We start from the raw sequence: 72,089 nt of genomic DNA on the forward strand, positions 1-72,089 counted from the left end.
TTATGGATTCGACTGCACCAAAATTTCTTGAGAAAACACATTTTCTTATTAATTTTGTTGCGTAGAATCCAAAACAATTCGTACTTTTTCGATCGGACTTCTCAATCAAACGTTATGGACTAGAAAGTACGTCTCCATGTGATAATAAGTCATTAATCGAGGGTGAATTCTATATATTTAGAACTACCTATTATTAAATAAAAGTTTCTCTTTAGGCGATCGATTTCGACTTTATTAGTGTCATCTTCAGGCCGTAGCGTCAAAGAAGTTAAAATATAATTATATGTGGATGAATGGTGGTAACATTAAGATTTATGTGAAATGATGTGGATGTTGATGGGGCGGTTGACTTTGATGTGGTTGCAATGTGAGGTTATGTGTGATCATACATACACCCTCCAGGAAAAAACAGAATGAATCTTCGTTACCCTACAACCTTCGTAAGATATTATATACTGGAAGGTATTACTGGGAGAAATTTCTACCCCCAGACCCCCGGGTGGTATGTTTTTCCTCGGAACGTTCAGCTATAAAGACTTTTCAAAAATAATGTATGCCATATTGCCATGGCATTAACGCTCAGCACGCTAGGAGTCGTTTTCCGCTCTTGTAATATAACTATTAAGCACCATAAACATTACAGCCCTCACACTTGACGAATCGTTATGTAAAAATGCCTTTTTATTAAAGAAAAACCTTCTTTTGAAGAGGAAATATACTTTTATGTGCATTTAAAGAGTGGCTTTATCCACCCTTTAAACAATATCAACAATATAAACCTGTTTAAAGTACCACAAAAATTACAGCTGTCACAATAGACCAATCGTTACTTAAAAGTGTAACATCTTCGAGGATATTTTGATACAGAAGCAGTACAATCCAAAAGCTTAATGAAGAAATTTTAGAAATGAAAAATTGTAGTTGTCTTCGTGGACTTTTTCTCTTAAACTCCATACCCCTACAACCTTATCCTGGTTATGGTCCTGAAATGCTTCAAACAGCTCACCTTTGCTTCATTTAAAATTAGTCATAGGTAAACAACAATTCAAAATTCTCAAAAGAAAAATCGATCCACGTTTGTAAGAGAGCTTTTCAAACTTTTATTATCACTTTTCATCAAATTCATTTTGTAGCTTCTCAATGAGTTTCCAGTTGTTCAATCCTTTATTTGCTGAGATGCACTTATAGCAAGGTATTTTTGAAGCCAAAATCATTGGGATAACAAAATTCTACCGTCAAAAATCAATTATTTTGCCTTGGTTTGCTAACTTCAGTGATCCTTTTTTTTTCTGTACGTCCCTCACTTTGTTGTTTATTCGTGAGAGTGGTAGTGAATAGTCTCTATAGCAATATAAATCGTGGCACGGTGACCCAATGAGAACATGAATATAATTTTGGAATAAACAAAGATTTACCAAAATCATATATTGGTTGCTCTGATTAAATGAGACTAAGGGCCAATTGCACCGTCAAAATTAAGTATCCCTTAAAGTTAAGCATAACTTAAATACCATAGCAACGATTGTCTTAATAATCATTGCCATAGATTTTAAGTTCGATTTAAGTTTAAGCAAGGCTTAATTTTGTTGGTGCAACTGGGGCTAAGAGAAAGAAGAAAGAAACGAAGAGAGATCTTATAAGATATAAAAAAGCGCACGTTCCTAAATAAACCAGCTTCGGTACGCCCATCATTATAAAATACAAATCCAACTAAAAGCCATAACGGTAGTAAAATAAAGCGTGTAAAAACGAAACGTATGGATAACAATAGGTGATTACATTTTGCGTTGATTGTTCACACTTTTACTTGTTAAATTTTCTTTACATTATGCATTAATCACTACTTAAGGTGAAATTGAATGATTATACCTACCTACATTAATAATATTGCTTGATAATCGCCTAATGCTACAAGATTAATTACGAAAATTAACTCTTAATTTTCTATTTCTTCACGTTTTAATATACAATTATTCACGCAGCTAAAATTGCACCTTAGTGTCGCATACTTACCAATTTAAACAACTGGTTACCCTGAAAATTACTCAGTACTAGGTAATTAATCGCAAATGTGAATGTTGTACGAACTTTGTAGGTTAATTTAATGTAATCATTCGGGGCGGTCTCTCATTAAATTATTAGGTTGTAGGAACTATAATAACTGTGCAACATTTAGGTAGATACTTGAGCGTATTAAAACAAAAAAAAAGCATTCGCGTAACTATAAAATATTGTAGCACGACAGTAATAACCCAAATATGACAGGTTTTTTAACTAGCTATAGACTGATTTGATGATAATTAATATTGTAGTTAATAGACAGTTTTAAAATATTATCTTTAATTAGTTGATCTGTAGAAATAATTAAAAAAGTGTTATATTCGTTTCAGCGGTTCTTTGGTCTATTTCTTTAATAGGCGCGTATTTGATTGTTTAGTAGGTAATTGGTTTCTATAATTAATGTTATATACGTCATCCGTCATTTGTAACTAAGTTGAGGATTCACTCTGCATCCTTTCAATTTGGAATATTCGATGTGAGTTAACCTGAAAAAGAAATGGGGGTAAAGGCAGGATGCTGCTCAATTTGATTGACTTACGCAAGAACAGCTCGTGCCACGATCGATGTCCGTTAACGGAACAGTCTTTCGCAATAACTACTCTCTAACATGTATCCAGTTTCCTTCTGTTGTATCCCAGTGTGTCAGTAGTTCAAACCTTACAAAAGTATTTTTTATTGTCGTTTATTTAATGTAGCGCAAATCGTTTAGCAAACTCTTGTTTGATTTCCACAATTGTTGAAAGCGCCATAAAAATGAGGAAAATGAGTTTTAATTGCGAGTTTGAGAGCCTATTCCGACGTGACTACAAGTTGGCCAACTGACCAAAACGGTTTATTTGGCGCGACGAGATTAAGTAACAGGTCGTAATTGAGCCAATTTGGGTATCTGGAACACGAAATTGTAATAATGATGGGGTGTCGGTTTTGATTGATCAGCGATATGACGGTGGTTGTGTCGGCATCTCGATTCAAGTATGTGTGTGGGTCACTAATGACTAAAGGCGGCCGGTCAAGAAACCGTTATCAGTCCGGGCCTGCCTCAAGCACTATCGAGCCTTAATGCTCCACATATTAATTAAATTCCAAATCGCAATCAAATTTTCTATTGAATACTAAATTTGCTCAGTATTTCTAGGTTAATTGTGTGACTTTAAAACAAGACGAATTTGTATTCCTTTAAAAGTGGAATTTATAGGACGCGAGACAGTTGTCTCTTTAAGAAACGAAGCCGAGGACTGGTTCGTGCGTGAAATGGTAGATAAGTACCGTCCGACTAACCCGTCCTTGCCAATCCGTTACATCTTCACGCGTACACTTAAAAATTCACTCTTGAGATCGAGAGTATTGCCGAAATTTGGGTTACGACTCATTCAGGATTTCCTGTTTCGACGCTTCTAAAGTTGACTTTTCGTTTCAGCTAGCGACTCTCAGTACTGGAGAAGAAGTCGATGTAGTCGAGGCAGTTTCGAATGTCGAAGACGAGCACGGCGTTCACGAGGACAATGCGAAAACGGACCAGTTGGCTTTGGAATCGGAGCAGGAAGGGCCGCCGAAAAAGTTAAGCTACAGTTCTCCATCAAGAAATCAGCAAAATCCTTCCAGAAATGGACCGGGTCATATCGGCCTGACACCCCCTCAAGTGGGAGGCAAACCTTACGGGCACAGCAAGCCGGTGTTCGACCACAATTCTTATAACGGCCCTCCGCCGCCCTTACCGAACAAGCATCAGGCGATGGAAAAATACGGCAGCGGTGGCGAAATCTGGCCGGCACCTGTACCTGAGATGCCAAAGATTATTTCACTAGACGTTAAGTGCGAGAAAAGCCTCATGAAAGTATACATCGGCTTTGACAAACCTTTCTACGGCATAGTTTTCAGCAAGGGTCACTATAGTAACGTTCACTGCGTCCATCTACCGGCCGGGCTCGGTCGAACGTCGGCCCACTTTGAAATCGGCATTCACGCATGCGGCACTTCCGGGAACACCGAAAACGGATTGTACGGATACGGCGCCGAATCGGGATCGGGAACGTACTTCGAAAATATCATAGTGATCCAATACGATCCGCAAGTGCAAGAAGTATGGGATCAAGCCAGAAAGTTACGGTGTACGTGGCACGACCAATACGAAAAATCGGTGACGTTCCGGCCATTCCCTGTCGACATGCTGGACGTTGTTAGAACCGACTTCGCCGGCGACAACGTCGGATGCTGGATGCAAATTCAAGTGGGAAAGGGACCGTGGGCTTCGGAGGTGTCCGGTTTGGTAAAAATCGGGCAGACAATGACAATGGTGCTCGCTATTAAAGACGACGACTCCAAATTTGATATGCTAGTAAGAAATTGCATGGCGCACGACGGCAAACGGGCACCTATTCAGCTTATCGATCAAAAAGGTTGCGTAACGAGGCCCAAGCTAATGTCCCGCTTCACGAAAATTAAGAATTTTGGTGCGAGCGCGAGTGTTTTATCCTACGCCCACTTCCAAGCGTTCAAGTTTCCCGATTCAATGGAGGTGCACTTCCAGTGCACAATTCAAATTTGCCGATATCAATGTCCCGATCAATGCTCCGATGGTAGCAACCTACATTTGCTGCACAATGGTATAACAGATTTGGCCCACGTCAGTCCAGATACGGGATACGGCGCCCCACACATTCCTCTACCTTTAGAAGCCTACCTGCAATCCGGGCGACCACGAGACGAACGCAGATTGAAACGTGCAGTTACCACCGACCCCGAAAAGGAAGTCGGAGTAAATCGAGTTATACGCGTTGTATCCACTGGTGATCTAACCTTCTCATTGGACGACAACGGAACAGCCACAGCTCCTACTATGGTATTCTCAACCAAAGAAGAAATTCTTAATCCCGGTCTAATTTGTATGACGACAGTTGGCTTTACAGCTACCTTAATCATCTTGCTCAGTATTTTAATAGGTTCTTGTCTCATGTCGACATTTTTATGCTTTAAATTGAAACCGTTTTCAATAAACAACAAAGTTGCCTCTAACTTTGGGGCAACGTCACCAAAGGATAAGAAGACCATGCCAAAAAGCTGTTTTTACTCGTAAAGATATAGTTTAATCGCGTTTATGCGAACGTACAGATCGAACAAACTAGGAAAATAACGTTGACGCTTTTAAATTAAGTTATTTATTATTGGCCACCTATACTCAAATTATGCTCCCGTAGCCGAACGCCTTTGAGTATAGCGTACCTAATCATGGTGAGACTCGTTTGAATATAGCCCCCACGGGGTTTACACAAACGAATGGCTCACTGATCGCCCGTTTGGTGCGGAACGCGTTTTTGTACAGTGATATGTATATATACAATTAGTAGTTTTATTATTTATTTAATTATTTAACGTACATTTTTGGATGTGGTCACGGTTGGTTACTGATACTGATTGTTTCTTAAAGTAAACGTATGAATTGAAAATTTTTATTATTTAATATCGTTTAGTTTAAGTTAGTTCGTCTTTTATACGTAAATAAATAAGTACCTGTCTTTTTATTTTTTAATAATATATAACATGAGGCAAAAATACTGATAGTCATATGCATAGTTCGAGAAAAAATTATTTATTTATTTATTTATTGAGATTATTTATTAACTAAAGTATTGTCAAGTTTTTTTTAAAGTATTCGCCCAAATTTGCTGTTTAGAATTGTATATTTTAGGAAAGGAAAATTAAGTATAATGAAAAGTTTTTGAAATTGTTTTTTTTTGTCAAATTGTCCGTAATATATGTAAAAATTGAAATCATTAAAACGTCACGGGAGGTGCTTTAGCGGCACATAAAGTGGCGACAAAGATAAGTAAGTCTGTCAGCCGCTATCAATGGGGTTCCAGGCATAAATTTTTTGTATATGCAAAAGAGGTTCGTAATAAAATTGAATTTATATGTATGGTTTTAATGACTGGTTGTAATACATTTTGAAATCGTTGCCTAAAATTAATTTGCGAGCAAACCGTCCTCTAAAATATTCAACCCAATTCCCTCACAAATCTCCCTATCATGATTTTTAATCGCAGAAAATTCACCCTCTGTTTGGAATATTCAGCTTTTCAATATTATAAATCACACCGCTGTCTCTTTTGGTTCTCGAGCTAGACGAGGAACAGACAGGCAGACGGACAAAACCCACATAACGGGAATCTTTTTTCTTTCGTGTATGTGTAACGGACTAGTTGCATTTACAGGGGTTAGAAACCTCTCTTTAGAAAATGTATTTAATTCTCTACGGCACTGGTAAAAATGCTACTGTGGCAATTAATCTTTTGCAATGAAATAATTAATGCCACGGCTGGCTCAGTAATAAATAAACTTTTAAATATTCTCACCTTGTGGAACGTTAGTTCTTTATCTCCTCGTATATTTGAACCTGAAACTCAAAAACCTGATGCTCTGTTTTGATCATTCTCGAATAAATACTCGTTTGAATGTATTAATGAAAATAACGTCCAGTTTTGTAATTGAAAATACTGACGTAATTCATGTACAGGGTGTCCCATTAATAATGGTCACAGGCCATATCTATGGAACCGTTAATTGCACAGCTTCGGGGAAAAAAGTTTGTTAACAGATAAATCGCTGGAAATTATTTTCAAGTTTGTAACTTCGCCGCTAGAGGGCGTACGATTCATGGTTAAGTAGACAAATGACTTTTTTCCTAAAATATACCCAACAAACATGCATAAAAAATATATGCATAATAATCTTGTATCAATTTTGCATCATTTTGATGGAGCGCAAAGTTCTCTAGCTCATAAAATATGTGGAGTGGAGGAAGGGGAACATCTCTTTAAGGAATTGATTATAACTTCGGATTAGGTTAACAGATTTTCACATAATAGGTCTTGTTGGAAAGAGCTCTCTTCGTGGAATCAGATTTTACATGAAGAGAGTCTATTTAGTAAACGTGGTGAGTGGTAGAGGGCGCGATGTGACATTAACATAAACTTTGCAAGTTTTTTTTTTAAATTTCAAATGTAACGATATAATTATTATATTATATTATCAAATAAGATGAAAAAGCGAGAATATCAGTGACAACCGCATTTTGATATCTGTTTTCTAAGCAGAGATATGGGGAAAATACGAACATTCACAAATTTTAATTGCAATATTTATATTCATCCAAGTTGGATTTGAAACAAATGAACGCATAGCAACCGATTATTGTCAAAGTGAATGAGGCGATGGCAGGTCAAAATTAACACTCAATCTAAGTTTTTTAATTATGAGCAACAAAATAATGATTCAAACTTTAAATCAGAGAAATATGAATTAAGTAAATAATAAAAGAAATAATAATTATAATTAACGTAAATGTTCAATGTCTGCCATTATTTTCGACACAAAGACGAGTCTCTGCTGTGTAGAGAGAACAGTTGCTTTAACTTCAGCCATGACTATGAATTACATTTCTAATTCTCGTCATCATATCGTTTCTTGTAGTTGGCCTTGTTAGAAAGACTGTGCGTCTTTTATCCTTTCAAACAAATTTAAGTCTAAGCAAGTTAAGTCGAGTGACCTAGCTAGTCATGAAAAAATACTTCCTCTTTCTATCCATTTGCCAGGATAACTCAAATTCAAACACTCTCGCTTACCAAGAAATGCGCCGGGCACCCATCGTGGTGATAATTCGGACGAATACGTTTAATGAAAGGACTGATAAACTTTCTTTTGTTCTGTTTTCTTTTGTTTCAAAGCCAACTTGAATGAGCATCAATATTGCAATTAAAATTTGTGAATGTATTCGTATTTTCGCCAGAATTATGGTTAAAAAACAGATATCAAAATCCGGTTTTCACTGATATTCTCACTATTTCACCTTATTTGATAATATCATATAATAATAATATCATTCCATTTGAAATTACCAAAAAAAACCTGCAAAGTTTATGTTAATGTCACATCGCGCCCTCTACCACTCATCACATTTACTCAAAGGACTCTATTTAATAAAATCTGATTCCGCGAAGAGAGCTCCTTCCAACAAGACCTATTTTGTGAAAATCTGTTAACCTAATCCGAAGTTACAATCAATTCCTTAAAGAGATGTTCCCCTTCCCCCACTCCTCATCTTTTATGAGCTAGAGCAATTTGTGCTCCATCAAAATGATGCAAAATTGATACAAGATTACTATGCATGTATTTTTTATGCATGTTTGTTGGGTATATTTTAGGGAAAAAGTCATTTTTCTACCTAACCATGAATCATACGCCCTCTAGCGGCGAAGTTAAAAACTTGAAAATAATTTCCAGCGATTTCTCTTGGCCCCTTTTGTTAACAAATTTTTTTTCCCGAAGCTGTGCAATTAACGGTTCCATAGATATAGCCTGTGACCATTATTAATGAGACACCCTGTACAGAACACTCAGAACATCAGATGGAACGCAATACGATCGGTTCTCTTGTACTACCAGTTGAATTGGGTTACTTTTAATTAATTAATTAATTTCGAAAGATGGGTGACGCAATTTGATTCCGGAACGAACCGTACTTCAGGCTTCCTTTGGTTTGATTAGTTGAACTTTGACTTATTCACGGTGATAAATTGCCGAAGTTCCGTAGTATATATACAACTGTAAAAAATGTACCCCTGTAGCTTAGCAATTTAACAGCAAACAAAAGCTTGGATTAATTGTCTTTAATATTTTTGCCGGTAGCCGTTTTGTTCATAATTTTGTTCGCACTTCATATAGACAGATGCACAATTTTGATTAATAAACTGTATCATTTTACCGTTTTAAAAATATACAAGTTCGTTGTGAACATCATAAGGAAACGCCTGTAACGTTAAAATCAAGAGACGTAACCGAGAGGTTTTAGTTACACAACATTAACATTCATATAGAACGAGTATCATTCAAAACTGCATCTACGATGGTGAAAATAAATTTTATTCGCATTTTGAGTTATCTAAACGGTTTCGAAAATTAAAATTCAAAACACACAAATCGTATCGTTTTACATGCGGTTTCGGGCGGAATTTTCGATAATTGACATTATGCGCCTTCCACAACTAGAATTGATTCACAATATGGCGCCCTAGCATATAATTCAAATTAAAAAATGATTTTTGTAAATTTGGCGGAGAGAGGGGGGGGGGGTTCACACGCGCCCTATCCCTACTACGCCATTGAAGCAAATGATCTGTAACTTACAATCCATGGCAACATATAATCGACAATAATTAAGCGCAGGGCAAATTGCCAAAACGTTTGAGTGTGTGATTATTGTGTTTGTTGTAATTGGGGTAAACTTTACAGAGTCAAACTATGATACTGGTCAGTTTAAATGTGAAGGAAATAACTAATTGGGTCAAATTCCACTGTATGCTAGGTATTTTTTCTAGCAAAATAAGGAATTTCTAAAAAAGTTTCAAACTAAAAGTATGACATCTTTTTTCAAACGTTTTAATTTCCTGCATACTAAACATTAATTGACGTAGGCTAAGGAAGTAGTATCTGTGATATAAATAGCATGTAGATACTTACAATAAACATTACCAGTCGAACTGTCGGTAACGTACGGTTTTAATGTCTAATAGAACAGCGATGGGAACAAATGTACGTCCATTCACCATCATACCTGGAGGGCGAGGTTTCCAAGAAATACCTTCCTTACCCAGCCTGGGTCGCATGCTCCCACCCGCTCTGTCAACGGCAGCTCCGGTGAGTCCCAACGAGTTAACAGCCCAAAAGGAGGCAAGGCAAGGGAACCAACGTACGTCATTCCAAGAAATATCTTCCAGACCACACACCCAAACTTCCGTAGACAGCAAATGAGATCTGATCGGCTTATGAAACTTCTCCAGAACACACGGGCCGAACTGGATGAGGAACGTTCCAAAAAATGTTAGAATTTTCAGAAGACGGGAATTTCTCAACTCTGGCACGGCATCCAAGAAGCACAAGACGAAATTATTGTAAGCAGCGAATTATCTGATATATCTTAGAGGCTCATTACGAAACGCCAAATCGGGATAGCGGCCTGCAAGAAGGAATGAGAGGGAGATAACTGTCGATCTACTTTCGTGTATCTTCGAGCCAAAAAAGGAGCAGGAAGTTAATTGGGTGGGCTCAGGGCAAACAAAGGACGCCAGGAAAGATGGAGTACCCATGCAAAGCCTCGGGCCAATCCGCGCTGACATATTTCTGGGAAAATCCAAGCCCTAGACGCAGCATTATCGCAGGAGGATGATCAATACGAGGAAAGGTATCAAGAATCCATGACACGGAACATAAATAAACCTGCTGCAAAAAAGGAAGCTAAAGAATTAGAAAAGATAATCGCCTGCCTTCTACAGATGGAATCCAGATGCAAGTTTTTCTGGCGAGAGTATGAAAAGCTAAGGCATATGGTACCTCGAAATGAAGGGGAGGCACCTGCAATATACTACGTTCCTCACCATGCGGTGTTAAAAGAGAAAAGCTCCACCACAACGTTACTGCAAAAAGATTTGTGTGGAAATGGGCCAATAAAAACCTCCAGGTTAACGCCAAAATCTAAGGTGGCCCCGATGAAGAAAACCCTATGGCGGTTGGAGCTCTGTGGAAACTGGAACCAAACAAATCCTCAACCTCAAGATACTCAGCCCCTTTTTGGATGCAATGGGACTACTAAGAGTAGGGGCAGATTAATAAATGCAACCTGCATGTCGACACAAGAAAAACACCCCTTAATAATTCCTCCAAAAAGGCATTTCGCCACACTAATTCGCCTGATAGATACCTGCATGGCGGGAACCAACTCTCATTCCTATTGGTGTGACAAAAATACTGGATACTGCGAGCAACTGATTTGGTCAAACAAGCCACCATCACAGGAGGCTGGAATCGAGCTAGAAACGGAAACATCGAGAACCGTACCGTTTACAAGACAACCTACCTTCCTAATGGTGACCCAAGATATTCAATTGGAAAAGGTTTAAAACGATCTTCAAAATAAGGAAGGATAGCAATGCAATCAAATACGGAAATATGTAGACTACTAGGAACCCAAACGGAAGGCAACAACTACATACTAACGTAATGGACGTAGGTTATGGAAGTAATGTCTGTGAAATAACATGTAAACGCGTACAATAAAAATTATCAGTTAACAATCTTCGAACTGTTGGCAACGTACCGGGTTTGAGATATAAGATACCCGACCGAATTTATATTGTGTACGATTGCTTGGGTGTAGATTAGGCCTTACAACCCTAACGCTACACACGATAATTTGAATTTTTTTTTATTATACCTGAATCACAATCTCCGTTTGAAACACTCAAATGCGTGCGAAAAAAGGCCTTTAAAACACACGTGCTTTAAAGTTGCTAAGCAACGATACTTCAAGTATGACTTTTGAAACTGTCATCTGGGGCTGAAATAAAAAATCCTCTTAGGTCGCTTTCTGTAAATGCAGAACATTTCTTTGGCTTGTACCTATCCTTTGGTTGAAGCTTTTACAAACGCGCGTAATTTAGGGTATGCTTCCAAATCTGTTCCACTTTTTAGTCCCAGCAATAAGTGAAGTTTTGAATTAATGCACCAAAAGATAGAAGATTTAAATACCTTTGACATTTCGTTCATATATGCCAGCATTATCGATGCATTTAAGACTTTATTCGTAAGTAACTTCCTATTGATCCATGGAAACAACTTTTCATATGCTTGATAATAGGCTTTACTGGATTGAGATTTTACATCTACCAACGTTTGTTTAGATTTTACAACAAGCGATTTAATGGACGGTGCATTATCTTTTTCAACGGAAATCGTTTTATTCACAAAAACGACGATTTTTATAAGCAAACGACAAGTGACATTTCCATGGCAATCGTGAAATTTCGAACACCCAGCCCACTTAATTAGACATGTATTCGAGTACGTCAATATGATTTTATTGAATTTCCTATTTTTAAATTATACTGCAGGTATAATAAAAAATACTATAAGATACACGTGTATAATTGGTCTTTAAAGCACTTGCAACGTTAAAGGCACTCCGCTTTGCGTCGTGCCCTTAAACTCGTTGCGCGTGCTTTAAAGACTTGATTATACACTTGTATCTTAATATACTATTATGTAAGTGTAAGGCTTAAAAATGGAATTAAATTTGATTCACTTTCAATGCTAATTAGAAGTATTTGAGCGTTTTTATGTTAATTATTCGAAAACTAATTTATTGGCGAGTGCAAATTCGAGTTCTGAGCGAAAAACTAAAAATGGAAGATTCAAAAACCTCTTTCCTTCTCGCACACGCCGAAATCGAGAGGACCTTTGTGTACGTTGTTTGTTTAGGAATAAATAAAGTGAAAGAATGTGTTGTCGGCGGTCGAATTTAGTTTTTTCAATTGCCTTAACTGGAAATTTTTAACGTAGGTAATTATCACCAATAATAACAAAAACACCTTCTCCTGCAATACTGGGATAATTTTTTGAGCAGCAGAAAATAATAGATTTGAATATCGATCTTTAATCAAAAAGTGAAACAAAATTGATTTTACGTTTGTTCGTTCCGTACTATTGCGTTCTTAACTATAGGCATTGAATTTATATAAATTCAATGCTATAGGTATACTAGACATGGGTGAACGATTAAGGTCATAAAGATGTGCCACATCCGAATTCCTAAGACATACTTACTGCACAGGTACTTTTAAAAACTGGTATTAGTGCTGTAGTAATGAGCCATCCGACTTGAATGATACGGGTACCAATTCTTGTTTTTGGCACTTTCACTGCAATAAAATTTAACGCACGACGAATTAGTATGCGAGAAACTTTGACGTTCACTTATATAAGGATGTCACATTATGGAAACATTACAATTTATATCTTTATGTTTCTATTGTTTAAAATTAACAAAAAAAAAGTTTGATACTCTTATTGCTAAATAAAGACAACACTGAGCAAAAAATGATTACATAGCTACAAAAATTGTGAACAATACAACGACTTAGTTTCACAAATGTTTACATACTAAATATGAAATTTTATACTCCTGCGTTAATTTAATTACTAGGCATTACTCGTCATCAACTTAAAATTGTACATTAAAAAAAACACCAGCACGCGAAATTAAAAAAAAACGTTATTTACAAACAACTAATAGTAATAACTGTACAACAAAAAATCATGTACGACTACCCTACCTACAGCATGTGCCTGTTTTGGAGAAAACCTTTTTTTTGGTATCATGCAGTTAACTATGTTAGATTAGTTTAAAATCAAAGGTCCCTCCCTCTTTTATATTCGCGCATATTTTGTACCCTTTTCCTGTTAAATATTATAAGTAAATGTATCAGTCGTCCGTGGCCGGACATAAGAAAATTGCCAACCATTAATGTCTAATAAATATATCTACACTAAATACGCACACTACTGAAACGCGTATCACTCGAATATTTTAATTTACCTAGATATTGCAAATAGGCCCCATTTTGTTACTATTACGTTTTTACTACGAAGTCACTTGAGCACCAATAAATAAATAACAACAAAGGAATCGTTCCTGAAGTAACATCAGTCGGGTGATTGCTCATCTTCAGTCTTTGAGACAGTCGCACTGTTGCTGTCCGCAGAACCATTAGCTTCAGAAATCGAGGTTCTTTCTAGTTTAGGTTTAAATCTTAAACCTACCCAGTTGGCAAATGTACTCATTGCTATTGTTCCATTCTGATGATGAGCCCGTTGGGCTATTTGTTCCTTTTGCATTTGATAGCGGTACAGCAAGGTACCGGCCACAAGTGCGGATACTACCGCCGCCACTGCTACTAAAACGAATAGAATACTGAAACCAGGCACTGGCATGCAAATTCCGTACACCACTTCCTCGCGTATTCTCCCTTGGAAGACCGTTACTGCTTCCGCACGCGAATCGGGGCTAAAGGCCAAATCGGCCTCTGAGATGACTTCGTATAAGCCACTCACACCAACATCCGCACTGCGCACTTTTCTATCGGCCACTACAATATTCCGCTTCCTTCTTGACTTATTTGTGAAACTTTGTATCGATTCCGTCACCGTTTCTTCGTCGGTGTCATGGGACATGCTTCGTGGGGCGGGCACCGGGATTTCTCCTTGTTTAAATTGGCGTGGTCCGTAAGGGAATTGTTCGTGTCGGGAGTAAGGCTTCTGGAAATTTTGTTAGAGAATTACCTAGGTAATACAAAAGGTGTTACATACCTTGTTGGGCAATTCGGCAATATTTAAAACCGGATCGGAATTCTCTACGACCTCGTAAACGTTAGTGGCCTGAGTAGGCTTTGGCATATCACCACGTAACGGAATCTTCATAGGGGGAAGATTACCCCCAATCGCCGCGCCTTCGTCACCTTCCTGCACGATATCATCATAGCTCGCATCGTCGCGGTTATCAACGGGGTCGGGGAAATCCGCCGTCTCTTTGCTCACATCCTTACGATCGATCGGACCCGAGAAATGACCGTTGTCGAGTTCACCGGCGCCGTGTTGTAACTGACAGTGGTCCAGACACCCGTGCCTACATATCTCCACCTTGCACTTTATGTGAACACTTAGGGCGTCTGGGAATTTGAACGCGTGGAAAAAGGCGTAAGTGATCACCGACGCTCTTTCATCGGCACCTCTTGCCTTTAAGAATCGACTTATCATCTTTGGACGTAGTACGCAACCGAACTCGTCCGACAGCTGAATTACGTGACCCCCACCGTCGGAGGCGATGCAAGATTTCACCCTCATATCAAATTCTCCTGCAATAAAAGTTGGTCTAGACAAAACCCTTGACGGTAGGTACACAAAATTACCTCGATAGTCATTAATTGCCACTACGAGAGTGAGGGTTGATCCCAAAGGAACAATTCCACTAACCGGTGGAGCCCAAGGTCCCTTTCCGTGCTGTATCTCCATCCAACAGTCGACGTTATCGCCTGAACAGGTGAACGTTGTTAGTTTGTTTTGAGGGTCTAAGGACTTACCTCTGAAATCGAGTTGCACTACGTCTAAATCGGCGATGACCATTGGAGGTTTTGAGGCCGTCTTCTCGTAATCGTTGAACCATTCACAACGTAAACGTTTCGCCTCGTCCCACACCTCCAGTAAGTCTTTGTCATATTGCACGACGACCGTATTTTCGTAAAACTGACCGTGCAGATCTGGCTTAGTACCACAACGCGTGTAAGCAATTCGAAATGAAAAAAATGTTTGTCCACTCGACGGCGGCACGTACACACAACGAGGGTCACTGTGCTGACCTTTCGATGACACTATTCCTTCGAACGGATGTGAAAACGATAAATGGACGTCCATGTGATCTTTACCGCACATCACTTCCAAAGACTGAATTGAAGGCATTCCATCCGGCCTGTCCAACGGCCATATATCACCGGCTCCGAGTACGACGTGAATAATCTGAAAAGCATTCAAAGATTATACGGAGAAAAGGTAAAATATTGATGACTTAATGCCACATGAACCGTTAGAGGTAATGCTCAGTTATTAGATTCTTGACCGATGACCTTTAAAGACAACTGGTCAACGTGACACTGCCCTTTGTAATGGTCAAAAGAACCGCGCGAACAGGTAATGTGGGTAAATTTCGGTTCCTTGACCTTTTCGCCTACACGAATTTGGACCGATGCACTTCGTTGACAAAAATGCGTCAGTGAAAGTGCAGTATAGCAAACGATGAATTAACATATTCATTAGAAGCAGAACGTTGGGATATTAGTGGGTCATTAATCAAATCTGTTCCGTCTAGAGCGTTCATTCAAAGCTCGCCTTTTCGAACGTTTATGGAATTCGGTATTGCAGGAATTCGTGATGTAGGTCACCGGTACAAGGAATTTTAACAGCACTGCGGACCAAACCCACTAACTACCAATTTAGAATTTCAATAAACTGTATTTCATTCGAGCTTAGTGTGACCTAGAAATTTACAGTGGGCTATTTAACGATCATCAACGCATTACAAAGTAGCTACAATTCATTCGCTGTCTCGGCGGAAGAACAAGATTGCGAAACGCATTTCGTGTTATTCGACATTGTATTCTACACAATGGGTAGACAAATGTCCAGTTGTAGATAAGTACGTGTCGTAATGTGTGGGAAATGCTACGATTGGTGTAGATTTCAACAAAGTTGTGAAACGGGTCAAAAACCCGCTGGCTATCGCCGCACCCGTTGTGGTCTTGCTTGCTATTAGCATTACTAATGTTGAATGGACTCAGAATTTTTAAGCTTTAGGTCTTATACGTCGCCGTTTTGTTCTTCGCTTGCCTCGAAAACTGAATGTATGCAGCACGTGACATAGAAACGGACAGGAGAAGAAACGGGAAGTTTCATTAGCTGTAGAATGTCAAAAGGAAGTTAATATTTATTCAGTAATTTTTGCGTGTGGATATGTAAAATCAAATACAGACACCGTTAATTTACTAATTCGAAAGCCTACCTAGATAAGATGTACAACAAACAACCATAGACTAATTGACTAGTACTACAGTGTATTGAATGGCAAATTGTTATTTTAGAAAACTGGAACGATAAGCACTTAGGTGTGACCAAGGTTAAGTAATTAACGTGGATGCATTATTTGTACTTCATTATTACGCTACGCCGCCTGAGCTTTAACTCCCGTTATAAAGTCTTACATCCTCGGCAGATTTTGAAAGCTTCCCAAACGCTGTAATTACCAAACGAAGTTGACATGAATTTTACATTAAGTTGGGAGTTAATTAAAGTACAAAGGAGAACAAAAATTGATACTTGGGTATTGATTATGGCTTGTGCAAATTCAAAACTTCAATAAAGACCCTGTTTCCTGTGAGATCATTCACGAGTCCTTTGGTACATGATTTACATGTCCCTTTTGTTCGTGCATCTTATACTTCGATATCTGAGATACAAGAAAACGATAATTGTGTCCTTTTTGTAACTACATATTTCTTTAAAAATCCGTTAAAACCTCTAAAATAGGTATACATCTAAACTCGCGCCGCCCTTAGCAAAATCTCTTTATGACATTTTACATGTCCGATAGCTTCGATGGTGGTCAACGTTAGGTTTCTGATAAAAGATATGATATGATATGAGCTATCGTATATTGTGTTATTGTTATATAACTTTTTTTTTTATTTCCTTATATTCGTACACATTATAAATTATGGGACCAACATAACGAAAAGGTTTTCGAAAGGTCGTAAAATTGGGTTTCAGCGGTTTTACTTTATTCTTATCCTTACCTCGCGTATGCCTTTCATATTTGTTACTTCTAAAACACTCGGACCTTTCGAAGAACTCTTTCAGTACTTTGTAAATAAATAAATTTTAACTTTGAAATATGGGGAAAGAGAGGGCTAATTTATTTTGAAATGTAATAATTTCTTACCGCGTCTATTAATTAATGTACGTAGTGAGGTACCATAAGCAGCGCCCCAGCAAGCAATCTCTTACTGAATGAATAGTATACGGTCTTTAGTGCACCTAGGGTCAAAAAGTTTCTTAAATAATATAATTTTTAATCCTTTTCCCTAATTGCAGTTGTATTATTTCGTATTGACAGAGTTGCTTATTGGTACAACTGGGACTATGATACTTCACTACCAAATCAGTGGATGGGGATTCACCTTTGAGATTAAAATATCCTATTTTAGTTTTTGTGATATTAATATTCACTTTATTTGCAGCAATTACCTACTAATTTTGTTGACATCTTTTTGAATAAAATTTGTTAAGGCAGACCAATCGGCAGCACCGTACAACAACGTTTTGTCGTCCGCAAAAGCTGTTAACCGTCCACAAAATTTTGATGTTTAAAGAATCAAATGCTTTTTGAACATCAATAAAGTATCCGGCTGACTCTAACCGATTAGTAATATTACTGTAAAGTACAGCCATAGTAGGGATTAATACTTTTTTAGTACCAAGACCTTTAATGAAACCGAATTGATTCTTTGATCCGTGATATCTACGAAATCATTGCAAAATCGTGATGAAATCTACGAAATCATAGTGAAATCTTGATGAAATCCGTGAAATCTTAATGAAATCCGTGAAATTTTGACGAAATCCGCGATATCCACGAAATTATAGTGAAATCGTGATGAAATCTACAAAATCATACCTTAATCTTGATGAAATCCGTAAAATCTTTATTAAATCTACGAAATCATAGTGAAATCTCGATGAAATCCCTGAAATCTGGATGAAATCCACGAAATCGTAGAGAAATCTCATTGAAACCCGTGACATCTGCATGAAATCCGTAAAATCTTGGCGAAATCCTCGAAATAATAGTGAAATTTTGATGAAATCCGCGATATCCACGAAATCATAGTTAAATCGTGATGAAATCCATAAAATCTTAATTAAATCTACGTAATTATAGAGAAATCTCAATGAAACCCGTGACATCTCGATGAAATCCGTTAAATCTTGGTGAAATCCACGAAATAATAGTGAAATTTTGATGAAATCCGCGATATCCACGAAATCATAGTTAAATCGTGATGAAATTCGTAAAATCTTAATTAAATCTACGTAATTATAGAGAAATCTCAATGAAACCCGTGACATCTCGATGAAATCCGTTAAATCTTGGTGAAATCCACGAAATAATAGTGAAATGTTGATGAAATCCGCGTTATCCACGAAATCATAGTTAAATCGTGATGAAATCCGTAAAATCTTGATTAAATCTACGAAATCATAGTGAAATCACAATGAAACCCGTGACATCTCGATGAAATCCGTAAAATCTTGGTGAAATCCTCGAAATAATAGTGAAATTTTGATGAAATCCGCCATATCCACGAAATCATAGTTAAATCGTGATGAAATTCGTAAAATCTTAATTAAATCTACGTAATTATAGAGAAATCTCAATGAAACCCGTGACATCTCGATGAAATCCGTTAAATCTTGGTGAAATCCACGAAATAATAGTGAAATGTTGATGAAATCCGCGTTATCCACGAAATCATAGTTAAATCGTGATGAAATCCGTAAAATCTTAATTAAATCTACGTAGTTATAGTGAAATCTCATTGAAACCCGTGACATCTCGATGAAATCCGTAAAATCTTGATTAAATCTACGAAATCATAGTGAAATCTCAATGAAACCCGTGACATCTCGATGAAATCCGTAAAATCTTGGTGAAATCCTCGAAATAATAGTGAAATTTTGATGAAATCCGCCATATCCACGAAATCATAGTTAAATCGTGATGAAATTCGTAAAATCTTAATTAAATCTACGTAATTATAGAGAAATCTCAATGAAACCCGTGACATCTCGATGAAATTCGTTAAATCTTGGTGAAATCCTCGATATCCACGAAATCATAGTGAAATCAGAATGAAATTCACGTAATCGTAGAGAAATCTCATTGAAACCCGTGACATCTCGATGAAATCCGTTAAATCTTGGTGAAATCCACGAAATAATAGTGAAATGTTGATGAAATCCGCGTTATGCACGAAATCATAGTTAAATCGTGATGAAATTCGTAAAATCTTAATTAAATCTACGTAATTATAGAGAAATCTCAATGAAACCCGTGACATCTCGATGAAATTCGTTAAATCTTGGTGAAATCCTCGATATCCACGAAATCATAGTGAAATCAGAATGAAATTCACGTAATCGTAGAGAAATCTCATTGAAACCCGTGACATCTCGATGAAATCCGTAAAATCTTGGTGAAATCCTCGAAATAATAGTGAAATTTTGATGAAATCCGCCATATCCACGAAATCATAGTTAAATCGTGATGAAATTCGTAAAATCTTAATTAAATCTACGTAATTATAGAGAAATCTCAATGAAACCCGTGACATCTCGATGAAATCCGTTAAATCTTGGTGAAATCCACGAAATAATAGTGAAATGTTGATGAAATCCGCGTTATCCACGAAATCATAGTTAAATCGTGATGAAATCCAACGAAATCATAGTGAAATCTCAATGAAACCCGTGACATCTCGATGAAATCCGTAAAATCTTGGTGAAATCCTCGAAATAATAGTGAAATTTTGATGAAATCCGCGATATCCACGAAATCATAGTTAAATCGTGATGAAATTCGTAAAATCTTAATTAAATCTACGTAATTATAGAGAAATCTCAACCCGTGACATCTCGATGAAATTCGTTAAATCTTGGTAAAATCCTCGATATCCACGAAATCATAGTGAAATCAGAATGAAATCCACGTAATCGTAGAGAAATCTCATTGAAACCCGTGACATCTCGATAAAATCCGTAAAATCTTGGGGAAATCCTCGAAATAATAGTGAAATATTGATGAAATCCGTGAAATTTTGATGAAATCCGGGATATCCACGAAACCATAGTGAAATCGTGATAAAATCCACGAAATCGTAGAGAAATATGTGAATTGTTTGTGAAGTTTATTTGTGTTTTCAATAAACCACAGACGAAATTTGGTGGTCAAATCCGTAAGATTTCAATGAAATCTGTGAAATATGGATTATAGTGTAAGTCTCGATGAAATTTGTGACATCGTAATGAAATCCGTAAAATCTTACATTAATACATTAATAATTACAACATTATGTAGCGTTACACAAATTCACAGCCTTTATGCTCATTAAAAAGTTGAGTGTCCCAAATTGAAAAAAAAGTTTCTTTACTGGAAAACATGAAGTCGTTTTTGAGCTATTGTGGCCCTTTTAGCTCCTTGCGGACCGAAAAATGAATAAAAAATTCCCAACTCTTTTATTTGTTGAGATATCGACTTGCGGTTTGTTAGACAGAGGAAGGATTCTAGCGTATAGTGTAGAAAAGTGGGTCACCTGGCACTTTCGGTTCGGGAACAGCTCTGTCCCTTTTCTTACGAACCGTTTTCCGTAAGGGGCTGATATTTTTACACCCCCGCATGTCGATACCTCAAAAATGATGAAGTTGAGAGTTCAAAAGAGGGGGCCTAAAACGTCCATCAACTTTTACCACAGAACACAATGAAATGCCTTTATCAGATCAAAGAAACACAAACTCAGATTTCTTCCTTTTTCCATATATATTTCATCTATTGTTCTTTCACATCCAATCGCATTTCTTGTTCCCATCACTCTTCTAAATCCACATTGGTCTTCTGCCACATTTTCTTCCATTCTCCTTTCGAGCATTCTATTTAACACTCTCAACACTATTTTCTCATGAGCTATCCATAGGATTTGGACTTTTTTTTTAATGTACGTCTTTCCGAGAACTTTCCATTCGTCTATTATAGAGTTACATTTCTCGTTATATTTCGGAAATTATTCGGATTCCTCGGATTTTGAAAAAAAAATTGGAGTCATCCAGTTTAAAAGACAAAGCATCGTTTTTTTCATTTGTTTATTTAATTAATGACTATCATAACTACGGAGATCGGGTGTCTCATATTATTTTGTTATCAAAAGAAGTGATCAAATACGGATTTTCAAAAAAATCGGATGATTTGTTAATTTTCGAGATTACTTTTTTTAAATTTTTCCATAAAAAACAATAACATTTGAAAATGAACGTTCCATACCAACTCCACGGGATTTTACATGTTACTCTGCCTAGATCTCAACGGGACGTTGTGGCGAGATAAAGCATCGTTCTTAGGGTATGGGTCTATCTGTTGAGTAATTTAGTAGTTAGTGTAAGCATGCCCACTGGTCATCGGAAGTGCTTTAAATCAGGTCCTTTTCTCCTTAGCTCTCTATCCAGACATATTAACTACACTTAAAGCATTGCTAAAAAGACGTATTACCTATTGTCCATTTTTCAGAAATAAAGATTGAAATAGTTCACGTGAAATTTTCTTAAATTGTATGACGTCATTATGCTGTTAGTGTAACAATCAAGGTCCTATGTATACTCAAAGTAGGAACTCCTCCTCTGTGCCCACTGGATCATTAACAAAATATTCACCTCATTAGACTAGCTTAGCTCCATGACTCGGGGCTTCCTTCCGAAATGTTTGTTCAATAAAAGTTGGATATTAACCAATTCACACATTTAATTGTTTAATTAAAACTATTTAATAAAACGGTGAAAGGTACAGAGTAATTGACTTAGTTGGTAATAAGCAGAAATCATATTTTCTACGCTCTATCAGCGTGGTGTGACGTTGCCTACCATTATATGATCATCAGAAACACGTTCATCTACTTGCGGTTATAATTAAGGCGTTTGATTTACATAAATTCTCATTCATCCTGTTTTAGATACATACTCGTTCATACAAACACAGAACTTGGTAGACTAGGAAATGCTTTACATCTATCTCCAATTATTGAAATTTGACTTACAGCCAGAAGGTAACATGAGATGCAACAAATGACTGGCGTTGGTGATAGTCGCCACAGTTGGTTTTGAAAGCTCCCCATCTTTGGACGGCCCTGTAACAAAAACGGAGGTTAGCAAAATTGACGACTTCTCGACATGCTTTTCGCGCATAAAATTCGCTCTAGATTTGTTTCCCGAGGAATAGGTAAAGATCATGGTAATGTACACTTGACGTTTGGGTATGGTACTAATTAAAATAACCGTACTGGTCACATATATGTGCAGCGGAGCATCGTGGCCCGGTCCAGCCCGGTGTCAATAACCAAAGGAGCCCGCAGGCAGCCGCACAATAGCGGTCATGTGAATCGCCGACCAAACCAGCCACACGCAACTTTATACCGTGAACACGTGTTGTGTGTAATTGGCATTGATTATTGGACACTGGTCATCATTCAACATCGTCTCTTCTTATCGTTTTTCAACCAATCATTTCCAGTCCATATGATTCATGTAACCATAACGTACCTACCCAATCGAAAGGGAATCCTCGTGCCAAGCAAATGAAGCGTAAAATCATTACTCGCCCTACCTATTTATCTGTGTACGTCTTCTAACAGCCAATTAATTAATACACTTGCAAATTAAATGGTAATTAACATGCGCCAACTGATGTAGTAATGATACAATCAGGAAGTCGTAAGGCGTAATTGGCTAGGAATTATATTGGAGGCGCTTGGTTTGTTTGTTATTATCCATTTTTATGCATACCTAATTCTGCTAACTATCTCATTAATTTAGTATGAAATGGTATTAGATCGCGGAATGAAGTTACTACTTTTCCAATAATTAAGCCTTTTAGTGGAAGTGGAGGAAAGGATATGAGGTTGTCACGTGCACCAAATTGTTGTAATTATGTCCTTGCGCCCATTTCTTCAACGATGCGTGTGTTTTTTGTCGTTTCCTCAGCGAAGTTATTAACTACGCGAATGAGAAAATGGTACAAAATTTATATTACCGGTATAATATGCCCAGCAGTCTTTACCGTTTTACTTTTACTATTATTACACTATTTTATTATTATTACGATACTTATTTGTATATGGTGAATCTTATAACAGTCTTAGATGACTGGAAATCTAAGCTTGAAGGTTAATGGCATATTAAGGCTGTTACCGTTCTTAATCAAAAGAGCAATTTTTACAGCGCATTCTGTACGGCATATCCGAGGTCTCGATCTTCCAAGGACCCTCCACACACAAAAATCCCTTATACTTGTCTAATTAATTCCGGGGAACCTACATACGTAGCTATTGATCCTTTCGTTTTTAAAAACCATGGATAAGTAAAGAGCATAGATTTTTCGAAGTAAACCAAGGATAAAAAACGTTTCACTTTATTTCTTTTTAAATTGTTTATGTCATTCCAAAAATTTTTCTAAAATTGCCGAATTATAGATTAATATCTACTTGAATATATTGGTAGATATGTTTTATAGTGTTGAGGGAGGCTAAAAGAGGAACAAATTGGAATTTTTGGGGCGTGGTTCCCAAACAATACATTTTTTACTCCCAGTTTATTTGCAAATAAATGTTCTTGCTCCTGTATGTCTTCAAATTGAACTTTTTTGAAACAATACATTTTCTAGTTTCTCCTAACAGGTCCATTGCTCGGAATCTGCGCATTTTTTTAAACGAGAATAAATCGGTAAATTGTGTTTTCACTATTTTTCTTCCAAGATTCAGTATTGTATTAATAGTCCATTCCTGAATTTTAATGATTTCGCTGTTATAACTTTTTTTGGCGTCTGCGTTTTTGAATTCTTCCATTTTCACATAATTTTGGTTAGGTCCTTTATCGAAAAAAGAAAATTTTTGATCGACCCTCGCTAAATGTCATATTGTTTTTAAATTTCAAATGACACCCTCCCTAAACAAATTATAGCTCTGCATAGCAGAAACTACACCATTTCCACAAAAATTTTCACTTTCTACCAAGCACCATCTACCATCTGACAGTTTTTGAATTTTATCGTTTCCGCTTTTATGCATTTTGTTAAATGAGAAAGCGCATGCTACGCCACTGGAAACCTTTTCGCTGGGAATGCAGCAATTCAAATTGCACAAGGACGAAGGCTCGCGGGTGGGTGCGCATTCTTTGGCTTTCCCCATGCACGAAAAGGAAAGTAGCGAAGTTTTAGCTGTGTTTGATTACTGTAAGTAGCATAGGATATGTTTGATTTTATAAATTTGAATTTGCAAGAACATTCCGGAATATTCGTAAAATCAATTAACAGTTGAGGAAGTGGTCTTACTGAGTGGTAGTTTCTATTTGATATAGGTAACGCGTACGTAGTTTTGCAATGTCCGGAGAAGTTCATTGGAATTGTCGCTCCATTTACGTTTATAGAAATTGCGAGTTAGGAAAATTCCTTTAGGTAGCTTAATTAATTTGTATTCGTTGACGTCAGAGTTAGATTTATTATTTGTTAAGGAGAGAATGAAAACTACTAATGGGTGTTCATCCAATTTGGGGCATATTATAGTTTTTGATGCGTAGGTAGTCAAAGTGGAACTTCCCATAGGTGTGGATGCTTTCATTTGAGATTTATTTAATTTTCATTTCATTTTGATATTTATTCAATTTAGAGTATCGTAGGGATACTACTTTTGTTATTGGATTGTATGATGGATCGGGGCTTTTGTTGATTTTATCGGGAAGAGGGGGGGGGGGTAATATACAGGGTGACACTTTTAAAACCTTCAATGGGCGATATCGTTTTTTATATTAGAGGTATCACAAAATGGCCAAAACCGTTTCGGTAGAATCGAGGGGGAACCAAAATGGTCATATAAAGAAGGAACCAACTTCAACCTCGTACCCCCCGCCTCCCCCATGCCTAAATTTTGATTTGTGATGTATCACTTGTGATACATCATTGGAAAGCTCTTAAAAAATGCTTTTCAGAAATACCAACACTGGTACATTTAAACTGCCCATTCACAATTTATTACACTAAAATTTGAACGCAAATAGACAACTTTTATTTAATAAAATGTTCAAAATGTTCACCGTTTTGTTCTAAACAATACCACAAACGGTCTTCAAATTCATTTCTAACATTTTTAAACACTTCCCTGGAAAGTGAACGGCACTCCCTGACTATCCGGTAGCGAAGATCATTTATGGAAGCTGGTTCAGTTTTGTACACAACCGATTTTAAATGACCCCAAAGAAAGAAATCCAATGGTGTCAGATCTGGAGATCGTGCTGGCCATTCTTCGTCCTATCCACTGTCCCGGAAATTTCTCATCTAAAAATTCACGAACAGCCATAGAGTAATGAGGAGGAGCCCCATCTTGTTGAAAATGTATGAAATCTTCAATCAAATTCATGTTTCCGGCTCGACGGTATTGTGTAGCATGTTTAGGTAAGTATCTCCAGTTAAATTTCCTTCGATAAACAGAGGACCAATAATGCTATCACCTAAGATACCTGCCCAGACGTTAATTTTTTGGGGCCGTTGAGTATGCACCTCGCGAAAAAGATGAGGATTTTTATCGTCCCAATACCGGCAGTTATGTTTGTTCACATTTCCATTTAAAAAGAATGTACATTCATCACTAAAACAAATGTTTTTCACCAGTTCCGGATTATTTTGAATATTCTCGGTCATTATTTCACAAAATTGGATTCTTCGATCGGAGTCGTCTTCGGTTAGTTCCTGTACAATCTGCATCTTATAAGGGTAGAATTTGTGCACCTTAAGAGTTCGTCGTACAGTTTCTCGCGAAAGTCCGGTCATAGTCGCTGCTTTTCGAATAGATGATGTTGGGTTTGCACCAAAATGACCTAAAACTTCAATCTGAGTAGCTTCATCCATTATTCTTGGTCCGTCTCTTTTCTTATTTTCCACTGACCCAGTTTCTTCAAATTTAGTCACTAACATTGCAACATAAGTGTGACTGACACGTCGTTCTGGGTGTCGGGCATTAAAAACAGCTGCTGTTCTAAATGCAGATCGCGCTTCAGAACCATAGATGAAAATAATTTCAACTCTTTCGGCTAACGTGTACACCATTATGAAATCTTTAGTTAAATTCAAAATTTGTAATTTTCTTGCCAAGAAATACTAAAAACGAGACTAAAATAATAATAACCGATCAACAAATAAAGCAATAGAAAATTATTATTTACTAAAAATTGCTGTCATTGTTTTTCCAAAGCATCACTAGATCTAAGAAATTTTTTTTTATTTCAAACACTGACAAATTCATCACATACTCAAATTACTCATTTTTATTACATAAATTGTGAATGGGGAGTTTAAATGCACCAGTGTTGGTATTTCTGAAAAGCATTTTTTAAGAGCTTTCCAATGATGTATCACAAGTGATACGAGGTTGAAGTTGGTTCCTTCTTTATACGACCATTTTGCTTCCCCCTCGATTCTACCGAAACGGTTTTGGCCATTTTGTGATACCTCTAATATAAAAAACGATATCGCCCATTGAAAGTTTTAAAAGTGTCACCCTGTATTTGTTGAATTTGAATGCGAGCTGATTTAATTAGGTTCAAACGGTGCACAAAAAATTCCCCTACTGAAAATCGTATGCGATTCTTCGTATCTTGTTTTATATTAAAGTAAAGCTTTTTTTTCTTTCTTGTAATCAATGAAGTCCCTAGAGCTATTCTCGTGTGATTAAGAATAACTTTGATTTGAATTTGGATTTGATTGTTTTTGTTGTTTTAACGTTTTTAATTAAATTTCACTTTTCCAATTTCTTCCGTGTTATTTATGCTGGCCGATCCTTAGAGCGGCACGCACAAGCAACTTTCGCAGACAATCACTAGACAATTTTATGACTTGATTTCCTAGTTAGTTTTGGTGTGACTTTTGATTTTTGATTTGGTGTTGCACGGTAATCTGCTGGCTGGACTTGGATCATTACAGAGTGCGTGATGTTTTGTTTCAGTGGAAATTTTGTAGTTTCGGCAATCCAGAGCTTTGAGTAATATTTTCAATAAACCACTTGCTCTATTATCTTCATTATCTTTATTTAAATTCAAAAAGCTTCCATTGATAATAGAACATTATTGAGATATTTAACAAAATAACATTTTTAGATGGCACACCTTGGATATCTTATATACGTCGGAAGAAAATTAAATTATGGATCAATTTTTTAACATAATCACCGTTAATTAATAACAGATCTGCACAGCACTAATTTAATCTAAATTAGAATAAAAAAACACGAAAATATATTTAAAAAAACCTAATGAGGCAAAAAATCATTCATCTGTCAGCGTGGCTTTATTAAAATTAATAATAACTACAATGAATTGTAGCGCTTTGTATGAATTGAGAGCTATATTTTGGGTATTATTGCTGTATAGTAGATTTACTTAGTTTTCATAAATGATTGTTTTCTTTTTTTTTCGTTTATCGAACTGCTATTAATTTTTTTATATATAATATGAAGAAATATGTTGGCCTTTGGAATTTTTGATGATACCTCTACTTTGTCAATTATGCAGGAAGGTTTTTTTATTTCGATAATTATACAAAAATTGTAACTTTTAAGAGATGTTGACAATTGCAACTGTCTGTCCTAGAAGAAAAGCGCAATGAATCGAAGCTTCAATTTTGTCAGAAAGATTATAAGCTTTTTGATGTCGCCCAATTCTATAGCGTTTAAATTAATTGAACTAAAAAATATCCAAGTTCAAAATTTTTTAGTGAATCCAATTCGATTTAATTTCCCAGGCCTTAAGTGAACTACAATTATATACTAGGTGGAACTGTCCTAAGACAGGTAGCAGCTGGTTCTCCACTCTCCTCTATCCTGAGCTGAGCCTCCTTCTTCATTTAGTGATAACTTTTCCTTCCCAGCATTATATTTGTTAATAATCCAGTTTTTTGGTCTTCCTCTTCCCCTCCTTCCGTAGATCTTTCTTTCGATTATCCTTCTCATCAAACGGTCTTGCCCCAAAATATGGCTTATCCACTTTCCGTCTTCACATTGAAACTTCTTTCCTCATCCAGTGGTCTCAAAATATCCGCACTCTTTCTGTCCACTTTGCTTGCTTTATCCGCCATAGGCGCATTTCAAAGTTTTCTTCTTTATTATTTATACTCCAGGTTTCTGATCCATATGTGACAACACTCCTAAAGAAAGCCTTAGAAAATTTTTTTTTCACTACTAGCGTCTGATGACATGATTATTAACCTTTTTTCCACTTGTAAAGTAGGCTTTCTCGGCATTTGTTCAAAGTGGTTAATAATTTTTTATTATTAACTAGTAGTCAATAATGAGAACTGTCACGCTGTCACTTTTAGAAAACACAACCCGAAATTTCGCTCAATGAACGTTTAGACAAGTTCTCTAAAACGAATAATTGCCACCATTCGCAATTTCCAGAGAAATTACATACCTAAAATTATCACATTTTGAAAAAACTCGAACGAAATTTCTCTTTGAAAAATCTCAATGACAGAACAAAATACGGCCTGTTTGACTTGTACTTCCACGTACTTGATTGACATGTTAAATTAAGAAACAAACAATTCTGTCCAACCGTTAACTCTCTTATCAATATAATATGTTAATTTAGAGGATTTCAAGTGCTAGTAGTGAAAAAAATAGTATATATACCACGGTAGAGAAGTCTATTATTGCCTTCGCACCTTACACCCCTCGGCGCAAGCGCCTCGAGATGTAATCTTGGTGCTCAGGCAATAATAGTGGACTTCTCTACCTTGATATATAATGTACTATTACGTAATTCAATCGGTATTTTTTTTCGCAGTAAGCAATCCTTGCACCTTTCCGAAGCTTTCCTTGATATATTTCACTGTGCATCCTCTATACTTGTACTTGTACCCCTTCTAATTGTATTTTTACTTTTTCATCTTCTTTACTTTACTCATCAGCACTATTTTTGTTTTTCCAATGTTTGCCTTCATTTCAAATTTCCTTCCAACCGAAAATATTATTTTCTCCATCATTATGTGTAGTTCCTTCTCTGTTTCTGCCAGTATTGCGGTGTTTTTTTTATTTAACATTAAGTTTCGACCGGTCGAGTGGGGCAGGTTGTCACAAATCAAACGGGGCAAGTTGTCACTGGTAAAATAATCTAAAAGCGCTAAAAAAATCTGTCTTCTACTCAAAGGCTAAGAGAAAAGAAATTTCATCAGACGAGGAACACTGTATGTGTCTTTATTTGCAGAAAACTCTACAGATTTTCAGTTGAAAGGTGTATTAGATGTACAACTTGCACACAATGGGCACATGAAAACTGTACTGATAGAAATCCGATTTATGTATGTCACAATTGTGACTCGGAAGACGATTATGTAGTACTTCTTCGTAACTGTAACTTCTTTTTCTGAATACAACCCTTTGATTTCTTATTTTCTTTATTTTTGTGATACTGTGACAACATGCCCCAGTTGTCACAAGAATTCTACTGAAGGTTAAAAGACCACACTATTTTAATCGTTGGTATCTAAAATTTCAAAAAATGTAAATAGGTAGTCTACATACCAAGTATTTAGAGTAATTTTGGTTCAAAAATATTCATAGGCGTCTGAGTTTTAACGACTGAATCCAAAATTGTGACAACTAGCCCCGGTCTCCCCTAATTAATTGCACGTTCTGGAATTAAGGAGTTGGCCTAGCAAATAGTGTACGATTTCTGATTGATAGTGACCCACGGGTGTTATTTTGGTAAAGTATGTATCGTTAAGAAAAATACAGGGATGAATCAGATTAAACATAGCAATATTAACATGTAATACATACAGAGTGGCCCAACGAGAAGTATAGAGAGGGCTTTTAGGGTATTAAATTTAGAAATTTCGAAAAATCCTCGAACACGTCAATTTTGTATTCGAGGGGGACAACTTTTGGAATACAAATCACAAACCCAAGTCTTCACTCCTCTACGTAGGGAGCTTAACCCCTAAAATTTTAAATGGAATCCTATGGCAAATTATGGCACATTATTTGAAAGCCAATTTAATCGTGATTACTAATCTTCTTTGATTTTTAAATTCTATTGATTCGTTTCCGTTTCCATGTAAAAGACCTGGATCGTCTTATCTGGAAAAACAAACAGGGAATAGTCTAAATAATTGAGGCAAAACCGCATGTATTTGTAGATATATATCGTCTCCTTTCTCAATTGTGAATTGAACTTCAGTAAAAATAGACCAAATTTCGATTACGCTGGGTATTAAGCTCGAGTCGCAGATTTATAACCATTAACTCAATAACCAAAAGAGCTCAAAACTTTTGGTTTGCAGCACAATTCAGCACAAAACAAGCTCAATTCGACAGAGTACCTACCTATAACAATTTAAATATTCTTTCTATGAGCTGCCAACTTAATGGACTTGGTATAAGTCCATGGTTATTGAGTTATATCGTTTTGAAAATGCGGCGCCAGCTTAATGCCCAGCGCCATTGAAATCCTTGATGAAATTAGTACGGAACTAGAAAGATAGTAACTTAGAAATCTCTTATTCATTAGTTCAGTCAGTACTGCGCCCCATCCCTGCAGTTTTTCCTGTCAATCAGATGCCAGATTTTTATCTATCAAAAGTGAGAATCAGTGTAAAAAACAAAATGTTGGATACATATTTATACGATACCGAAATCGAAAGAGTAAAATTCTCATATAATTCATTGTGGGTTATCCCGATCGCTACGCATGTTATTAATTAAACAATTTGTATGTTCCTTGTAACGGCAGCCGGTTAATGATAGGGACCGCTGGTATATTATTAAAAAATAGAGGCACATGATATTTTCACGAGTTCTCAAAACTATTAATTATAATTAAAGATTACTATCAGTTATCTGACACACGAATTGAATAATTGTAACACTGTGTTCCTTAATGGAGTTCCCTTCCTTTCTAACTACCAAAATAATCATTACCTACAATTCCAAGCGGCGAAATATTAAACAAAGTTATCGATGTTAGATCAGTGTTGTCAGTGGAAGCTGAATAAATCAAGTTTGAAATATGAAAGATTAATGAACGGAATGAATAAGTATGCTAATCAGCGTAAATTCGCCAATCCCACGCACAAGCCATTTTCTTTCCAAATTACGCATTCCAATTTCCATTCCAGAGATTTTTTTTTCTAAATTGATCTACCTAATGATCGCTCACTTGTGAACAATTTCTTCGCGGAGAAATCGAAACGTATAAGATTGAAGAAGTATAAATCAATATGTACGAAATTATAGATTACGTTTTACCTGCAACTGTAATTAAATCTTTTAACTAACGTTATATGTAATCACATCGGTACGTGCAAAATTTAAATAATAAAGATAATAAATCAATCTCAGTTTGGCAAAATACTAATGGATAATTATAGTGCGAAAAGAACCTTTTTTAACCGTATAAGGTACAGGTGCATCGAACCCATTTACTATATCAAATCAATTTTTTATAAATTAAATATTAGATAAAACAAACAAGAAAAAAAATGATATAAACGGTTAATTAAATTGAATGTGTTGCGTGTATTCCTCTGGTCCAGTTCATTTATGTATGGTGACGAAGCAGTGAGTGGACTTTGTTATTGGCAACATTAATCAAAATTGCTTTAGGCAATCAGGCATCCGCGGGTATAATAAACAAATCGCGATCTAGATTACTGTATTGATATGTTCGTGAATCCACAATAAATGGCAATTGCAAAATATTATTGCCGTTTACTACTAATATCAATGATCGATCTATTTCCAAAGTTCTTGGTGGAACCGTTTGCCAGGGCCACATTACTATACTCTTTTTTGTTAACCTCGAACGCCACTTGGAATTTATTATCTAATTAACTGATTTAACATTATTTTCGATTTCAATTAAGAAAGCCCTCACATTTCTGTATCGCTTTTCGCATCAATAGAGAAATACACCGCGGGAATATTCGGCAGTAAGAAAACTCGCCACAGGGTGAAATCGCCAATATGAAATATTCGCCACAAGAAAGTTCGTCCTTAGAAAGATGCGCGGTTGGGTGTACTCCACTTCAAAATAATTTGCCTTCAAAACGCACCGCCATAGCGAAAACCCTTTTCCAAGGAAAATGTATCCCTAGAAAATCGGCACTAAAGAAAGTTTGCCTCCTTCGGAATCATCACACCCCAGGGAACAGTGTCAATTTTCAGAAACGATAATCGTTTAATGTTTAAATAATTATCCCTGTAGTATTCGCTCCTGAAACTTTTGCTTAATTAAATCCGCTTACGAAAGCTCGCCTTCGAAAAGTTTATTTCTGTCGGAATATTTCACCCCTAAAAAATTCACCTTAAGGAGAAAAAAATCAATGAAAAAAAATGTGTTCAAAAGACACCGATCGCATTTAGACAAGTTTAAGTAAATACGACTCCGGAATAATATAATTTCGGGAATTAAATACGCAGAGCATTCGCCTTAAAAAACACCATTTTGGGGTTTAGGCTCACAAAGATTTACCCTCGGAATAATCATTTTCGAGAAAAATTTGCAACGAAAGTTAGCGTTCAGTAAGACTTACATAAATTACCCTCAATAAAATGTACCCTTGGAATAATAACCTCGCGTCTCGAAAACATACCGACAAGTAAATAGCTGAAACGGGATTAAAAATTCAAACACTGAAGGCTGTTAGGAGGAAGGTCGCGTGTGAAGTAATAATCTTCATTAGATGTAAAATAATTAACGTAAAAAAGGAGTAACAACTTATTTCCAAACTTACCAACAAATATAACGAGAAAATTCAAAATCAAAGGTGTGAAGCTTAATTTAAAATCATAGCGAAAGACAAAACTAGAACCATGCTGAAAAGTAGGGTTAGGAATCAAATTCTTGCATCAACAAATACTTACGGGATTGTTACTTAATTAGTTAGACATCTTAAAAAAATGAAGAGTGGTATAAATACCACCAGAATTTAAATTATTAGAAATTAAAAGGGTGCACCCCGCTGGAGGTCATATGAAAAACGTCGCACCGAGCACTGTCAATTAGAATTATTGTATTGGATTCTCCAAACGGGGGCGAATGGTAAATCGTTGTAAGAAATTTAGACCTTCCCCCTAGATTCTTTAATAATATGAAAATTTGAAATTATGCTACTTGTTTCGACATTTTTCCAATTTATCCAGATTGTTTATAATCAATTACTTTGTAAGTATTTTGATACATTTTATTTCTTGATATTAACTTAGTATTCTAGTTGCCTGAAGATATGACATGGAGATGTCGAAACAGGCAGCATAATTTCAGATTTTCATATTATTAAAGAATCTAATTGGAAGGTCTAATTTTCTTACAATGATTTACCATTCGCCCCCATTTGGAGAATCCAATACAACACTATGAATAGCATTTACAATAAAATTTATTTTTAATATCCAAATAAAAATTGATTTGGGGTCCAGCTGGATTTCGAAACGCTGGAAAATCTCAACAGTCTTGAATTTCCCGAAATCCGTAATTCAAATGAAACAACACTATTCAATTTTGACTTATACTAGAAATGACCATCGGTTAACCCGAAACAAAAGAAATTTTCATTGAACAACAAAAACAAATTTTATCTGGATTTTCTTTACTTTTACTGGAATTCAAATCGATACATAATTTTTAAGATCGCATACAAAACAAATGGTCTAAATTGGGATCCATCTTGTGAACTCTAAATGGGGTTTCAAACTTCTTCCAAATTTAATAAATATACCTTCCCCATGAAATGAAACTGAAACTTTCATTAGATGTTCTCGAATTTTTGTTGCACGACGCGGCCGACCATTAAAAATGTATTGAGATAATGGTACAAAAAAAATTCCAAAAATTAAATGGATTCGGAACCCACCAGCAGCAAGTTGGTACGCTGGAATCTTCGAGCGAATGGTTCGTTGTTGCAAAGACAATTTAAGAAAAACCCTGGGAAAGGCAAGAGTTACAACAGATGAGTTGTCTACCATTTTATGTGAAGTAGAAGCACTTGTAAACTCTCGTCCTTTAACTTACATCAGCGAAGATCCTTGTGATTTATGTCCAATTAGATCTGATTTATTTTTGCATGAATTACGAAATCAGGAACTTCCCGAATTTCAAAATTTGGCCGGGAGAACGACTTATTTGTCTGAATTACGCCAGGAATTTAAGAAGCGTTTCACCGAAGAATATTAAACTTTATTTTTAAAGAAGAAATATTAAATTTTCAGTAGTATGGTCATTTTAGCAATTACAATAGCAATAGAAGAATGACTTTAAGCTTCTTGATAAAGACCAATTCCATAAAGAGTTGAATTAAAAAATCTCGGCGCTTAAAGGCGCCTCGTACGAAAGACTTCCGAATTGTCAGGCAAAATTCACATGTCGTCCTTGGTAAACAATATACTATTGTTTTCCAGTTATGGTTAAACAATTTAGTTAATCCTTGTTTAGTCGTTCTGCTGCTGTTATTTATCATATATCGGGGTTGTTGTCTTTGCATTGGGATATTATGGTCAAGTTCGTTTATATGGATGTCCATACTCCATATTGTAGCTCTTTGAATTATTTCCTTGTATTTCTACACTTAGTCGCTACTACATCTTTATCTTAAGAGCTATCGTTTTCCTTTTTTCGCTATTTGGTTCGTTATGGTGTCGAGGCTTGCACCAAGAAAGGAATTTTTTCGGCTTTTATTACTAAAAAAAGTTATAGTAAAAAATCCATTGTTTCATGTAGCATAATTTTACACTTTTTCCGTTTATTAATGATCCCCGAGATATAATTTTTTATTGTCTGCGTGTCCGTCTGTCTGTCCGTGTGCACGATAATTTTGGACAGAAACGTCCGATCGCTTTGAAAATTGATACGCATGTTCTCAAGGATATAAGAATGGTCGCTATTGTTTTCCAGCTACGGATCAAAAAGTTACAGCCCAAAAACTGACCAAACCTCCAAAAAATGGAGTTCTTCTATCATTTTTGTTACAAAGAACATATGAATGTCCGGGTTTTCTGTTAGTGGATAAACTATGCAGACGAATTCAAAAAATTTGTGCATGCACAACCCAACTTTGGCATTTGCGCAATCGAATTTTTTTATTTGTTAAGATATTGCAATGAAATTTTGTATATACGCATCTTGAATAAAAGTAAAACTAATACCAAATTTAAAAAATTGTTTTACAAGCTATGCTCATCTGAGGGGACAGAATCAACCCCTTAAGGAGGTATGTTGTAAAATTAATGGGTGCAGAAAGCTCTCGATGATCGTTCAGTATTCAGTTGTATACAGGGTTGTACTTTTTTTTAACTTGTTGTCAATTTAATGGTTCTTCTTGCTAGCGCTTTCTTTTTGGTATGATGTTATCAATCGTTTTACTTCTTTTATAGTTACTGAAACCATTATTTCTGTCTCGTATAACTTGTTTACACTGTTGATCCCACGAAGGGGCTTTATATTTTTCGTAAGTGTTGTTGGAACGCAGTTTCAGTTAGTCGTTTGTGGGTTTTTCATTTATGATTACGCTTGCTGGAAAATTATGCTGGAAGTATCAATGATAGGTATAGGGCAATGCCATGTCAATCGAAAGAAAATGTCTAGAATTAATTTCTGAAGTCAAAAAGGGGCATTCCCGTGGCATTCCTTTTAAAAAATCCGAGTTATTTTGAAAAGTTATTTGTGTCATTTTTAAGACTGTAGATTATTATGAAATATGCTTATAATTATCCGAATAACCAGCATTTTTTATAAGCACTCCCAATATTTCATTGTTTTATTTATAATAGTTACTGCGATACAAAGCGTCAAAGTAGTCTCCTTAACTGTCAATTTTTGTCTTAAAATACAAATATCTCGAAAGCATCAGTCAAACATGGCCATAAACATTTTTTAATAAACTGACTTTAATTTTCAACAAGAAATCTAAATGTGGAATAAAAAATGAGGGTAGCCATCTAAAATAAGGAAAGTGTGGTAACTTCCGGTACAATAGGAAGTGTTACAAAACTGTCACTATTTAAAAAAAAAAGTAGTTAATGGTCGAGAACCTTTGTGTAGAGTTTTTTCCCACACGAAAATACTCCACTCTGTAGCTCATCCCTACACTACCTATGGACTATGGTAAACCTTAGGTATCCTTAGTAAATCATTTCTGCAAAAATTGAAATAAATGCGCCCGGGATTTTTCTGCGCAACTGATGAAAATAGTTATAGAAAAAACTTATATTTTTCACTCTTCAGACATTTCAACTCTTGCCATTATTGTGCGTACAAATTACGCTTGTTACATTTTGATCCTTGATTAGCCAAACTTCAAACGTGAAGTTTGCTCGGTTTTAACGACCATTTTGACTCTAAATCTTGATTTAAGCCTAAAATTCAGTGAAGTTTTAAGGGATTGGCTTTTGAATTTTTGAACCCTAACATCCAAAATGTGGTGAAAAATTATGAATCTACGATTTCTGCGAATTCCATCTAAGAACGCTTTGTACAGCGTTAGTCCATCTGGTTCAACGACATTCGTGACATTTTGGCCGATGATTTTGATGAAGAAAATACGGCACTAAGTGCAAATTCAATTAATTTCGACCAAATCCAATATCCCATTTATTCATTTGTCATAAAATTAACCTGTGTGCAAGACTTTCGAAGCTCCACTGTATCTATAAAATTTTCGCTGATTTCGCTTTTGCAATCAATCCTCAAAGGTGTAATTTGTGAAGAAGGATATATTCTGTACTTATTTTACCTCTTGCCCATTAATTATGCTTCTCGTTTCAGCAACGGATTAAATAAGCATGTCAAAATACGAATGTTCAAATTGTAATCCAACGGAACACGAAAGTAGGATGACCGCAATAAAAATATTTAGAATTTGTGAGTGGTGCTTCGTTTTGCGAGGCAGCGTAGCTTAGAAATGAAAGTAATGTGGATAGGATAATCTCAAACTTCGGATACGCGCGTCAATCGATACTTCCGTTAGTTAGTGCCTTAAAGGTTTTGACGATTTCGAAAACGGTCGCATTTCTCAGGGGAAGTATACAGAGACAAGTTACTTTCGGGGAAGGAAAAATTCAGTTCCAAGTATAATGGCACCAATATTCCTTTGCCTATTCATTTTCATTTGTTCGATAAATTTTAATTGAAAAGTTGCCCTCGCACAAAAAGCAGAATTTGTGCCTACTCAGCGAATACCGAGGTGAATCCAGTCTTACTTTACTCGAACATAAGAATGAAAAGGCCGTTCGTATTTGCACTATGTTTCTATACCTATGTACGGCGTAATAATAACCTCCTGAATACAAAATAATATCCTTTCTAACTGATGATATTGAAAAATAAAGAAAAGAAAACAGTCGCGACTCTAACTAATAAACCATGCAGGTATAATAATAGTAATTAAATTAAATTATCTTAAATTATGATTGAAATTGGAAGATTTAATTCCTCTTCAACCATAGTTATGCCTATACTATATCAAAAACGAAAAGAAACTATTGGAGGAAACATAAATCCTATTTCGGCATGCAACTAATCAAGATACTCCAGAACCACGCAAGTTTGCTAAGCTGGAAGAAAACTTGCGAAATTATGGTTCCTTCACAAAATCTGAGAGAAAAGAGCGCCAATTTTTAAATGAGATCGTTGAATTGAAAGTTGGCACAGAGAATCCACAAAGTTCTACTCTACTGAAGCATCACACCAAACGGTTCATGCAGTTTTAAAACGACATAAAATGAAGCGTACATTCCGCAAAAAGTACATGTACTGGAAGAAAATGCCCGCATTTGAAATAGTATTTTTGCAGTCATTAAATATGGTTTTTGTTGCATTGTATTTGCCCAAACGCGCTACAACTTGCAGTGTTTTTTTTTTAAATTTCACCTTGTATAGTGATACTAACCTTACTTGTACTAAAAAATCTACAGAAACAACAGATGATGCATTTGAATATACCGGGTGATTCAAAAGAACTGCAGACAGTTTAAATTTGGTGCTTAAAGTTTTAGTGTTTTTTTACTTAAGGTGTTGACGGTCATGGTTTTCCCCCAATATACAAATCACAAAACTACAGTCCATTGGCGGCGGTGTTTTTTACGTGTATTTTTATTTTAGATTGTGCAGAATTTTATGCTGATTAATTTTTTTTGTAGCTCTACAAATAGTCAAGTTATGGACAAAAAGCCAAAAATGTAATTTTTGAGAATGCGCTGGCATTCATTTATTGTCAAGGATTTCAAAATATAATTTTAATAAACTCCCGAGTGATTTTTCCTCGTCTTTCTGATGTGAAACTTTTATGACTTGTGGGTTTCGAGTAAATCACATCAACTTTCTCATTTCTTACGAAATCCCTACAGTGAAAATGAAATAAAAACTCACTTTGTATTGAACCAAAAATACGCACTACTTCTTCTACTTCTTAGCGTTCTATACAAGTATTCCTCTCAGTACATTGGCATCGGAAAATCATCCCCAAGAACAAGCCCCTTCAATTCACGAAATTTCCTTCCGAACTAATACCCCATGCTCAAGAAAAGTGAGCTTACGAAAGCTCACATTCGGAATATTCGTCCCGTCCACAAGAAAAATACATCCCCGCTGTAAATATTAGCCGCTTAAAGGAAAATTCTCGTTTAAGATTTGGAAAGCTTATCCTCAAAACTCTGTATTGCAATAACTCTAAACACTCGATTCTAAATTATCATTATTCGGAGTATTAAAATGGATTGAAAAATTGTTGTGTGCCTGCTTATTTGCAATATTGTACCAATAAGTTGCCCTTGGTATAATATATTTTTGTATGAGCATCAGTTCTCAATCAGTCATTCACGAAAATCGTCCTGTCATACCGCTCCGACGGGCCCGCATAGCCGCCATACCGCCGCAAAGATGTAATTTTTTGCTAATAATTTTGGGCGATTTGCTACACCGTATAAATTCTTCCACCAGTTATTTTTATAGTCATCAGAAATAGAAATTTCGATGAGCCAATTATGTATAATATTTTTTCAAAAATGTAAGAATTTTCGCAAAAAAACGAGAAAAAAGCTATTTTCCATTTCGTATTCATGGCAATTATAGAAGTAGACGAGGGAAATAAGGAAAAAAGAGAGGAAAAAGCGTATTGAAATGCGCTTTTCGGGATAGTGTTTAGAAAAATACAAAGAAAAATGAACATCCGTTGAGCCATTTACTTTTAAAAATTGCATAAGGGTTGCAAAAATGCCATATACCTACCTATGAAAAAGTGGAAAAATTGCTTAGAAATCATTGCTAGGGGATTTTCCGAGGGATTTTCGTAGTGGCCGAATCCATATCTGACCCTAAAATTGCACGGGGATGCTCAGCGATGGCGCCATGGCGGTGCCGTGAAGTGAAAATTTAACCGTGCCGAGAAATTGCTCAAAAATCGTTACTCGGAGTTTTTTACAATTTACTCAAGCCACTCCTTTCTAGCAGTATACCGGCACCGGCACTGTTAATTTTGCTGCACCCCCTTCCCTCCGTAGCAGCTCCGGGAAATTTCGAGGAAAAACTGTGCGCTCCAGAAAACCCCCGACTAACGATTTCTACAAGATTTCTCCAGCTTTTACTAACAATTACCCTTAATTTGTATCACTTTTTATCACAATCTTATAGATATCCTTCTAACCTTTTCTTTAGAGAAAAATAGATCTCTTCCAAGTTGGAGCCCAAGATGGAGACTCACTGGGTCTTCTTCTATTCTGCCTTGTCATTCACCTCATAGTAAAATCACTCAAATTGCATCTCGATAATGGCACACAGTTATTGAGATTTCAAGACCATCATTTTATGAAGCGATACTGATTATTTGAAAAAAATCGACGAATTAGCTCCTGCTATAATCCTTATGAAAAGAGTGATCTTGAACTTCTTGCTTCTCCGATCGAATCATGCCATCCTATAATTTTCCATCCGAAACTGACAAATATACTTAGCTTAATGCAATTCCAAGCCCAAATCTTGGGACCTTTTTAAATAATGATTCAATCCGAATATGTGTTGGCTTAAGACTAGGTCGTAACAAACAAATCGTTACACTCCATTAACATTGCTTCAAAATTGGAACATTTGGAACCAAGTGGTCTTATAACAAACGTCCGGACGGAGCCACCAATGTAGCTTGGGAAAGGGGACGTGCGCTAGTTGGGACATATGTTGATTCGTTAGTCCCGACTAACATACTCGTAAATAAAACGAGACATTCTCAATATGAAGTGATCACGAACTCAAACATTTTCCTTACTTTTGATGTAGAAACTTCAGCTTCTCTTACAAGATGAAGAAGAATTGTCCCTTTTAAATGGCGATCGACAATCAAAAAGCTTTCTGATCCAGAAGGTTTCAATTGCCATTCAACGTGGGAATTCTGCGTGCATATTAGGGACAAATCACAGAAAGCTCAAGGTTCGATAAGTTTTTCTATATTTATAAATCTTTAAAACTAATTGTAAATACTTCAACAATTACATGTATTTAGTATTGTAAGAGTAAATCTTAATGTATCGCAAAAAAATCAGATAAAAATGATCGAATTTAAAATTAAGTTTTAAAAAAATGAGATCGCTTCGGTACGTGAAAAGTTATAGGTGAAAAACCGTAAAATACACAAAAAGCTCTATAATTTTTACTAAAAGAGTACGATTTTCAATTTTTAGGGCGATTTGGGTTCTACAATTCAAATTCTAAAATAATTGCGGATATACGTTAAGGTCGCTTCGGCGCGTGAAAAGTTATAGATGAAAAACCGTATTGTAACGAAAAAAATACACATTTTTGCTAGAAGAGTACGATTTTCAATTTTCAAATCGATTTGAGTTCTACAAATCAAATTCTAAAATAATTGCGGATATACGTTAATATCGCTTCGGCACGTGAAAATTTGTAGGTGAAAAACGGTAAAATACACAAAAAACTCTATAATTTTTGCTAGAAGAGTACGTTTTTCAATTTTCAGGGCGATTTGGGTTCCACAAAAAGTCAAAATTTAAAAGAATTGTGGATATACGTCAAGATCTCTTCCGCCCGTGAAAAATTATAGGTGGTAAACCGTAATATAACAAAAAAAATACACAAAAAGCTCTATATTTTTTGCTAGAAGAGTACGATTTTCAATTTTCAGGGTGATTTGGGTTCTACGAGTGAAAATCTAAAAAAAATGGGGATATACGTAAAGATCGCTTCTGCACGTGAAAAGTTATAGGTGGAAAACCGTTTTGTAACGAAAAAAAATACACATTTTTGCTAGAAGAGTACGATTTTCAATTTTCAAATCGATTTGGGTTCTACAAATCAAATTCTAAAATAATTGCGGATATACGTTAATATCGCTTCGGCACGTGAAAAGTTGTAGGTGAAAAACGGTAAAATACACAAAAAACTCTATAATTTTTGTTAGAAGAGTACGTTTTTCAATTTTCAGGGCGATTTGGATACCACAAAAGTTAAAAATTTAACACGTGAAAAGTTATAGGTGGAAAACCGTAATATAACGTAAAAAATGCACAAAAAGCTCTATAATTTTTACTAGATGAGTATGATTTTCAATTTTCGTGTCGTTTTGGGTTCTACAAGTCAAATTATAAAATAATTGGGGATATACGTGAAGGTCGCTTCGGCACGTGAAAAGTTATAGGTGAAAAACCGTAAAATACCTCGTAAAATACACAAAAAAAACTCTATAATTTTTGTTAGAAAAGTACGTTTTTCAATTTTCAGGGCGATTTGGGTTCTACAAGTCAAAATTTAAAAGAATTGTGGATATACGGCAAGATCTCTTCGGCCCGTGGAACTTTATAGGTGGAAAACCGTAATATAACAAAAAAATACAAAAAAAAGCTCTAAAATTTTTGCTAGAAGAGTACGATTTTCAATTTTCAGGGCGATTAGGGTTCTACGAGTGAAAATCTAAAAGAATTGTGGATATACGTAAAGATCGCTTCAGCACGTGAAAAGTTATATGTGGAAAACCGTATTATAATGATAAAAAAAAACCACAAAGGTGCTGTAATTGCTAGAAGGGTACGATTTCCAATTTTCTGGCCCATTTGGAATCTACAGATCAAAATCTAAAAGAATTAGTCAAATGTTTTAGGTTAGGCAAAGTTTAAAAATTAAACTGCAGCCGAATTTTTTCCAAAACTAGAACTGTAACGCAACGTTTTTACATATCTTCTTCCTCAGATAGAATACTTAACGTGTTTAAATGCTATTTGGTTAAAAAAATCTTTAGGCGTTTTTATAAATTAAATAGGTACTCTGTTGTGCCATTAAAAATGAAAACACATGCTTTTTTCCTGTACATGACATGCACGTATACCTACTACAACAATTTTACATACAATTTTTCGTCTTCCTGCTCTGGATTTCAGCAAATTTGTTTTCGTCTAGGTTTTCGTCTACCACAACTTTAACTAACACTTTAAAGTAAATGAACGAACTTTGCAAGCTTTTTTGTGATATAAACAAAATCCATACATGTACAAAGGCAATGATTAGTTAATCTTCCATTACAACCCCATTAGTGTTATAATTGAGGTTTGAGGCTACGTCCCCATCTTATTCACTTGCCACAACTGAAACGTCCGCAAGAATTTGGGGAATTGCAACCTTGTCTTCGTAGAAAATTAATCATAATATCGCCATGTTCATGATAAATAAATTAAAGAAGCTTCCGCGGTGGTTAACAGTCATCAAAAATTTTTGCACAGATGGCGGGCGAGAGTAATTCATTTAGAATTAAACTTTTCAATTCTTTAAGTAAAACAAATAGCGGTAAACTTATTTTCCAATGTATAAATTAGTTGCGTTCCAGTTAAAAACTGCAGAAACCTGATGTTAGAACATATTGTACACCAGAAATACTTGTAATACTATGACATGTAACTTTAGCAAGGAGGTCGCCCGGAATTACGACTTTATTCACAGAACTGACATATCTCATTAACTGCGAGAAATTGTTTCGAAAAGCTTTGTTTAACAATGGGGAGAGTTAATTCTGATACGCGACGCGTGTCTGCCATCCCCAAAGTTGCGTTATGGTTATACGTCAATTGACTGCGTTCTGTAGGTAGTTATCTTTGCTTGTAATCAGTGTTGGCTGTCAACGATTTCTTGAAACGTAATCCATTTCTGCTCGAGATCTTAACAGTAGTGGGACAAGGAATTAGCGTTAGCTTTTTTTTAGATTGTCTCCCTTTTCTGTTTCGACAAACTTTTTCCCAAAGTTTAAGAAGGGAACCAATCCATCGTATTTGGTAATTCCCGTCACCAAAAGTGAAAATGAAATGGTCACCGAAAGCACTGTTGGTCATGCTGTTTGAGGTAGTGCTCCACTTCTTACGTCAGGTACATAAATGATAGATTAACTTATGACATACATTTTTCTAACAAACGGCACATTATCGAAATACATAATAAAAGGCAGCATGTAGGGAAACATGTCTCACGTTCAACGATCGTGTGTGGGAAACGCAAGTTGGCACTGCACATGCATACTAATTTTCGTTAACAGCTACCTTCAGTCTGCGGTCTTATTGAAACAAATTACGTATACCAATTTGCGAGGAATTTAAATTTTATGGGGCAATGATAAAATGGTAACTTCCATCGAGGCATACAGCCTTAATATCTAAATTCCTCGTGCAGACTTGTTTTTCAGGATTACAATTATTTGGAGCTAGCAACTGAACTAGTTCATATGTTATATCAATCACTGTACGTGGAAATTCTTCCGATGCGACGAAATTTTCCGATGTATTTGCCTTAAGGTGATTGTCTGAGGAATCTCCGGCCGCATATAATTTCTCAAACTTTTCAAGATCGCTTCGAGCAATTTAAATTCCCGACCATCAAACTGGCTTAAAAAAAGGAAAGTGTATTAACGAATTGCTTACCTTTGGCGGTGATCGATGCAAATGTTAGCAATTAAATGATAGCCACATTTCTAATTGTCGCAACTGGCAACTTTTCAGCACCGCGCACGCACAAATACCTTTATTTTATGTACTTTTATGTGTAAGAAATAACTTAACTCTTAAAGCCGGACGGCGGTCGCACGACAGCCGCCACATAACGGAAACACTAATAACAGTCCATTTATATAGATATTATCCAGCAAGTGCTGCTGAATCCATATCCGAGCACTAGACGTGAATGTGAAGAAAACCGCGTGTACTCGTTAACTAGAAACCAGCGACTACGGCTTCCTCGAGCTTAAGACAAGAACAAGTTAGTCAGCAACTGAAGACGGACGGTAGTCGGTGGACTCCTAAGGTGACTACTCTACCAATCCCATCTGGTTACGGCAGGTGAATTGCGGGGACCGGTGGAAGATATATAGGAGTGATGGTGAGCAGACACTAGAGGGCAACGACTTCAGCTCCGTGAAGATCCGGAGGAACTCTAGATGGAACAGATGTCCAATAGGTTACTTACGTTAAACTTATCCTGGAATGCCAAATTGCCGTTGCAAGACGCATTTTGGTAACAACTTCCCGACGCTTTATTATTCAAATCAAAGGCCAACGATACCTAGATGCGATCATTAATAGCCGGCCCAGACACTTTCTTAACACTTCCCCTTTCTAGGCTTTGGCAAAAACTTGCAGCCTGTTGTTTTCTGAGAACATTCAGGGTCGCTGAATCAATTCCTTTTTTGGGTAGTTACAAACTCGCCTTGTACCTCCGATATATTTCCGTACGAGCGGATTGCTTAAAATTCTTCTATTGTACGTCTAAACAATAAACCATACTAAAAACAACGACAATTTCTCACGACGACGGTAGAAATATTTCGGACGTGAGCGCCGCGCCGCTGTCGCTTTACTCCATCCCATTACTGTTCTTCTCTTCTTCGTCCCAATGCAAGACACGAGACCAACAATTAATTATTAGAAAGATGCCAATTATTTTCAAATTATTTACTGGATCCATTCATTGAATTGCGAAAGATCAAACTAATAAACAATTACGGCAGCGCGAGGCGTGACCAATTAAAGATATATACGTGCATCGGCTTTTATGTTATTTTTCTTTTCCGTTTTCGTTTCTCATATCAGCACAATTACGTGAAGAAGAAGAATAAGAAAAAGGGAGGCGTGAATCTCTAGTTAAAATTCAATTTCATTTTTTTCTAATTCGGCATAGCTGACATGTTTTATTTTAATGGACAGAACACTAATAGCGAAGGGGCAAAAAGGTAGGTGTAACGAAAATAATTCGATGTTGTACAATTTTTAATCATCATCGCGAGCAATATTTGCTGATGAATTGTTTCATTTTAACTGAGGGCAATTAGGTTTCTTGGGTTATCCGGTTCGCTGGTGCAATACGACCCGACATTTAATTAAGTTTATTACGGATATTAGAAATTAGTAAAAAGTTACATACAATTAATGCGATCACCGACATACATTTTCTATACGTACGTACATAATGATCGTCTATAAATTCCTTCTTGGATCCTGTTAGATGTTTAAACAATTACGCGTCGCCGTGCCATTGAAATGAAAACAATGCAAAAATTGGACCGCTTTCGCTTCTAGACGAAATCTTCCTGCCTAGGGAAAGTCATTCACATTCACAAAAAGACCGTCGCCTACCCGATTCCGTTCCCAATTAAAAGCAAAAATTTTGATTTCTGAACTTGTTAGCGTACCCCCGTTACACAATTGTGTGTCGACAAATTTATTCAAACGCCATCGTTAAAATCTTAATCAAAAACGAGTTTAATCCAACCACTAATCTCAGATTATCCTCCTGTTAATGTCAACTACGGTATATCCTGAATCATGGACACTTGCGTCCAAGGTAATTAGGTGAGGCAGTTGCGCCTCCAAATTTCTTTTCATAATGGTAACGTGACAATTGGTAATGAAGGTGAGAGAATTGCGTCCCACAAAAAAGTGGCTTTGATGAAGACTCCAAAATGTTGAAACGTTTTATTGTAGTTCACGTTTAAAATGGGTTGAGGTATATTTGCGTGGGTAATTTATTTCAAATAGGCGGGTAAGTAAAGCTATTACACATGAGTACTGAAAAGATAAATCCATGAGGGTGGTAACCAAAGGGAAACAAGAGTGCCCCACTTGAGATAAACTCATTGTTGAAAACCACCGCAGTCTTTTGTTAGTGAGTGATAGACAGATTCTTCGCTTTAACTTCTTTTTTGATTACATTATCGAAATGCGTTTATTACAATACCGTTTTCAAAAAGGTATAAGGGGTCAAATAAAAAATGTTTAAATGGAACACCATGTAGGTATATTTTAATCTAAACAGGCAGCATAAAAAATTTGCTTTATAAAACTATAGCACACCAAGGATGATATCTGTACCTCAGAGGTAAACTGTCCATTTTTCCCCAAAAATTGCTTTTTTGTACTAAGTCACATAAGTTCTGTTGTTCTACACGAAATATATGGGTTTAGTATTGTTTGATGATAAACAACAGAGTTAGCGAATTTTAAACAGTACTAAGTCGCAGTAACATTGCGAGGTAAACTGTAATAAGTGGACTCAATATCAATAGTTGTATTGTTTTGATGGACTTAGTACCTCATAAGGAATATGTTTCAGGTTTTTTAGCGCATTTTGTAAGAATAAAAAAAATGTGCTATTGTTTGCGTTTTGTCCGTCTCTCCGTTCGTCTGCCCGGACCCACTTCTGCCGTTTCGAAGATTCGCACTACTTCTAGAGTCCAGGAATTTTTGCAGCCTTATATACCTTGAAGGTGTTCCAAATGGCCATCAAATTTAATTTCGCTGTCCACCCCTCCCATCAATTATTTCCTGAGATGGGAGTGGAACATGTTTATCCTTCATGGTGCCCTAATGAAAAGTCTCACAACGAAAGGAATTAATTTCTATCAACCATCGACCCTCGACTTTTTATCGTGTTCGGATATATTCCCGTATATCTCCAGGACGGATTATCGGAAGAGGGGACTCACAAAGGGCGATTGGAACATCTGCAAGAAATATATCCATTGGTGATGTCAAAACTTTAAGAGCGAATATCTCGAAAACGGTTTGTCGGAGGAACGTACTCTCATAGGCAAAATCTGCAGAATGGAGTCTCGGATAATTTTTGCCAGGCGGTCTTTAAATGTTTGTATGTAAAGAGCCTCCTCCCTTTATAACCCAACCATTTACTAAGCTATATCGGTTAAACAAAAATGCGCTTTATCTGCACAAGGGTTGTGCACAATTTATACTTGTTTATTTATTATTTTTATAATATCCCATTTATGGCTGTCATTCTTCAATTTAAGTGTCTTATTAAAAATCTGCTTTAATCCTCAAAAAATTTATACTTGTTTCTTATCGTTTATGGAGGAAATTTTCTACAAAATGATGACCATTTCTTTCTTACAAAACGAAGAAGATGAATAGTTGAACAGTATTGATATATTTTTTAATTTCAATAAAATTATTGAATTATAAGTTGTTTATCAAATAAATAGATTTTTTTCTAATCTGAGTTGTGATTTCATACAGGAAAAAAATTCTCCACGCCCTGTACATGATGAAACCATGCTTGCTTCCCCTTTTCGAGCAGAAATGTATTAAAATTGGTTTACACATAACAATAATATGTCCATCATTCGAAACAATTCATAAGAGGTAAACAGTACTAAGTCCCAACAAAAATTTTTGATAAAATTTCAAAAATTCGACCGTACATATGTAAACTTACTAGTTATAAGTAACATGGTTCTTCATGATGAAAGTAATCAAATGTATAGGTTAATAAGGTCAAATTATTCCTTTGTGCTTCTTATAATGTGGTTTTCTGTAAACTTTTGAATTTGTAACTTAGTATACTTTACCTCTGAGGTACAGATATTCAAAAAGATTTGAGTGATTAAAAAAAATTGAAAAGAAAGGTAAAAATGGTGTCAATTAGTAAAAAAATTTTTGAATTTTTTCAATCTCTTTTTAAATTGAATTTTAGAAAAAATCTTTTGTAATAAACACATCCCTGATAACTCAAAAATAAAGGACTGCAGGTCAGTTTGACTTTCGAGTTTATCTCAAATACAAAGGTTTTCGATGTCTCAATAAGGAATGGCTCATTTGATCTTTTGAGCCTTGAAAAATAACATTTGCTTTGTTAGAATTCACGGTTAATTCTTTGGGTCATTATTTATTATGTGAACTTTTTGAAAAAATAGATTGCGTATGCGAAGACCCAACTTTCTTATTTATAAGCGGTTTTTTCTGAAATTTTAATGGAAACTGCTTCTTAAAAAAATAAATTAAAGGTAGGTAGGTACATAAAAAATAGACTGATGCGCGTACGGAGACTAAAAGCCGCAATAGAATTATTACGCATCCACAGACTTACATTATTTATTTGTGACACAGTTCTCCTGAAATTTCAGCGGAAGATACTCTGGTAATGATAGTTTTTTTTTTAAATTTCAGTAACTCAAATTCTCCTTCAAGATGGTGCTTTACGTGGATATTCGCATACCATGTAATAGACGTACAAAAATTACCGCCCTTTAATGTTTTAGGGCCATTTACGATAGTAATAAACCAAATTTGTAAGTTTCAAAATTCGCGTTCTTAGATGTAATACAGCCACAGATTTAGAGTTAAGGTTATAACAATTTTCGAAAATGCCCAAACTTTGAAAATCTAAACAGGAATGCAAATCTTAACAGGTCTATCTAGACTAATTTATATAATTTGAATGGTTCTTAAATGTCGCACACTACGAAACATACCTACGTTCGTAAGCTAAGAGTTGCATTTTCTTAGAAGGAGATGTTTTGGGTGCAAATTTTCCGAGAGTGAATATATACTAGAGACCTACAATCTAAGAGCCATTTGGTAATTTATTACTGTAGGGGCCTTTCGTGTGTTGAAAAAGCTCTTATTCATCCAGTTCACACGAAAATAGTAGTATTTTTTTGAAAAATCATCATTTTTTAAGTATTTATTTAGTTTATTTTAGCAATTGGTCATAGTTAACATTTTTCAAATTACGTACGTACATTTTAGCGTAGATTGAAAAAAATAAAAATTAGGGGACTTCATTTAAAATAAAGAAGTGGAAGTTTTGACCCTTACAAAGAATTAAACACTGCCCGAGTAGTAAAAAGAGGGACGCAAAGAAAAATATAAAATTTCAAGCAAATAATAAATATTTCGAGGTGCATTAAAGAGAGCACCAGAGGCAGAATATTGTAACTTTTATTTATTGGCATTACACTATATAACACTGCTCCCTCCTTAGAAGTATTTCGTCTTTCCACCCCTAAAACGGTGGAAATTCCTTTGCTCATCTTTAAACTTGCGCGACGCAGTGGGTGATTGCATACTATACTTCGGAAGCTTTGGAGAATACCCACGCGTTCTTTTGGGATTACATAACCGGACATAATCACCAGCTTGGTATCTACCTGCATTCGCTCGGACGTCATATTTTTTTTCTGTCTTTATTTTTGAGTCTGTAGGGTTTCAGCCAAGGCTGCTCTACCAACCCAACCCACTATACATTTAAAAATATCCATGCCCGCCAATTTTCTGCATTTCCAGCGTTGACTTCGCACAAGACCATCTCACCGCCTGAACGTCGCATTCCAGCGATGGAAATTTGTTTCAGCACACTCTGGGACGCATCAGGAAAACCAGCTTTTGTCATAATCTCCCTATATCCGCCCCATAATCTTGCAAAGACTCCCCGGGTTTTTGAATAGGAGCTTTTAATCTACCCGATGCACTTCAGTTCAGTTTGAAATTAAACCCACACATAGATACTGGGTTATATTTACAGTTTACCTATACTCGTATGTTGTTATTTGAATTATTAATCTGTGAATGGAGTAATTGACAAAAAGAAAATAATTATTCAAAATTCATTTGAAAGTCGCTGCCGCGGTTCTGCACATCCACGTGCCTATAGCTAATTTTTGCTTTTGAAATTTAACAATTTAGTGAAATTCATTCGGACTGATGATACATGAAATATAAAAATTCAGTTTTATTTTCAAGAACAGTTTAAATAAAAAGTTAAATGAATTTGCCTATTGCATATTCCTTCTAGTAAAGAGGGTGTGTGTTGGTGATGATTACCCTTAACGAATGATTTAATTTAACCGACGAAATGTGTAAATTTTTGGCTCAACGATCCGAGAGTTCGCTTAATTTGACTTAATTAAAATTACACACTTCTCCGTTATACTTACGGTTGTTACTTACCTATGCACACGTCAACCAATCGCGAAACAAAGAGTAAATCTGTATAATGCGTATTCTCTCTAAAAACTTGTTTACAATTTCGGAGGTATTCTCTCTATATATGAAATTCATATATTGCAAATGTAAATTAATGTAAATTGGGCGCACTTCAACTTTATGAAATGCCGTTAGCTTCACGGTCAAATATTTTTTAAAACCTCAAACAAATTTAAGAGGTACTTGCGAAAATATAATCTTAATTTAAAACAAAAATCTATCCACTTATCTAACATTTGGTTACCGTATAGAATTTAAATTAAGTTTTGCATTACGATGGACAAAGTATATAACCGCTTGAACAATTAAATCGATTACTTACGAATTACTTTATTGTCTACATCCAACAGCTTAATTAACTTTTTGTAAACGAACTTGCCTAAAGCTACGAGCTTGTAGTGAAATTTTTAATTGTTTACCTATAGCTGGACCGTCTATATATAGAAGGGTAAAATGTGTTTTTGCTAAGTTTCCTCAAATTCTCGTAAGGTTACCCAAAAGCACCTCTTCAATTTTCTTTCGAGTTTCTTTCTTTCATTTTCAAATTTCTTTGGCACTCTTCAAGTTTATATCCCTTCATGTAGTCCTTACTCAAGCTTTCAAATTCCTTCAATGTTCCTTTTGCACCTTATTCAATTTTTTCTGAAGCGTTTTCTCTGAAGTTGCCCCATTGTCGTCTGTCGTCACTGTCGTCCATTAGTCGTTCTGTGCAATGAAGGTTTCTTCGATTTCTAAAGTTATATCTTGGTTGATGCTGTCCATCTTCTTCCGATTCTTGCAATTCTTGTCAGTAGGGAATGCAATCCCGCAGCAAAATCTCAATCCCGGTATTTGCGGGATCGTTAGATGTTAATCCCGCGGGATCCCGGTATGTGCGGGATCCCGCAAAATTTTAAATAAACTGGCAAATAAGCAATTTTGTGCGGTTAACTTCTGTATTAAAAAAATCGCCAATTATCACAATAAGTGTTCAACAAAAAAGTACTTTCAGCCAAACTTATAACTCAAAAAAATCACCTGTAAAGCACAAAAAGGTGAACTTCTAAAGTGCCTCAAAAATCATAGTACATTTTTAACAAAAACAGACAATTTTTTTTCCGGGGCAAAAAATCGACTGCACCAAAATTTCTCGGGAAAACACTTTTTCTTATTAATTTTGGTGCGTAGAATCCAAAACAATTCGTATTTTTTCGATTAGACTTCTCAATCAAAAGTTATAGACTAGAAACCAATTTCGAAAGAAAATTCAAAGGGCTGTAACTTTTGATCCAGTAGTCCAATCTTGGAACTGTTTGAAATTATGGATTCTACAAGCCACATTCTATAAGAAAATGTTTTTTTCCGGTCGTTCTGAGACAATTTTTTTTGAGCCTCAAAAAAAGGCAGTCATCCTTTTTTGCCAAAAATCGACTGCACCAAAATTTCACGGGAAAACACTTTTTCTTATTAATTTTGGTGCGTAGAATCCAAAACAATTCGTACTTTTTCGATTAGACTTCTCAATCAAAATTTATAGACTAGAAACCAATTTCGAACGAAAATTCAAAGGGCTGTAACTTTTGATTCAGTAGTCCAATCTTGAAACTGTTTGAAATTATTGATTCTACAAGCCACATTCTATAAGAAAATGTATTTTTCCCGGTCGATCTGAGACAATTTTTTTTCGGGGCAAAAAAAAGACAGTGTACAACCTTCCTTTTTTGCCAGAAATCGACTGCACCAAAATTTCTCGGGAAAACACTTTTTCTTATTAATTTTGGTGCGTACAATCCAAAACAATTCGTACTTTTTCGATTAGACTTCTCAATCAAAAGTTATAGACTAGAAACCAATTTCGAAAGAAAATTCAAAGGGCTGTAACTTTTGAACTAGTAGCCCAATCTTAAAACTGTTTGAAATTATGGATTCTACAGGCCACATTCTATAAGAAAATGTTTTTTTCCGGTCGTTCTGAGACAATTTTTTTTGCGGCCTCAAAAAAAGGCAGTGTGCGACGTTGCTTTTTTTCCAAAAGTCGACTGCACCAAAATTTCTCTGGAAAACACTTTTTCTTATTAATTTTGGTGCGTAGAATCCAAAACAATTCGTACTTTTTCGATTAGACTTCTCAATCAAAAGTTATAGATTAGAAACCAATTTCGAAAAAAATTCAAAGGGCGTGTAACTTTTGATCCAGTAGTCCAATCTTGGAACTGTTTGAAATTATGGATTCTACAAGCCACATTCTATAAGAAAATGTATTTTTCCCGGTCGATCTGAGATAGGGAATGCAATCCCGCAGCAAAATCTCAATCCCGGTATTTGCGGGATCGTTAGATGTTAATCCCGCGGGATCCCGGTACTTGCGAGATCCCGCAAAATTTTAAATAAATTGGCAAATAAGCAATTTTGTGCGGTTAACTTCTGTATTAAAAAATCGCTAATTATCACAGTAAGTGTTCAACAAAAAAGTACTTTCAGCCTAACTTAGAGCTCAAAAAAATCACCTGTAAAGCACAAAAAGGTGAACTTCTAAAGTGCCTCAAAAATGATAGTACATTTTTAACAAAAACATTTTAACAATTATTTTAAAAGTTATTTCTCCGTTATGAGTTTAAACAGAGTCGTCCCCTTGGTCGACAAATTCCTCAGTCCCGCAAATCCCGCGGGATCCCGCTCCATTTATGTGCGGGATTAATCCCGCAAAAATGCTGCGATCCCGGTATTGCATTCCCTAGTTGTCAGCATCAATATTTTCATTTTCTACCTGCTCTATTTTTTTTTCTCGAACAAATCTTTGCTCTCCTGGATATTCTGCTATACGTAATTCGGTTTTTCGTCAGAGTTAATGTCAAATGTATTGTTTTTGATATGCTCTTCTCTTCATTAGAATGGTCCGTACAATTAACTGGTTCAAATACGAAATCTGTGCTACGAAGTAGGTATTTTCCGAAAACCATCTATATTTTCAGAATAGCTAACAAAAATACCTTTTTGACATTTCTGGTCCCATTTCTTTCGTACTTGCTTTGGCTTATGTACGAAACATGTAATACCAAAAACGTGCAGTTTGTTTAAATGTGTATAGACTTGCCCGTGAATATTTCAAGAGGCGATTTACTATTTTCATTATTTGGCCCTGTTCTGTTCAGCAGATAAACAGCAGTGTTGATTGCTTCGGCCTACGATCCTGTGTGCCTTTCGAATTCTACGAAGTCGACAATTTTCTAAAAATGGCGGCATTTAACGGACTTCCTGTATCCGGATTACAGTTCTGGCGCTACCATTCGATTCCTCGGGTTAAAATCATGCGAAATTGACACCAAGATCTCGTCTTTAGGCTATATTTACTTTTTTCAAAAATTTTGGGATAAATCACCCTCACCCCCTCTAAAAGGTACCCACACGGAAAATGTCCAGTGTTCTTTGGACCAAATCTAAACGGTTCTAAGGAACAGCTGCACCAAAAGTAGCACGGTGGTATCATTGAGTAATTAAATTGACTCAACGTTAAGGGAAGTAACACATCAAAATTGTAAAGAGACTTAAAAACCCTCAGTAGCATATTGGTTTAACTTCGTTAGACAATAACGAAGAATTAGTTAACCAGCGTAACTTTTCTATTTATTAACAATAAATAGGTACTTACACAACTTACACGACAACACTACTTTCAGATAATTTATGTCCTATTATATTCAAATAACTATTAGCGGCAGAACATATATTGCACGGTAATAGATAGTATGTATAATAGAATTAAAGTAGCTATGAATTTTTGTACCAATTAAACTCAAACGAAAAATTTCTATCTAAAAACTGTCTGAAAACAATTAATAATTAGGTGGAAAACTGCCATGAAATAAAGCCTCTATCGATGCTGCTATCCATCTTAAAGCCAGAAGCAACTGGTAGCACAATGTACTTTTAATTACGCTCCTTCGAGTAAATTAAAAGCGGATTAATGGTTATTAGTATACTTAGCCATTTGTTGACTTGTTTAGTGAAAGATTGAGAAAAAAGGTAAATGACATTCCGTGAAACGAAATGCGGAAGCGTTTAAAGAGCGAAGCGAATAAAGCATGTAGATCAGTAGATGAATTAGCTATTAACGCTTAATTACGCTTTGGGTCCTTTAAAAAGTGAACAATTAAGCAATCACTTCACGTTGTGGGTGCTGTAATTAAAAGCAATACTAGATAATATTTATATTACTGTATAGTATAGTATTCATTTTTAAGTTAAAGGATTCAGGAGGATATATAGATAATACCGCTAGTCCTTTACTGGAAAAAATGTTTTCTGTTTGACAAAAAAGGCTGACGCTCTTTTTGTTGAAAAACTGGATGTCTACTTCTGATTTTTCGCACGAGAAATTTGTTGGCTTTGTTGCTTTTTCAAAATTAAACGACTAGCTCAGAAACATTATAAGTACATCGAAAGAAATCCGTACCTTGGTACGACAGTCTAGACATAGGTACGTATTGGTAGAAATAACAAATTAGTGTCACTAGTAGATGACTACCTAAAAACACAGACGACTAAAAACATTCCGCCAGAACAGCAGATACATCACTACAAGCCGCAGTCATATTAACTTTTTAACACCGATCAATTTCACAGTATGAAACCGATGCATTCTGAAATTAAGCCGGATTAAGGCACAGTGGGATTTTAAATTTCTTTGGTTATTTTTCATACGAGAAGGCCGTTACCGCCATTATTAATGGACTCTAATTAATCATCTTGAACCACATTTGTATTCTGGCCTATAGCTTTACATCCAGGTGTGATAAATCACAATAATCTGTCACACTTTTCAACATCTTTAAAACATGTAATGTAATTTGCCTTGTCGATAAAGAAACCATATTTTGTGCATATTTTTTTAACGCTACATTTTAGTCGCATATTTTCTCGCGAAAGTGACCAATGACAGGTCATCTATGGTCCAATTAAATACGTATGGTAGTAATTGACTAAGTGTAGTTTCGTGTCCTTTTAGTGTTTCCCACAAAAACTAGTCTCATTAGAGAATAAGGATCCGAAACATTTCATTTGGAAGTCAAAATGTGCATTCCATATTTAATGTCTTTCTCAGCAACCATAACACACAGAAAAATAGAATTAACCTAGGATTTTGTAAAAAATTGGGTCCAAAATTCCTACTCCAGATTGGCGTATATGTCTGAACGGGGCAAAAGTCGGTATCTGCAGATATTTGAACACGACAAGAATGAATTCAGACGTAGTTATCGAAAAATTGATACAAAAAATGGCAGTCAGTGGACCCTCATCAATCGCACCGATTAACGGTTATTATTTTTGACCACAACTGTATTTAATCATGCAGTCAACTCACTCACAAAATTTCCACGGCTTTCTTTCAATCAAAATTTTGTTGCTCACACTTTGTTAAATAAATATGTTTTTTAGCCAAAAGGACATTTCCCATTTTCCAATCGTTTCCCAGCTTTCAGGCCCATTTGAGAGAACATTGGTGCAACATTTCCACCACACCGGTCTGCTCCTCACAAAGTTATACGTAATTCAATAAACATCGATTTTATTGCCAAAAAATTATTTGCCATTTTGGATCTCATCCAAAAGCTTTTAAGCTCTCAACGCCATTTAAGGGAACTTCTGTTTCAAAACCATCGGGCTCCATAGACTTTCGATTTTTTCATTCGACAAACGCTCGATTACCACAGCACTCCGATTAAACTTTTTCGTAAACGGGAAAAGACGCTTCCTCTTATACCGACTTGACGTTAAGTTTTAACCTTAAAAAACTCGGTTCACGTCTTCCACCAAAAATAGCCACCATCAGATAAACGTTTGATCAACAATAGGCTTTTCCTTTTTAACCTTTTTCCTTTCCTCGCTTCCGTTCCTCCTTCCTTAAGAAAATAACGTGATGTTTGAAAATACAATAGAAGCGTATGTGCAAGTTTTCGGGATTTAGAGGATTTTTTAAACGGATTAAGTTGCTTTCAAATGCTAAGCTTGTTTGACCTTCTTAAAATCTCCTTAAGGTTACAATTTTCTTTGCGGATATTAGAAATAATTACGATAGAACTTTCTTTTTTAAGTTTTTGGAACTTTAAGGGCCTTTTAAATTTATAAAGTTGGTTTCAAATGCAATTGGTTTATTTCATTTGAGTTTGTATTTCTGTGGTGTTCTTTTTCGTTTCAGAATTGTTTGCAATTGCGAATTGTTTATTTAGATCTGTTTATTTAATTGGAAAATCTGAAATTGCGTGTTTAAATGTAGGCACATCTGGTTGTTTGCGATAAGAGTTTTTGTTATGGGACAATACTTAATTAAGCCATCTGTTCTGGCGATGATAACAAGACATGCAGGTGGATAATGTTGTGCGCGTCTTTTCGGCACAAGTGGTGGGGACTCATTCTTTCGCAGCCGGCGTTATCTTCGTTTAGAATAGAGGGGACAGTGTTTGGAAGCTCAAGGAAGACGTTTTGAACATCTAACCATTGAAACAATTAAACAAAAAAATATTAGCGCATACATAGGTTTTTATGTAGTTTTGAATTTAAAATGTCAAAGTTACCCTCTAGTCTTAAAAATTGAGAAAAAAAATATGTCCCCCCATATTCTTTTACATTCATAAAAAATATTTAAAACCATTTTCGCAATACTACATCCTTGTAACACATTAAAAAACTCACCCTGTAGATATCTCAAAAAAACGATTTTTTTGGATTTTTTCAATGGCTGCCTTGTCTAGGCCATTAAAGAATTTACACCGAAACTACCAACTTAACAACATTTGTCACTCATTTTATTTCTCACCGTAATACTGACTCGTGTTAACCAATCACAGTGAAGATCAAAGCTTTCCTATGTTTTTTACCGCTACCTTCTTAAAATGAAAATAGTTTATATGCTTCATCGTTACAGGTTTCAGTTATTGTACAAGATCTGTAAAAGTAGTTAGGTTAGATATGCCAGTTTCTGCCCGTGTAGGGGCGGGAAAGAATACCCCTACCGCAGAGGGCACTGCGTGTCGTAAGAGGCGACTAAACAACCACAGGTCGGCCGCAACCCAGAAATTTCGATGGTTTCAGACTTTCTTCAACCCGCAAGGACTACGTTAGCTTCAATCTTATAAATTGTACAATTTTCTTTACAAATACTAGAAATGATGATTGAAGTTTTAATAAACATTCAGAGCTTCAGAAATCCTGTAGTATTTGTTGATCGCGGCTGTGTGGGCGAGATTACCTGTCACCTTCTATCAGTCCGTCGGCGGTAGCAAACGTTGACACTTGACACATAAACCGTATTCTGTTCGGCGTATAAGTCACGAATATGAGATAAAGTGGATAACTTTTGAAAATGGGCCTAGATGCTCTTTGACCCATTCTCTTCAAGATTAGATATGGCGCCACACTCATTTCCCCCAGGAACCTAATTTATGAGGGGTTGCCTACTCAGTAAGGAGCTGTTTAATGAAAATTTATTAATTTATTAATTGCCCCTTCTTATTCTGTGTCCTCTACAGGCTTTCGCCCAATTATCGAGTGACTCGCATGCTTTTAGAGTAATAGAAAATTATGATTTGACGAATTTTCTCTGGCAAAATGCTAACTATACATTCTTCAAAGCATTAATAGGGTAATGAGGCCTAAATTACACCTGGTTAGCTACCCATCAGGGTGTAAAATGACAATTTACTCAAATTTTCTTCACATTTTCTTGTTTTTTTTTTCGTATTTTCCTTCCTGTTTATTGTTTTAGTTTATTACTAGAATCAAACACGATTAGTGTATGTAATAATAAACCTCCCATAGCGTAAAAGTAGTTTTGAGGTTATGATAATGTAAATAATTAATAGGTGATCCAAAGCAGGCATGCCAAGTATGGCCATTGGCCAACACATGGAAAATGTGCTTGAAAAAAACCCACTGAAAGTGAACATTTACCTGAAGCACATCTCCTGTGGTCTAAATAACTGGTCGCGCACGTGTACTATGGTGTAGACTGTAGAATAAGCAAAAATCTGGATATGCAATATGGAAAATGCGAGAAAAAACGAAATCTGAAGAAAACCTGAGTACATTCTGTCAGAGCAAATCATACCTTTATTTCATTTTCGTTAAACAACTCCATACTGGATAGGCAACCTCTCGTAACTCATGTTCCGAGGGGAATTGCGCGTGGCGCCATATCAGATCTTGAAGAGGAAGAGTCAAAGAACATCTATGCCAATTTTCAAAACTTTACCTCAAAGCGCGAATTCGTTTGGCTTATACGCCAGACCACTACAAGGAAAAACAAAAATGATTACTTAAAAGGCCACGAAATTGCCTCTAAAAACGGTATTTACAACTAGACCTCGAAACCCACGAAAGTTTGATCCCAAAGAAGATCAAGATCATGGTTCTCTTCATCAAATGAAAGATTTCCGTGAAAATCGCTTTATTTGTGTTATTTCTTTTGTTCACGCCTAAATCTAGAAATTAATAAAAATTAACGCATTGGGCACCTGTTTAACGCGATTATAAATTTCCTCCATGATAAAAATATTGACCGTGAATGTACGGTAGAATACAAATTAGGTAATCCTAGCTCATACTTCTAACGCAATAACAAATAATTACAAACCTTTTCTTTTCAACCACGTCAAAGCCCAACACTTAATTAACTATTTGAGCGAGATAAAGGCTCGAATGAGAACAAAAGGGCAATGAGATGAAATTTGTATTCATCATCATAGCGCTGTACTCAGGAATTGAAATGGCATGTTAATTTGGCAACAATAGCAATTTGTCACGTAGCTTGACCTGTGACCCTAAAGCGGTTAGGTACTTTGAAAATTCCTTAACGCAAGGCAGTGCTAGAATCTTAATTAATGACCCGGATACTTATCTAGGATAGTCTCCACATGTAACTGTCGATTCGTTTATTGTTTTTAAATTCCTCTGCTTAAATTGTATAGGTAGGTACTTGTGGCTTTACAAATTACGTGCGTGTATTCATCGGAGATCGCCAATTTACCTACCGGAAGGAGTACACTTGCCCCGAAGGCGAGTCATAAATAACAAAAGACGCGTTTGTAAAAAAATTATAGAAAATTTTACCGCACAATTTAACAACTAATTCAATAAAACGAAACCGGTCGTGATTGTCTGCATGACGCTAGTGATGATCACAATGGGAAATTATGGACAATAACATAAATCAGTTACCCGAAATAGGATTAACGCGGAAATTTAAGGAGGAATAATGGTCTTTGTATTTTGAGGTCGTTCGCGGTCTTAAATTATAGGTAGCGTAGGTAAGGTACCCAGCACCATTTTGCAATGAATTGTTGTAACGAGAAAAACAGCCGTCACGATCAAAACTAGAAGCTGTGTAAAGTACGATTACTTTGAAGTGATTATGGGTAATTTGTGTGTGAAGAGTGGTCTTACAGTCATTTAGTAATCCCGTTTACAGGCAATTCGTTTATATGTGCCTGCATTGCTCACATTATCTATCCATTTCTGGTCGTACGGCACCATAAAGGATTAACGTCTTTAGACTACCTAACCTCTTGATCAAATTTTTCGATGAATCTTTCTAGAGTATTTTTCGCTATCTTGTTGGTATTTATGTACACCGTTCGGAGTAAACCGTAATCGTATATACTAAACTGGAAAGATGCATCCGAAAACATTAAAATACGCGCTTATTTTCAACAGAAAAGTCTGACTTGTCTCAATGGAATGTAAATTTATATTCAAAAAGGTCTTGACCGTTATTACCATTTTAGAGTTGGTTCGTATAGCCGCAAGTTTCTTCCGAAGTTAACCCAATGGAAGCGTTACCCGAAACCGTGAAGACGTTTTTTCATAATTGTAACCGTATAATCCACTCCTAAAGGACATCTGCCTGTTAAAATCGATATAATTCGTGGCACAATTCGTTTGCAATGACCACTTCACCTATAAGCACTATAATTATTTCCTCGAAACCAATACGGATTTTCCTTAGTTTGCGTGCATGTCATCGGTGTATTATGACATCATCACTAAGTACGTTTACATAGTATCATGCAACAATGGAATAGCATATGTATACGTCTTTCGCTATAAAAACCGGTGCACGTCATTGATTTATGAATCAATTTCAGACAAGTTTTCTATAGATTTCGCACACTTGTTTTTTTTTTGTACATGTTGCAGTGTTGCAGCATATGTCTAAAATTGATACACAAATGAATGACGTGCAACGGTTTCTATAGCGAAAGACGTATAGGTATAGGCAGCATTACATCAACGACTTCAGTCTAAAAGTTGGCCACCATTATTTTTTCTCGTTCAAAATAACGAACACGATTTGAAATAAGTTGTTTACTTTTTCTTGGTAAACTCGATGACATTTTTGGTAACATTTGACACAGAATATCACAGTGGGACCTACGAAAGTGATGATTCTATAATTGATCGTTATGAAACTAACGTACCTATTTTCTATGGGATAATGTAGCAAAATGCCATAAAATAATGAAAACGGTAGCATACAGTTGTCAAATTTGACGTGTCGCAATGTAAATCTAAACTACCACATTTTCGATTGACAAGTAACCTCAAAACACCCTATTTTTAATATTTGACTCCCTCCGCGTCCAATAAAGGAATTACGATATAAGTAGACGTACTACATTTACACAAAACGGGAAGGAGTACCGATGTTGAAGAAACGCTGGTCCTTAAGTCAAGAAGGCAAGAGAGATTATATGGAAAAATCAGAAACGGAAAATATTTCAGTGTTAGCTGTGATAGTAAGACATAATAAGAATATTTCTGCCCTTGTATGTTGCACGATATTACAAATTACAATGCATTGTTTCCTCTACTAGTTTTATTTTAACATTTACTGCCTAACATAAACAAGCAATTTACAGAAAAAACTCAGAGTCATTCATTCAATGACATATAAGACGAATGTAAATATGGGAACAAACCACTAAGTTTGCAGTAGACAGTAGACATTAAAATAGACGTTAAAACAGCCGCATTATTTGAAGTAAATGGGAGAAGTACAATATTTATACGTTAACAACCTATAAATTCTGCACTATAGACCAGCTCTGGATATAAATTTCGTTTCTCTCGGACTAAAAAAAGAATATACGGCACTCGTTTTTTTAGTGGTACACGTATGCCTTTAACATTACGTTACAGCACTTCTGTAAACCATAAAGGTACTAGTACAATAGTATTCTAAAACGTTCAAATTTATGTACCTACATTTCTGTTCAAGATTTCTGGTATGTTTCGAATAATTTCCCTTTAACTTGATTAATGAACATTAATGAAGAGATTTTTAAAGATTTTCCACGGAAAATTCCCCCTTGGTAAATTGTGCACCTTTAAATTGACAGGGGTATCAGCCAATTTGTGTTTATTGCACTATATTGTATTAATGAGACTTTCTAGTGTCTCTCGGATAAAGTTGCCTTTAGGAAATACACATGTAGATAATTGAACATGGCAAAAGGCAACATGACTGCAATTTTCAATATCTGTTATGTATTTACTATCACTCTCATAGCAACACATAAACATTCGAAACCATTAAGGGCTGGATATTTGATTTTTTCATCAAAAATTCCCCTAAAAATCAACATTTGAGTTTTCAATTCTAGGTATAATTTTACATCAGTGACTTGTACCGGTAAAGTTTCATTGAGCACGGCAATAAATTTTTGCAAATCTTTTTCATCCCCGTGGTGTCATCATCAACGTTGTCCTGAAGTTCGCAAAGGGACAGGCATAATTTTCTCTTTGAGTAGTCTAGCATTTATTAGTTTGGCGTAGTCCATAAATGCTTTTTTCTCCACACCACCGCAACAAAGTACGATCACTTTTTTGATTTGTCGCCCCTCCCACCGCCCTTACCGTGACCATTCCTCTGCTTGGGTTTGTTGGGTTTATCTTTACTGAAAAAATAGACAGCATCCTCAGTAGAACTATTTGGGAAGCTTCTATCATTCATTCTACCGCTGCTCCACAACACATAACCGCTCCCTAAGCTAAACTAAATATCAGAGTAACTAGAGAATGAAAGGAGTTTTCAAATGTTTCCGTCCTAAAGGTATAACCTAGACTTTGTGGCGGTAGCTTTTAAATTGGATTGAATTATCAATCTTTCACAGAAAAAATCAAAGTAGAGATTGTCAGGTTTAAAATTTTTCCAAGCAATTATTGGTCGTATTGAATTTATTTGGATGATTGCAGTCAACGAACATGCGCCATTTTTACATATTCAGTTTGCATGAGCTTTTGTTCTTTAATCACCTGTAGCTCCCTGGGTTATATCACAAATTACATAATTTTTAAGGGGATATCTTATTGCATTCAGCACGATAAAAAACCACTAGCTTGAAACCTGCAGAATTTGCAATTTTAAGTTGCGTAGGCTTTATTAACGGCATTGAAATCTTCTGGGATTGGTAGTAACCAAAGACATTAACCAATAAACAATTAAACATGGCTGTCGAGATTAACGATCCGCCACTTGTGTGCGTGAGAAGCAACTCAGTAATTTAAAGAGACTTTGAAAAAATTAACAGATTAATAGCCGGTATTGTAAAGCCATACTTAACTATGCTGTCAGTAGCATGATGTTATTCTTTGCGAAAACGCCCAATCACATGCCTTAACAACACCGTTCGCTGACAACATTGTTAAGTATGGCTTTATAATACCGGCTAATGGCTTTATAATACCGACTATATATCTCTCAGCGATCGTGGAGAGACCGTCATGCTTCATTAAAAAGGGAATTTAAAATTAAGGTGCGAGATTGGCGTGAGAAATTTTCTTGCCAATGTTGTAGAAATTTATGTGATAAAAAACTTTGCCACGCATTCGTAGGGTATTAAATAAATCGCGGGAGACGGAATTAAATCGTATAAGGGGGCGAAATTGTAACTAAAAAACTGTCAATATTTCAGCAATTAACTTAATTCAATCTAGACTACATTTTTGTGCAATTGCTTAGTGAGGATTTTTTCCGATTATATTCAATAATAAAAAAAAGTTTAATAAACTGAGTGATGTATGCAAATCACGTTCTTAGAGATTTATTTCCACTTACAAGTAAAAACAATCACTGAAATTTGAGCCCATTATAATCAAGACAAAATTCTCAACCTAAATACCAGAGAAATTAATTGCCGATGATATACCAAATGCGTTTTCTTGAAAGATAGTTCATATACAATTATTTTATTTATTGTCAAGAAAAATTTCGTAGTAACAGGTTAATTCCATTAGTTCTGTTTAAGCTGTCAAAGTAAATATTGAGGACATTTATGAATTAAGGTACAAAAGCATTTGTAGAAAATGTAACGTAAAGTTTTGATTCTATCAATTTTAAATTTCTGATATTAGTAATTTGAAAATTTGAGAGCCTTCGATTTCATTAAATTTTTAATTTCAAAACATCAATCTGCCAAATAGGATTCATTTATTCCCGATTTTGTCTTATAAAGGGGAATAAAAATTTTTGAGGTGTGTATTATTCAAATTTGAGGATTTAGGGTATTTATAATTCATAGTGAGATAAAGATTTGGGCTAGCCGACGGCTAAGAATTTTTCATTTTTTTTTTAGAAATTACAGTTTCAGTTCAGGATTTCAAAACTTTGTTAAACGATAGTTATAAATTCAATGGTTAAACGAAAGGAATTTCAGCCCTTTATGCAACAGATACTAGAACAAATACCTACCGTTGAAAAATGACGTTAAATGTGGTCCCCATCGATTCAAATTTGACTTTCTCGACCATTTTTCCGAAAAGTGATATATTGGTGAAGCAAATTTGACGTAGAACACCTGGTGTAAAAATCACTTCTTAGGTAGGTACTGAGACAATACAGAAAAAAAAATAGTTAGTATCATATGCAAATGAAGAAAAGCTATTTTCCTATTTTTAGATACATAATATGTTCGACCACCCACCATATACTGCATAATTGCTTCAAATTATTGGATTCAAAAGAGCGCTTTTGGATTCACTGGATTACAATTGTTCTTATTAAAGATCTTTGACAGAAATGGTATTCATTACATAGTGCTGTGTTGTGCAATTCATTGGTGTAGTCAAGTTCAAAACATTTATTTACATTTCCTACCTAATCACAATAAAATATTACGCTAACATACTTCGTATCCACGCTTTCACTTTTGCCACATCCGCAAATACTGAATAATTGTCAAGATCACAGTTAACGTTTTCTTTAAGGGCTAAAGAAGTGACACCTCTAAGAGCCCAACGTCCGCTTCGTAACATCAGAAACCCGGCACCGCTATCACCAGTGCATATCCCCCTACCATTAATGCTCCCTAAAAGAAGAAATGAACGTGACAATTTCATCAGGCGAAGTATTTACCGGCACAAAACGTTCTTGAAGATACAATCGTTTTAAATCCGGGATCAGATCGTAAACAAACCGCTTGAGATACAATGGGAAGATTAATACTTCTTAAATCTTTGGCATACTCCTCGTCCGGATTTTCCGAACCCCATCCGGCAACCGTACCCTCCAAACCAACGATCACATCCAAATCATCGCTCTCCTCCCACAAACACGCCCGACGAATATTTTCTCCAAATTTGACCTCGGTATCAAGAGTTATTACGGCAAAATCTACATCTGCACTGGTCTCTTTAAAATCTGTATGAGTTTTGAAACTTTCCACTCCCGACAACACTCCCGTTGAGCGCCAATTCTCGAGACTCGTGATACCAAGAACGACTATTACTTCGTCCTTCGAAAACAACGGTACCTTCCCATACTGCAAGCAGTGACCGGCTAAATCAAGGAAAATAGAATAAACGAAATTTGTCTCTTGGTTACTTACCAGTAATCACATGACGTTTAGATATGAGAGTTCCAGAGCATCTATACTTAAACTCTCCATTAACTTTATACATGATCGCAGCCAACCAAGGAAATTGTCCTTGGAGGACTTCATCGCCGTTTGTCACAAGTGGTCGGAATTTTACATTCGATACTCCACATTCATCGTAATTAATGAACGGGCGTGGGGTGGTAAAGGATGGGGCAGGAAACTTTGGTGCTTCTGTGTAAGTCACAGTGATCTTCAAGTAGGTGTCTGCCCATAAGTTTGTCACGTATCCTCCTGGTCTTACTGAAATTGCAATGCAGAATTAGATCGTATGCTTTTAATTATATACATGTCGCTGGAGGCGATGAGCAATAAACTACGTTATTGAAAACGATTTTGGTTGGTTTCGGTATTGCATTTTCTATTGGAAAGTAGACGTTGTAAACGAGAGGAGCGCCATTTGCGACGTCATTTGGCGAAGTCAGTAAGTGAAGACGAATATTCTGCAATTTACGCAAGTACAGGAATTATAATTCAATGCACGAAACAAGTTGTTCGACATTTAAATTACTCAAGGTTAATTGTGCAAATAATAACCAGAAGTCAACTTACCTTGTCATTACTAACGAAAACCGCTACAGACATATTGACACTTAGTGCATAAACTCCACTACCGTCGTTCGTAAATTCCACTCGTCCATGCACTACTCCATCAGTCTGTTGGTACCGAAAAATATTTGGGCAAGGATTGGACGGAATTAATTGAAAGTGAACAAGTTTTAATATGCAGCATAATATAAACAGTGTGATGTCACTCTTCGCCATATCCACGTGGTAGTGCACCATCAAACTGCGTAAAAACACCTCTGTACTTTTCTATTCATTAAACGGAAATCATGAATTGTTGACTTTTGCTATTGAAGAAACTCAGTACTAACATGTCAGGTCTGACATCAATTCGATACTGGATTTTACGCTTAACAGAGAGGGGATGGACTTTGATAAGAGACACAAATGGATTTCTAAATGATTTTGTAACAGTTATCATTATTTCACACAATTGTGTGATAATTAAACTTCAATTAGGAAAAACCTCAGTTAATATTCAATTCTCTCGCGCCGTTAGTTAATTTTACCAGATGAAGACACTCCCTTATGCTACTGTTCGAAGAAATCCCCTTGCTCATTGTATGCTAATTTATTATGTCACGTTTGTTTTGCTTACTCAACACCACGTGTTTCTAAAATCTAAATGATGGATATAAAGTAGGTAATAAAACTAGTCTTTAGCCGTGACTTGGAATGATTTCCTAAGCTCCTTTACAATGATGGGAGTGAAGGCAATTAAGATCGGCGTAGACTGTGACTTAATTATAAGGTTTAGTACTCCATGGTGTAAAGTGTAAAATGTGTACGGCAGGAGGTCACTAAATACATATTAGTTTCGAATTATACCATCATGGAGGACAGGGACCTTAAGAAGATTCTTCGAACACGTTGGATAAGCAAGTGACTAGAATCAATTCATGTCTCAATTGCAAAAAAAAGTGCCCACTAAGCCAGTAAGTAAAATTAGAATTTTTCCAAAACCTACTATAAACCATTGTTTGAGTATGGTCCTGTATACGATCGACAGCATTTCTTTTTCGAAACCTGATTAATACTCTTAAATCCGCTTTTTAACATGTGTTGAAGGTTTTTTAACAATTGCACACTGATCGTCAATTAAGTGTCGAGAATGTTGTCGCATTAGTAAGTATAAACTTTAAAAACCGATTACGGGATTAGGAAATTTTAATATAACTTATATTTATATCACCCAAGTTCGTATGAAATGAGTAGGTACCATTTAATTTTAGTGCATTTGTTTCAGTTTTGAATTAACTTCGGCTTAAAGAAACAAACTGAAATTTCGAAACACCCCCTACATCAAAATACTACCTAAAACGATACGACACACAAATTTGCATTCCCTTTTGAACCAGTTTCCAGAAAATTTAGAAGGAAAATGCATGTACACCTCACAGTTGTTTTGAATAGAATTATCTTAATTTATCCCTATTAAAACCAATAAAGTGAAGCGCTTCATGATTGGGTGGATAATTGGAGTTGTGGTGATACTTTTATCGTGCGTTATTGAGTTAAGTGTAATTTAAAAAACAACGCCGTAAGCTGTACCGCCTACAGTTTTTACCAAAATTTAATGCACCAAAAAAAAACCAAAAACGGCCATAATTAAAATGTTTTACATTATTTCTGGGGGACACTAATAGGTACTTAAATTTTTGAAATGAAATGATTATGTTTTTTAATTGAATTTGATGGAATTTATCCTTATAAATTCAATGGTTAGTATCAATGTTACTTTTGATTGGAATTTTGCACACAAGAACCAAAGAAGCCAATTTTTCAAACGTTTCAGCATGCCATGGAAACAATCCCCTTTACGCATCGAGTGGAACAGAAATCGTGAGAAATTTTATAGCATGCCATGGAAACAATCGTGTAATAGCTGTCATTATACGCTTTAGTGTGGTTGTTGGATTCGATCTGATATATTATGTTGCATGTGTACTTTTAGTGCAATAAAAACCGTGGACAAGTAGTACGTCTGTGTCGCAAACGATGTCCTAACCGAGATCCTCCATCCCGTTTTATCTTATGGAAATTTTCAAGAAATAAGATGAGCATTTTTGGAGAATAAACGAAAAATGTTAAGGAAACTATATACACTGCGCATAAAAAATGGAGGAAATATATAAGTCAATACAAGCATAAATTGAACTAAGATACAAGAACTTTGAAAAAATTATGGGAAATTCTAAAGAATCATAAGCATTTCGTGAGGGAGAAAATGCGAAGGAATTCTTGGGAAACGCAGAGCAAATTTTGGGAAATAGTAAGTTAATTTTTAAGGAAAGCAAGAAGTTTGGATGAATTTCTGCGAAAAGTATATTTACTTCGTATAAAAAGTGAACAAACTTTAAGGAACTTTGGATGAAGTAGGGGTAGCTAAATGACGTTTTGGGAGAATGTCTTGATGGTATATATTGACGAAATAAAACTTTCGGAGAAAATTGGGAGAATAAAAATTAAGAACTAAGGAAAATAAGAGGTAAATTCTAAAGAAATATTGATAGTGTATATAGAATTGGGAACACTTCAGTCAATGTAACGGATATAACAACAATTAGTCGGAATAAGGAGATTTTGAGGAAATACGAAGAAATTCCGGGAAAATGAAAAGATTTGAGTGGAGCGAGTATCTTCCGATAAACAGCTACTTGGGTGGTGCGCGTAACAAGGTTTATTTAACGCTACTGAAGCTGCTTCTTCTACTTCACAACCGAAACCGGTGGCGCAGTACGTTGCCGACTGCTAGAGGTTGTGGGTTCGAATCCCCCTGCCGACTGCTCTGTCTAGGGTTTTGTCAGAGGGTTTTCCACAAACGTAGGTAGCTTCGCATAATGCTAGTAGCATTATGTTGAAATCTACGAGGCGAATGCTAGAGTAGTATTCTTCCCTCTCAGTACCCTAACTCCGTTCCCATCCTTAACCTTACCCCCGAGAAATTTTGGTGCAGTCGAATTTTGGAAAAATGGAAGGTTATACACTGCCTTTTTTTGCCCCGAAAAAAAAATTGTCTCAGATCGTCCCGGAAAAAAATTTTTCTTATAGAACGTGGCCTGCAGAATCCATAATTTCAAACAGTTCCAAGATTGGGCTACTAGTTCAAAAGTTACAGCCCTTTGAATTTTTTTTCGAAATTGGTTTCTGGTCTATAGCTTTTGATTGAGAAGTCTGATCGAAAAAGTAGGAATTGTTTTGGATTCTACGCACCAAAATTAATAAAAAAAAGTGTTTTCCCGAGAAATCTGGTGCAGTCGATTTTTGGAAAAATGGAAGGTTATACACTGCCTTTTTTTGCCCTGAAAAAAAAATTGTCTCAGATCGTCCCGGAAAAAAATTTTTCTTATAGAACGTGGCCTGTAGAATCCATAATTTCAAACAGTTCCAAGATTGGGCTACTAGTTCAAAAGTTACAGCCCTTTGAATTTTCTTCGAAATTGGTTTCTAGTCTATAACTTTTGATTGAGAAGTCTGATCGAAAAAGTACGAATTGATTTGGATTCTACGCACCCAAATTAATAAGAAAAAGTGTTTTCCCGAGAAATTTTGGTGTAGTCGATTTTTGGTAAAAAAGGAAGGTTATACACTGCCTTTTTTTGAGCCCCGAAAAAAAAATTGTCTCAGATCGACCCGGAAAAAAATTTTTCTTATAGAATGTGGCCTGTAGAATCCATAATTTCAAACAGTTCCAAGATTGGGCTACTAGTTCAAAAGTTACAGCCCTTTGAATTTTCTTTCGAAATTGGTTTCTAGTCTATAACTTTTGATTGAGAAGTCTGATCGAAAAAGTACGAATTGTTTTGGATTCTACGCACCAAAATTAATAAGAAAAAGTGTTTTCCCGAGAAATTTTGGTGCAGTCGATTTTTGGAAAAAAGGAAGGTTTTACATTGCCTTTTTTTTTGCCACGAAAAAAAAATTGTCTCAGATCGTCCCGGAAAAAAATTTTTCTTATAGAACGTGCCCTGTGGAAACCATAATTTCAAACAGTTCCAAGATTGGGCTACTAGTTCAAAAGTTACCGCCCTTTGAATTTTCTTTCGAAATTGGTTTCTAGTCTATAACTTTCGATTGAGAAATCTGATCGAAAAAGTACGAATTGTTTTGGATTCTACGCACCAAAATTAATAAGAAAAAGTGTTTTCCCGAGAAATTTTGATGCAGTCGATTTTTGGAAAAGATGAAGGTTAGTTCCAAGATTGGGCTACTAGTTCTAAAGTTACCGCCCTTTGAATTGTCATAGTTAGAAGGATGGCCAGTGAATGATGATAGATTATACTGTTTTTGCTTTACCAATTGCATTTAAGGGTGAAATTTATAATATTACTTAAGTTAGACTTACACTTTACTCATACTTAACGTAACGCGTACCTAGCAATACGCGAAATACGGACAGTTAAGTAGGAATACTAGCAGTAAATTTCTGCTTATAATAATAATAATAATAATAATAATTTATTGTCTGGTGATCAACAAAACATTGACATAGACATTGTCCAGTTATATCTAAACGAATATTGTCAAATATATCACAAGGAAAACATACATGCATACAAACAAACAGTCAAATAAATTTATCACAGAGTAATTGACTATACTATAGTTGTCATACATTAGAATTGAGATCACATACTTTGTAAGAGCACTCAGCTATCAAATACCTTTTGAGGGCGGCTTTAAATTGAGCACTGTTTTTCAAATCCTTAATGAAGGCTAGTAGGGCATTGAAGATTTTGATGCTTGTGTACAGTGGTCCTCTTTCGAATTTTGCGGTACAATGAAAGGGAACAGCGAGTGCGTTAGCATTTCTTGTAGGGTATAATTGTGGTTGGTATTTAACGAGGCAAAAAGCTTGCGATTGTTAAATACGAAGTTGCACAATTTGTATATATAAATGCTGGTGAATGTGAGAATTCTATTTTTGATAAAAGAGTCCTTATGTGAATGTAGCGGCTTAATGCCAAACATTAATCTTATGATCCTCTTCTGAAGGATGAACACTCTGTGACTTTCCGAAGCTGCACCCCACGCTGCCACACCGTATGCTAAATGAGGGTAAGCCAGGGCGTAGTAAACAGCTTAAACTAAACTAATGTGTGCACTTTAGTAAAGTGTAAGTCTAACTTAAGTAATATCTATGAATTCCACTATCAAACACACAAATCTAAATAAACAATTTACAAATGCGATAAGCAAGAAAATAAAACGCAATTACAAACAATTTTAAAAGGAAAAATAACACAAATTCAAATACAAAGCTTTACCCTTAACAATTGACATATTCTCATATACAGGATGTCCTGTCATTATTTTTGGTTGTTAGACCGAAATAACGTCTAGATAACGTTGTTTAAGCAACAATTGATATAATTGAATCGGGCAATAAATTTACATTACACTCTTGTTCCAACTCGCCTGTGGTGCCATGGGTAGCCTGCTGTTTGCGAACAAGGCAGGTAAGGAGATACACATTTGTATCCTTGGTATAGACTGCAATTGCGTTAGAGCAAATGGAATGAGTTATAAATAATACCATTGAATTTATAACTAAATTCAATGATAATACTGATACCCTGCAAAACCTGCCATTTGAGAGCGACTGTAAGTCATGTTGGTTGCCTAATTTAACAAATTGTCAATTTCATCATTATTACGCTCTACACTGACATAAACAAATATTCAACATTTTCTTTCTTATTACTTAAATTAATGAAATCAGATAAGTTAGAGCTTCAAATTTGTTCTATTGCAGTGTTGTAAGAAAACTGAATGCCAGTATAAAAAGTGACAAGTATAAATAAATTAGTATGTATTCAGTTCGGTTGTCAGCCGTCAGGTGTCTTGCATGTCAGTGTTGTTGCTGTCAAGGTGAATAACCACAATAAACAAACAAATTAATATTTTTTAAGAAATTCTCAATTCTTGCATTATTAGTGATGATTTCGCTTAGGAGATTTCTTTGCAATAACTCTGTAAGGTATGAGCGATTCAGATGATACGGACAATCTACTTC

General features: G+C 35.7%; 4 protein-coding genes across 6 annotated transcripts in view; 2 read left to right on the plus strand and 2 right to left on the minus strand.

Moving 5' to 3' along the window:
- LOC116167388 overlaps positions 1–5,970 on the plus strand; it is a 23,356-nt gene extending 17,386 nt beyond the window's left edge. For both annotated transcript variants that reach the window (XM_031482741.1, XM_031482742.1), the window contains exon 3: positions 3,479–5,970. In XM_031482741.1, coding sequence (XP_031338601.1) covers positions 3,479–5,134 — 1,656 coding nt within the window. In that variant the 3' untranslated portion in view covers positions 5,135–5,970. The remainder of the gene's footprint in view (positions 1–3,478) is intronic.
- A 6,920-nt stretch (positions 5,971–12,890) lies between these two features.
- On the minus strand, positions 12,891–44,597 carry LOC116167495. Of its 2 annotated transcripts, none has more exons than XM_031482889.1 (6): positions 22,593–22,678; positions 22,350–22,439; positions 15,024–15,456; positions 14,853–14,975; positions 14,254–14,798; positions 12,891–14,202 (listed from the first exon to the last, which is right to left on the minus strand). In XM_031482889.1, the coding sequence occupies exons 2-6, from the start codon at positions 22,425–22,427 to the stop codon at positions 13,591–13,593; spliced, it is 1,791 nt and encodes a 596-aa protein (XP_031338749.1). In that variant the 5' UTR covers positions 22,428–22,439; positions 22,593–22,678; the 3' UTR covers positions 12,891–13,590. The 2 variants fall into 2 exon arrangements, with proteins under 2 accessions (XP_031338749.1, XP_031338748.1); XM_031482888.1 differs by lacking the exon at positions 22,593–22,678 and adding an exon at positions 44,250–44,597 and having other exon boundaries at positions 12,892–14,202.
- A 20,099-nt stretch (positions 44,598–64,696) lies between these two features.
- LOC116167361 (serine protease gd-like) lies at positions 64,697–66,412 on the minus strand. Its single transcript, XM_031482711.1, has 5 exons — positions 66,059–66,412; positions 65,796–65,949; positions 65,459–65,749; positions 64,987–65,409; positions 64,697–64,939 (listed from the first exon to the last, which is right to left on the minus strand). Exons 1-5 carry the CDS (start codon positions 66,290–66,292, stop codon positions 64,746–64,748), a joined length of 1,296 nt encoding a protein of 431 aa, XP_031338571.1. The 5' UTR covers positions 66,293–66,412; the 3' UTR covers positions 64,697–64,745.
- Positions 66,413–71,792: 5,380 nt separating this feature from the next.
- The window catches only part of LOC116166934 (major antigen-like), a 6,416-nt gene continuing 6,119 nt past the window's right edge, over positions 71,793–72,089 (plus strand). Inside the window, exon 1 of the mRNA XM_031482148.1 lies at positions 71,793–72,089. This exon is cut by the window's right edge and continues 1,097 nt beyond it. Coding sequence (XP_031338008.1) covers positions 72,056–72,089 — 34 coding nt within the window. The 5' untranslated portion in view covers positions 71,793–72,055.

The sequence above is a fragment of the Photinus pyralis genome, unplaced genomic scaffold, assembly GCF_008802855.1.
Source record: "Photinus pyralis isolate 1611_PpyrPB1 unplaced genomic scaffold, Ppyr1.3 Ppyr1.4_LG3b, whole genome shotgun sequence".
In the NCBI taxonomy this organism is placed as follows: Eukaryota; Metazoa; Arthropoda; class Insecta; order Coleoptera; family Lampyridae; genus Photinus; species Photinus pyralis.

Excerpts from the sequence above, each read along its gene's own strand:
- LOC116167361 (XM_031482711.1), bottom strand. The coding sequence starts at position 66,292 with ATGGTGCACTACCACGTGGATATGGCGAAGAGTGACATCACACTGTTT. Across the intron at positions 65,950-66,058 it reads TTTTCGTTAGTAATGACAAG|AATATTCGTCTTCACTTACT; the intron begins GTAAGTTGACTT and ends CGTAAATTGCAG. Across the intron at positions 64,940-64,986 it reads TTCAAGAACGTTTTGTGCCG|GGAGCATTAATGGTAGGGGG; the intron begins GTAAATACTTCG and ends TTCTTCTTTTAG.
- LOC116167495 (XM_031482889.1), bottom strand. The coding sequence starts at position 22,427 with ATGGGGAGCTTTCAAAACCAACTGTGGCGACTATCACCAACGCCAGTC. Across the intron at positions 15,457-22,349 it reads TCTCATGTTACCTTCTGGCT|ATTATTCACGTCGTACTCGG; the intron begins GTAAGTCAAATT and ends AATGCTTTTCAG. Across the intron at positions 14,203-14,253 it reads TTGCCGAATTGCCCAACAAG|AAGCCTTACTCCCGACACGA; the intron begins GTATGTAACACC and ends CAAAATTTCCAG.